The 72,089-nt window shown below is 35.0% G+C and overlaps 1 protein-coding gene across 3 annotated transcripts; it reads right to left on the bottom strand.

Moving 5' to 3' along the window:
- Positions 1 to 56,805: 56,805 nt before the first annotated feature.
- Positions 56,806 to 66,192, bottom strand: LOC142356753 (two pore potassium channel protein sup-9-like). Of its 3 annotated transcripts, none has more exons than XM_075408552.1 (3): positions 65,887 to 66,192; positions 64,694 to 65,237; positions 56,806 to 57,452 (listed from the first exon to the last, which is right to left on the bottom strand). In XM_075408552.1, exons 2-3 carry the CDS (start codon positions 65,106 to 65,108, stop codon positions 56,842 to 56,844), a joined length of 1,026 nt encoding a protein of 341 aa, XP_075264667.1. In that variant the 5' UTR covers positions 65,109 to 65,237; positions 65,887 to 66,192; the 3' UTR covers positions 56,806 to 56,841. The 3 variants fall into 3 exon arrangements, with proteins under 3 accessions (XP_075264667.1, XP_075264668.1, XP_075264666.1); XM_075408553.1 differs by lacking the exon at positions 65,887 to 66,192 and adding an exon at positions 65,322 to 65,618; XM_075408551.1 differs by lacking the exon at positions 65,887 to 66,192 and having other exon boundaries at positions 64,694 to 65,618.
- Positions 66,193 to 72,089: the final 5,897 nt, after the last annotated feature.

Below are 72,089 nucleotides of genomic sequence, written 5' to 3'. Positions count from 1 at the left end.
AAGGATTCCAATTGCAGAAAATTCTGCCTAACAATATTCAGGAGTTGTCCTGTCTGCTCGGGGTCGTAACCCAACGTCTTCACAATATCAGTCAAAGACATGATCTAGGAAAAAAAGTAGTAAACCCAGAAAAAGGCAAACCCATGATAGCTGTGATAAGATTATTTACTCCAACATTAATGTTCCTCTCAGATTTTAGTTTTCCAATAAAAGCTTAGATTTCTACGCCTACGAATAATTAGATGAGGCCACTGTTGCGTCGCTTCCGTAGTTTCTGGAGCAAAACTGAATTTAGACAGAAAAATAATGAAGGTCAATATTATGGCCCTTCATCATTTTTTTCATGGCAAGAAAACTAACTCTTTTCAATCTCAAAAACAAAATTGATTGCACAAAGTTAAAAGAAGATCAGGATTATGGCTCTTCTTTAATTTGTGCAACAGATCAGCAAACTAAACAAGGACAAGCTTTACGACGGAAAAATTAAACTGCAATGAAGGTCATTATTATGGCCCTTCCTTTTTTCATGGCAGTAAACCTAATTCTTTTAATCACGAACACACAAATGATAGCACAAAAAAAGAAGATCATGATTATGGCTCTTCTTTGCTTTGTGCAACAGATCAGCAAACTAAACAAGGGCAAGCTTTACGCCTACGAATTTAAATTATAATGAAGATCAATATTATGGCCCTTTATTTTTTTCCATGGCAGTTAACCAAACTCTTTTCAATCTCCAAAAGACAAAAATTGATTAAACAAGATTAATATAAGATCTTGATTATGGCTCTCATTTATTTCTTGCAAGAGATCAGCAAACTGAAATTAGGCCAGCTTTACTCAGAAAAAAATAAATTATGATAAAGGTCAATATTATGGCCCTTCATTAATTTTATCATGGCAATAAACCTAATACTTTTTCAATCTCAAAAAAAACAGAATTCATTGCACAAAGTTACAAGAAGATCATAATTATGGCTCTTCTTTACTTTGTGCAACAGATCAGCAAACTAAACAAGGGCAAGCTTTACGCCTACGAATTTAAATTATAATGAAGATCAATATTATGACCCTTCATTTTTTTCCCTGGCAGTAAACCTAATTCTTTTCCATCTCAAAAAGACAGAATTGATAGCACAAAAATAAGAGAAGATCATAATTATGGCTCTTCTTTGCTTTGTGTATTAGATCATCAAACCAATTAAAGTAAAAGTACCGGGGCCCATGTTTATTCAGATTAAGTCAATTTCACACGTTTTATTGAACAAAATTAACAGCAAAGAATCATAGGTCTGTGACTATTCATCGATCGATTCTTTTTGCAAGCACTTTGATGGGTTGTAGCAGGAAAAACACTTAACTTTGCAGCAACTTTTGCACAAGGTAATTTGAGTTGACTCATAAAACAGCTCTTAGCACACGCAACATTCGAAAGACAGATCTTTTGTCGAACCCTTATTTTTCTTGATTATGTAATCTAGATATGGATACTTCTTTAGAAAGTTCAAGCACCAATCAACGCCAGCTATTTCTTTTTGAAGCCAGGATCTAGGCATAACCACTTTCTCCTGTAAGGCTGTCTGGTACGCAATTTTCCTAACTTCTGTTCTGGATTTCGCGTCCACAGATTTTCGGAACACATCTCTTGCAATCTCTGCTCTCAAAATTGGCCTCCTTCCTCTGCTGAGAACCACTTTATTTCTTTGAACGCGTCTCTGAAGGGTAGTTCTCGGTATTGAGAACATTTTCGAAGTTTCCCTTATAGAGGTTCCCGTTCTGCGGATATAAGACAACACCGATCTCAACAAAAACTGACCAAACTTTCTTTTTCTTGTGCATACGTAATGCCTGACCATTTCAATCTGCAAAGGACGTCAACTTAGTTTTGTTATTTCTATATTAACTTTCAAAACGGACAAAGTTATAAAGATGTGAAAATTAGGAGATTAAGGATAGTGGAAACTTTTTGACCGCGTAATATTTTTTTCCACAGAACCAACATAGGTACAAGGTGTTGTTGTTTTTGCATTTGAACCTTTGGACGATCAAAGGTCCGGAAAAAAGACAAGTTATTTAGATTTTAACAAAAAAAGATGCTCTGATTTTGAAAAACAAGATTACCTAATTCTTCTAACATGGAAATCTAGAAAAAACACAATCCAACGTTTGTTTCAAATTGCGCATCACAATAAACCTACAAAACCGCTAATTCAACAGAAATTGGCTAAAAGCTAACACATTTCTCTTTGGGTAGCCAAACGTTGTTGGAAAAGTTTTTTTCCCTGGAAAAAGCAAAGAAAAGGTAAAAATTTCTAAAAGATTTGCAAAACAAGTCAATTCTGTCAGTTTATTCACACCAATTCTCTCTATACAATTGGTATTAACGAACTATGGCCAAAAATAACGGAAAAGTTTCATAAAGAACGAAATTTTTGAGTCAAAAAATGAGGAGAGAAAATCGAGCGGAAAACTTTCGACCACAAAACATGTTTTTTGTTCTACAGAACAAACTGAGATAGAAACTGTTGTTGTTTTCGCATTTGAACACGTCTATTAATGTTGACTAACACCTTCTGATGCTCAAATATCCAAAATAGACAACTGTGAGGTTTTAACAGAAAGATGCTCTATTTTTGAAGAATAAGAGTACTTAATTCTTCTAGCATGGAAATCTAGAAAAAAAATAGAATTCGAGTTTTGTTCCAAAATTCAGCGTCAAAACAGACCTACAAAACGACTAGTGCAACATAAAACGGCTAAAAGCAAACACATATCGCTCTGGGTAGCCAAACGTTGTTCGAAATGTTTTTTTCCCTGGAAAAAGCAAAGAAAAGGTAAAAATTTCTAAAAGGTTTGCAAAACAAGTCAATTCTGTCAGCTTATTCACACCAATTCTCTCTATACAATTTGTATTAACGAACTATGGCCAAAAATAGTGGAAAAGTTTCATAAAGAACGAAATTTTCTAGTCTAAAAATTAGGAGAGAAAAGCGAGCGGAAAAATTTCGACCACGAAATATGCGTTTTGTTCTACAGCAAAAACTTAGGTAGAAACTGTTGATGTTTTGACTTTTGAGCACGTCTATTATTGTTGACTGACACCTTTTGACGGTCTAATATCCGAAAAAAAGACAACTTAGTGAGATATTAACAAAAAAAGATGCCCTAATTTTGAAGAACAAGAGTACCTAATTCTTCTAGCATGTAAATCTAGAAAAAAAATAGAACTCGAGTTTTTTTCCATAACTGAGCGTCACAATAGACCTACAAAGCGACTAGTGCAACATAAAACGGATAAAAGCTAACACATTTCGCTCTGGGTAGCCAAACGTTGTTGGAAAATTTTTTTTCCCTGGAAAAAGCAAAGAAAAGGTAAAAATTTCTAAAAGGTTTGCAAAACAAGTCAATTCTGACAACTTATTCACACCAATTCTCTCTATACAAGTGGTATTAACGAACTATGGCCAAAAATAGTGGAAAAGTTTCATAAAGAACGAAATTTTCTAGTCTAAAAATTAGGAGAGAAAAGCGAACGGAAAATTTTCGAGAACGAAATATGGTTTTTGTTCTACAGCACAAACTTAGGTAGAAACTGTGGATGTTTTGGCATTTGAGCACGTTTACTATTGTTGGCTAACACATTCTGACGGTCAAATAATCGAAAAAAAGACAACTTAGTGTGATATTAACAAAAAAAGATGGTGCAGTTTTGAAGAACAAGAGTACCTAATTCTTCTAACATGGAAATCTAGAAAAAAAATAGAATCCCATTTTTGTTCTAAAATTGAGCGTCAAAACAGACCTACAAAACCACTAGTGAAACAGAAAACCGCTAAAAGCTAACAAATTTCGCTCTGGGTAGCCAAACGTTGTTGGAAGAGTTTTTTCCACGGAAAAATCACAGAAAAGGTACAAGTTCTATAATTTTTGCAAAAAAGACAATTCTGACGCTTTATTTGCGCCAACTAGCTCTATACAAATGGTATCAATGAATTATGGCCAAAAATAGCTGAAAAATCCCATAAAGAACGAACTTTTCAAGTCTAAAAATTAGGAGAGAAAAGCGAGCGGAAAAATTTCGACCACGAAATATGTTTTTTAGTCTACGGAACAAACTTAGGTAGAAACTGTTGTTGTTTTGTCATTGGAACACGTCTGCTATTGTTGGCTAACACATTCTGATGGTCAAATAATAAAAAAAAGACAACTTAGTGTGGTATTAACAAAAAAAGATGGTCAATTTTTGAAGAACAGGAGTACTAAATTCTTCTAGCATAGAAATCTAGAAAAAAAATAGAATCCGAATTTTGTTCTAAAATTGAGCGTCAAAACAGACCTAAAAAACCACTAGTGAAACAGAAAACCGCTAAAAGCTAACAAATTTCGCTCTGGGTAGCCAAACGTTGTTGGAAGAGTTTTTTCCACGGAAAAATCACAGAAAAGGTACAAAGTTCTATAATTTTTGCAATAAAGACATTTCTGACACTTTACTTGCTCCAATTAGCTCTAAACAGATGGTATCAATGAATTATGACCAAAAATAACGGAAAAATCCCATAAAGAGCGAAATTTTGAAGTCTAAAAATTAGGAGAGAAAAGCGAGCGGAAGAATTTCGACCACGAAATACGTTTTTTAGTCTACGGAACAAACTTAGGTAGTCTAATTTTCTAGTCTAAAAATTAGGAGAGAAAAGTGAGCGGAAAATTTTCGACCACGAAATATGTTTTTTAGTTTGCAGAAAAAACTTAGGTAGAAACTGTTGTTGTTTTCGCGTTTGAAGACGTCTTCTATTGTTGACTAAAACCTTCTGACGGTCAAATATCCGAAAGAAAGACAACTTAGTGAGATATTAACAAAAAAAGATGGTCCATTTTTGAAGAACAAGAGTACCTAATTCTTCTCACATGGAAATCTAGAAAAAAAATACAATCCGACTTTTATTCGAAAATTGGGTGTCACAATAGACCTACAAAACCACTAGAGCAACATAAAACGGCTAAAAGCTAACACATTTCGCTCTGGGTAGCCAAACGTTGTTGGAAGAGTTTTTTTCCCTGGAAAAAGCAAAGAAAAGAAAAAAATTTCTAAAATATTTGCAAAACAGGTCAATTCTGACAACTTATTCACACCAATTCTCTCTATACAAGTGGTGATAACGAACTATGGCCAAAAATAGCGGGAAAGTTTCATAAAGAACGGAATTTTCTAGTCTAAAAATTAGGAGAGAAAAGTGAGCGGAAAATTTTCGACCACGAAATATGTTTTTTAGTCTACAGAACAAACTTAGGTAGAAACTGTTGTTGTTTTCACATTTGAAGACGTCTTCTATTGTTTACTATTACCTTCTGACGGTCAAATATCCGAAAGAAAGACAACTTAGTGAGATATTAACAAAAAAGATGCTCTGATTTTGAAGAACAATAGTACCTAATTCTTCTAACATGGAAATCTAGAAAAAAAGAATCCGAGTTTTGTTCGGAAATTGAGCGTCACAATAGACCTACAAAACGACTTGTGCAACATAAAACGGCTAAAAGCTAACAAATTTCGCTCTGGGTAGCCAAACGTTGTTGGAAGAGTTTTTTCCACGGAAAAATCAGAGAAAAGATAAAAATTTCAAAAATTTTTGCAAAAAAGTCAATTCTGACAGTTTATTTGAACCAATTCACTCTATACAACTGGTATCAACGAACTATGACCCAAAATAGCGGAAAAACTTTATAAAGAACGAAATTTGCAAGTCTAAAGATTAGGAGAGAAAAGCGAGCGGAAAATTTTGGACCACGAAATATATTTGTTCTTCTACAGAACAAACTTAGGTAGAAACTGTTGTTGTTTTTGCATTTGAAAACGTCTACTATGATTGACTAACACCTTCTGATGGTCAATTATTCGAAAAAAAGACAACTTAGTGTGATATTAACAAAAAAAATATGGTCCATTTTTGAAGAACAAGAGTACCTAATTCTTCTAACATGGAAATCTAGAAAAAAAAGAATCCAAGTTTTGTTCGAAAATTGAGCGTCACAATAGACCTACAAAACGACTTGTGCAACATAAAACAGCTAAAAGCTAACAAATTTCGCTCTGGGTAGCCAAACGTTGTTGGAAGAGTTTTTTCCACGGAAAAATAAGAGAAAAGCTAAAAATTTCAAAAATTTTTGCAAAAAAGTCAATTCTGACAGTTAATTTGAACCAATTCACTCTATACAACTGGTATCAATAAACTATGCTCAAAAATAGCTGAAAAATTTTATAAAGAACGAAATTTGCAAGTCTAAACATTAGGAGAGAAAAGCGAGCGGAAAATTTTTGACCACGCAATATGTTTGTTCTTCTACAGAACAAACTTAGGTAGAAACTGTTGTTGTTTTGGCATTGGAACACGTCTACTATGATTGACTAACACCTTCTGATGGTCAATTATTCGAAAAAAAGACAACTTAGTGTGATATTTACAAAAAAAGATGGTCCATTTTTGAAGAACAAGAGTACCTAATTCTTCTCACATGGAAATCTAGAAAAAAAATACAATCCGAGTTTTATTCTAAAATTGAGCGTCAAAATAGACCTACAAAACTACTAGTGCAACAGAAAACAGCTAAAAGCTAACACATTTCGCTCTGGGTAGACAAACGTTGTTGGAAGAGTTTTTTCCACGGAAAAATCACAGAAAAGGTAAACCTTCTATAATTTTTGCAAAAAAGACAATTCTGACGCTTTACTTGCTCCAATTAGCTCTATACAGATGGTATCAACAAATTATGCCCAAAAAAGCGGAAAAACTTTATAAAGAACGAAATTTGCAAGTCTAACGATTAGGAGAGAAAAGCGAGCGGAAAATTTTCGACCACGGAATATGTTTTTTGTTCTACAGAACAAACTTAGGTAGAAACTGTTGTTGTTTTTGCATTTGAAAACGTCTACTATGATTGACTAACACCTTCTGATGGTCAATTATTCGAAAAAAAGACAACTTAGTGTGATATTAACAAAAAAAATATGGTCCATTTTTGAAAAACAAGAGTACCTAATTCTTCTCACATGGAAATCTAGAAAAAAAATACAATCCGAGTTTTATTCTAAAATTGAGCGTCAAAATAGACCTACGAAACCACTAGTGCAACAGAAAACCGCTAAAAGCTAACACATTTCGCTCTGGGTAGACAAACGTTGTTGGAAGAGTTTTTTCCACGGAAAAATCACAGAAAAGGTAAAAATTTCTATAATTTTTGCAAAAAAGACAATTCTGACGCATTACTTGCTCCAATTAGCTCTATACAGATGGTATCAACAAATTATGCCCAAAAAAGCGGAAAAACTTTATAAAGAACGAAATTTGCAAGTCTAACGATTAGGAGAGAAAAGCGAGCGGAAAATTTTCGACCACGAAATATGTTTTTTGTTCTACAGAACAAACTTAGGTAGAAACTGTTGTTGTTTTTGCATTTGAAAACGTCTACTATGATTGACTAACACCTTCTGATGGTCAATTATTCGAAAAAAAGACAACTTAGTGTGATATTAACAAAAAAGATGGTCCATTTTTGAAGAACAAGAGTACCTAATTCTTCTCACATGGAAATCTAGAAAAAAAATACAATCCGAGTTTTATTCTAAAATTGAGCGTCAAACTAGACCTACAAAACCACTAGTGCAACAGAAAACCGCTAAAAGCTAACACATTTCGCTCTGGGTAGACAAACGTTGTTGGAAGAGTTTTTTCCACGGAAAAATCACAGAAAAGGTAAAAATTTCTATAATGTTTGCAAAAAAGACAATTCTGACGCTTTACTTGCTCCAATTAGCTTTATACAGATGGTATCAACGAATTATGACCAAAAATAGCGGGAAAATTCCATAAACAACGAAATTTTCAAGTCTAAAAATTAGGAGAGAAAAGCGAGCGGAAAATTTTCGACCACGAAATATGTTTTTTAGTCTACAGAACAAACTTAGGTAGAAACTGTTGTTGTTTTCGCATTTCAACACGTCTACTATGGTTGACTATCACCTTCAGATGGTCAATTATTCGAAAGAAAGAGAACTTAGTGAGATATTAACAAAAAAAGATGCTCTATTTTTGAAGAACAAGTGTACATAATTCTTCTAACATTGAAATCTAGAAAAAAAGTACAATCCGACTTTTGTTCAAAAATTGGGCGTCAAAATAGACCTACGAAACCACTAGTGCAACAGAAAACCGCTAAAAGCTAACACATTTCGCTCTGGGTAGACAAACGTTGTTGGAAGAGTTTTTTCCACGGAAAAATCAAAGAAAAGGTAAAAATTTCTATAATTTTTGCAAAAAAGAAAATTCTGACGCTTTACTTAGTCCAATTAGCTCTACACAGACGGTGTCAACGAATTATGACCAAAATTAGCGGGAAAATTCCATAAAGAACGAAATTTTCAAGTCTAAAAATTAGGAGAGAAAAGCGAGCGGAAATTTTTCGACCACGAAATATGTTTTTAGTCTACAAAACAAAGTTAGGTAGAAACTGTTGTTTTTTTCACATTTGAATACGTCTACTATTGTTGACTAATACCTTCTGACGGTCAAATATCCGAAAGAAAGACAACTTAGTGAGATATTAACAAAAAAGATGCTCTGATTTTGAAGAACAAGAGTACCTAATTCTTCTAACATGGAAATCTAGAAAAAAATTAAAATCCGAGTTTTGTTCTAAAATTGAGCGTCAAGACAGACCTACAAAACGACTGGTGCAACATAAAACGGCTAGAAGCTAACACATTTCGCTCTGGGTAGCCAAACGTTGTTGGAAGAGTTTTTTTCCCTGGAAAAAGCAAAGAAAAGGAAAAAATCTCTAAAATGTTTGCAAAACAGGTCAATTCTGACAACTTATTCACACCAATTCTCTCTATACAAGTGGTGTTAACGAACTATGGCCAAAAATAGCGGAAAAGTTTCATAAAGAACGAAATTTTCTAGTCTAAAAATTAGGAGAGAAAAACGAGCGGAAAATTTTCGACCACGAAATATGTTTTTCAGTCTACAGAACAAACTTAGGTAGAAACTGTTGTTGTTTTCGCATTTGAAGACGTCTTCTATTGTTGACTAATACCTTCTGACGGTCAAATAACCGAAAGAAAGACAACTTAGTGAGATATTAACAAAAAAGATGCTCTGATTTTGAAGAACAAGAGTACCTAATTCTTCTAACATGGAAATCTAGAAAAAAATTAAAATCCGAGTTTTTTTCTAAAATTGAGCGTCAAGACAGACCTACAAAACGACTGGTGCAACATAAAACGGCTAAAAGCTAACACATTTCGCTCTGGGTAGCCAAACGTTGTTGGAAGAGTTTTTTTTCCCTGGAAAAAGCAAAGAAAAAGAAAGAATCTCCAAAATGTTTGCAAAACAGGTCAATTCTGACAACTTATTCACACGAACTCTCTCTATACAAGTGGTTTTAACGAACTATGGCCAAAAATAGCGGAAAAGTTTCGTAAAGAATGAAATTTTCTAGTCTAAAAATTAGGAGAGAAAAACGAGCGGAAAGTTTTCGACCACGAAATATGATTTTTAGTCTACAGAACAAACTTAGGTAGAAACTGTTGTTGTTTTCACATTTGAAGACGTCTTCTATTGTTTACTATTACCTTCTGACGGTCAAATATCCGAAAGAAAGACAACTTAGTGAGACATTAACAAAATGGTGCTCTGATTTTGAAGAACAAGAGTACCTAATTCTTCTAACATGGAAATCTAGAAAAAAAGAATGCGAGTTTTGTTCGGAAATTGAGCGTCACAATAGACCTACAAAACGACTTGTGCAACATAAAACGGCTAAAAGCTAACAAATTTCGCTCTGGGTAGCCAAACGTTGTTGGAAGAGTTTTTTCCACGGAAAAATCAGAGAAAAGATAAAAATTTCAAAAATTTTTGCAAAAAAGTCAATTCTGACAGTTTATTTGAACCAATTCACTCTATACAACTGGTATCAACGAACTATGACCCAAAATAGCGGAAAAACTTTATAAAGAACGAAATTTGCAAGTCTAAAAATTAGGAGAGAAAAGCGAGCGGAAAATTTTGGACCACGAAATATATTTGTTCTTCTACAAAACAAACTTAGGTAGAAACTGTTGTTGTTTTGGCATTGGAACACGTCTACTATGAATGACTAACACCTTCTGATGGTCAATTATTCGAAAAAAAGACAACTTAGTGTGATATTAACAAAAAAGAGATGGTCCATTTTTGAAGAACAAGAGTACCTAATTCTTCTAACATGGAAATCGAGAAAAAAAAGAATCCGAGTTTTGTTCGAAAATTGAGCGTCACAATAGACCTACAAAACGACTTGTGCAACATAAAACAGCTAAAAGCTAACAAATTTCGCTCTGGGTAGCCAAACGTTGTTGGAAGAATTTTTTCCACGGAAAAATAAGAGAAAAGCTAAAAATTTCAAAAATTTTTGCAAAAAAGTCAATTCTGACAGTTAATTTGAACCAATTCACTCTATACAACTGGTATCAACAAACTATGCTCAAAAATAGCTGAAAAATTTTATAAAGAACGAAATTTGCAAGTCTAAACATTAGGAGAGAAAAGCGAGCGGAAAATTTTTGACCACGCAATATGTTTGTTCTTCTACAGAACAAATTTAGGTAGAAACTGTTGTTGTTTTGGCATTGGAACACGTCTACTATGAATGACTAACACCTTCTGATGGTCAATTATTCGAAAAAAAGACAACTTAGTGTGATATTAACAAAAAAAGATGGTCCATTTTTGAAGAACAAGAGTACCTAATTCTTCTCACATGGAAATCTAGAAAAAAAATACAATCCGAGTTTTATTCTAAAATTGAGCGTCAAAATAGACCTACGAAACCACTAGTGCAACAGAAAACCGCTAAAAGCTAACACATTTCGCTCTGGGTAGACAAACGTTGTTGGAAGAGTTTTTTCCACGGAAAAATCACAGAAAAGGTAAACCTTCTATAATTTTTGCAAAAAAGACAATTCTGACGCTTTACTTGCTCCAATTAGCTCTATACAGATGGTATCAACAAATTATGCCCAAAAAGCGGAAAAACTTTATAAAGAACGAAATTTGCAAGTCTAACGATTAGGAGAGAAAAGCGAGGGGAAAATTTTCGACCACGGAAAATGTTTTTTGTTCTACAGAACAAACTTAGGTAGAAACTGTTGTTGTTTTTGCATTTGAAAACGTCTACTATGATTGACTAAAACCTTCTGATGGTCAATTATTCGAAAAAAGACAACTTAGTGTGATATTAACAAAAAAAGATGGTCCATTTTTGAAAAACAAGAGTACCTAATTCTTCTCACATGGAAATCTAGAAAAAAAATACAATCCGAGTTTTATTCCAAAATTGAGCGTCAAAATAGACCTACGAAGCCACTAGTGCAACAGAAAACCGCTAAAAGCTAACACATTTTGCTCTGGGTAGACAAACGTTGTTGGAAGAGTTTTTTCCACGGAAAAATCACAGAAAAGGTAAAAATTTCTATAATTTTTGCAAAAAAGACAATTCTGACGCATTACTTGCTCCAATTAGCTCTATACAGATGGTATCAACAAATTATGCCCAAAAAAGCGGAAAAACTTTATAAAGAACGAAATTTGCAAATCTAACGATTAGGAGAGAAAAGCGAGCGGAAAATTTTCGACCACGAAATATGTTTTTTGTTCTACAGAACAAACTTAGGTAGAAACTGTTGTTGTTTTTGCATTTTAAAACGTCTACTATGATTGACTAACACCTTCTGATGGTCAATTATTCGAAAAAAAGACAACTTAGTGTGATATTAACAAAAAAAGATGGTCCATTTTTGAAGAACAAGAGTACCTAATTCTTCTCACATGGAAATCTAGAAAAAAATACAATCCGAGTTTTATTCTAAAATTGAGCGTCAAACTAGACCTACAAAACCACTAGTGCAACAGAAAACCGCTAAAAGCTAACACATTTCGCTCTGGGTAGACAAACGTTGTTGGAAGAGTTTTTTCCACGGAAAAATCACAGAAAAGGTAAAAATTTCTATAATTTTTGCAAAAAAGACAATTCTGACGCTTTACTTGCTCCAATTAGCTCTATACAGATGGTATCAACGAATTATGACCAAAAATAGCGGGAAAATTCCATAAACAACGAAATTTTCAAGTCTAAAAATTAGGAGAGAAAAGCGAGCGGAAAACTTTCGACCACGAAATATGTTTTTTAGTCTACAGAACAAACTTAGGTAGAAACTGTTGTTGTTTTCGCATTTCAACACGTCTACTATGGTTGACTATCACCTTCAGATGGTCAATTATTCGAAAGAAAGAGAACTTAGTGAGATATTAACAAAAAAAGATGCTCTATTTTTGAAGAACAAGTGTACATAATTCTTCTAACATTGAAATCTAGAAAAAAAATACAATCCGACTTTTGTTCAAAAATTGGGCGTCAAAATAGACCTACGAAACCACTAATGCAACAGAAAACCGCTAAAAGCTAACACATTTCGCTCTGGGTAGACAAACGTTGTTGGAAGAGTTTTTTCCACGGAAAAATCAAAGAAAAGGTAAAAATTTCTATAATTTTTGCAAAAAAGACAATTCTGACGCTTTACTTAGTCCAATTAGCTCTACACAGACGGTGTCAACGAATTATGACCAAAAATAGCGGGAAAATTCCATAAAGAACGAAATTTTCAAAAATTAGGAGAGAAAAGCGAGCGGAAATTTTTCGACCACGAAATATGTTTTTTAGTCTACAAAACAAAGTTAGGTAGAAACTGTTGTTTTTTTCACATTTGAATACGTCTACTATTGTTGACTAACACCTTCTGACGGTCAAATATTTGAAAGAAAGAGAAATTAGTGAGATATTAACAAAAAAGTTGCTCTATTTTTGAAGAACAAGAGTACATAATTCTTCTAACATTGAAATCTAGAAAAAAAACACAATCCGACTTTTGTTCAAAAATTGGGCGTCAAAATAGACCTACGAAACCACTAGTGCAACAGAAAACCGCTAAAAGCTAACACATTTCGCTTTGGGTAGACAAACGTTGGAAGAGTTTTTTCCACGGAAAAATCAAAGAAAAGGTAAAAATTTCTATATTTTTTGCAAAAAAGACAATTCTGGCGCTTTAGTTGCCCCAATTAGCTCTATACAGACGGTTTCAACGAATTATGACCAAAAATAGCGGGAAAATTCCATAAAGAACGAAATTTTCAAGTCTAAAAATTAGGAGAGAAAAGCGAGCGGAAAATTTTCGACCACGAAATATGTTTTTTAGTCTACAGAACAAACTTAGGTAGAAACTGTTGTTGTTTTCGCATTTCAACACGTCTACTATGGTTGACTAACACCTTCAGATGGTCAAATATTTGAAAGAAAGAGAACTTAGTGGGGTATTAACAAAAAAAAAGATGCTCTATTTTTGAAGAACAAGAGTACATAATTCTTCTAACATTGAAATCTAGAAAAAAAATACAATCCGACTTTTGTTCAAAAATTGGGCGTCAAAATAGACCTACGAAACCACTAGTGCAACAGAAAACCGCTAAAAGCTAACACATTTCGCTCTGGGTAGACAAACGTTGTTGGAAGAGTTTTTTCCACGGAAAAATCGAAGAAAAGGTAAAAATTTCTATAATTTTTGCAAAAAAGACAGTTCTGACGCTTAACTTGCTCCAATTAGCTCTATACAGACGGTATCAACGAATTATGACCAAAAATAGCGGGAAAATTCCATAAAGAACGAAATTTTCAAGTCTAAAAATTAGGAGAGAAAAGCGAGCGGAAAATTTTCGACCACGAAATATGTTTTTTAGTCTACAGAACAAACTTAGGTAGAAACTGTTGTTGTTTTTGCCTTTGAACACGTCTATTCTGATTGACTAACACCTTCTGATGGTCAAATACTTGAAGAAAAGACGACTTAGTGAGATATTAACAAAAAAAGATGCCCTAATTTTGAAGAACAAGAGTACCTAATTCTTCTCACATTGAAATCTAGAAAAAAAAAATCTAATCCGACTATTGTTTCAAAATTGGGCATCAGAATACACCTACAAAACCACTAGTGCAACAGAAAACGGCTAAAAGCTAACACATTTCGCTCTGGGTAGGCAAACGTTGTTGGAAGAGTTTTTTCAATTGAAAAACAAAGGATTTGTGAAATTTAGGTGTTACTCTTCCCTTTTAAAGCAAACAAACCAACTTTTTGTAATAATTGTTGTACGTCACAACTGAGTCACTATTGTGGCCTCAGTTGCAACGCATTATTGATTGAATAAATTGAAATTAAGAGGTTAGGGATGAAAACAAGGAGGGCTAACTTTCTGCAAAAAATTGCAAGAAATTTCAATTCCATGTGCAAAAATGAGCAACAACTCATCTTCAACAAGGCTCTACCGCTGGGTCACTATTGTGGCCCCAACGAAAAACAAATATTACAAACACAAAAGAACAAAACATTAAAAGTAATACATGTCGCCAATAAAGTTATCAACGACGGAAAAAAGTTCAGCGTATCCAGCTTTCGTCAAGTGGACCTGATCGCTAGCAAACTTTTCGTCAGAATCCACATCGTGCGTGACAAAATAGTGCTTCCTTTGATCTTTCAGTCTCTTATTGAGCATGCTTATCGCTTCCGCATGCGAACTACAATTTTGTCTAGTGACAACCTTCACTACGTATGCCTTCTTGCCCTCCTGTCGGCAGAAACGCATTAGGGCACAGAGATGTTGCGCTGTTTGACCAATGGGCAGTTTATCGCAAACTAATTTTTTGGGATGCTGACTAACATCGTTTCCTCCCATTTGGATTACAACGACCTCCGCTTTCGAGCGTTGAATTACGTTCCCCAAATTCTATTTCCAATCGTGTGCCTGCGCAACTCCAATGCCAACAAACACAAACTTGCAAACCCCAGGAGCTTCCTTCTCCATTTTTGCGACATGAGAGTCACCCACGAAGAGGACACTTTTAATTTTCTTCTTAGGGCCATTCAGTTTGAAACTAATTGGGGCAGGTCTTTCCATTGAGAACTGAAATAGCAGGTTTTGAGCTAAAGTCAAAAACGAACCAACATTTCAAATACACTTTTACGCCTATCTTTAGGCTCGCCACATTTGTGGGAGCTCTGCGACAACCCGCGCAGTTAGGTAGGCACTTCCGGGTATCATTGCAGTTTGCTTTTGCCCGGTAAGTGTAGCTACTAGGTGAGAGAGAACACTACTAGGATTGGGTGAATGGAAGTCATGCATGAAATCATGCATGACCTCCACTCAATCAAGCCGAGTAGTGCACTCTCTCAGCTAGCTGTACACTTTCCGCTCAAAAGCAAAAAGCAGTTCAACCATATTTTATCCGCTCTAATGAACACGTTACACAAAAGTCATGGACACATGTCATGGACACATATATTAAACATTGAGAACAAAGTGTTGAAGAAGACAAGAACTCGCAAAATGTCGAAACGCAGCGCAGCGAACGAACCGCATCCCCGGCATGAGGTGCACAAACAAAACCAAAGCGGGGGGGGGGCTGCCAGAGGCGTCATCTATGTGGCAGGGGGTTGTGCACCTCATGTGGGCGAAACGCCCTCACCTTAGATTAATAGTAGTAAATAGTAATTCACCAACACCCAAACTCTAATTATAATCAGATACGTTACGTGGCATGCAAAAGTGGCATACAGAGGATCTCTGAGACCAGTTTTATTGACACAATTTGTCAATTTTACTCACTTTCACAATTGAATTACCACATTATGAGCACCAAATCAGAGGATTGGGGGGGGGGGGGGTCATTTGCAGAGTGAAAATTGACCCCCTAGATCTTCGGAAACCCCATACAAAATATATATGGGGAGATTCCCCATTACAAATGGAATTCAACGAGCCTATTCGTGCAGTCAAAGCATCAATTTTCAACATTTCAAATGTAGAAACGTGAAACGTACCAGTCACTAAAAGGACAAAATGACCGTATGTGTCTTGGCCAATTTCTCGAAAACGGCTGAAAGAAACAAAACGCTATTTACAGGGATTCAAGTACGGCTCAAGCTGAGTTCAAATAAAGAAACAGATCGAAAATCGGTTCACTCTACGAGGAGATATTCCAACATAAAGGTACCGTACCAAATGACCCAAATGACCCATTTCGGGTCCTGTTTCGCGTTATAAATATCAATTGTTATAAATAATAACAAGCCATAGCTATAACCAGGGCACCAGGACAATATACCCGGTCTATGGGACCAGTTTGGGTGACCCAATCTGATAGTTTTCACATCTTCCCAAGCGAATAACCTGATTCTAAGCATAAAATCAGGGGGTTGGGGGGTCACTTGCAGAGTGAAAATTGACCCCCTAGATCTCGGAAAAACCTATACAAAATATATATGGGGAGCTTGCCCTTTACAAATGGAGTCCAATGCACCTAAATTTGCATTCAAAATCAATAATTTTCAACATTTCACAAGTTGAAACACGAAAGGTACCGGACGCGAATTGGACAAAATGGAGGTATGTGTCCTGGCCAATTTCACGAAAACGGCTGAAAGAAACAAAACGCCATTTACAGGGATTCAAGTACGGCTCAAGCTGAGTGCAAATCAACAAACAGATCAAAAATTGGTTCACTCTAAGAGGAGATATTGCAACATAAAGGTACCGTACCAAATGCCAAAATCGCCCAAGTACTGGTCAGGTTTCGCTAAAATACACCATGTGCGTTCGGAACACCATGCTACAAATTTATATGGGGAGACTCTCCACTAACTGAGGATTCTAAAACACTAAGGTTTGCAAGATAGTTCAAAGCTTCAAGATGTGTCAACCGCTGGTGTCAACCGCTGGTGTCAACCGCTTCTGGGGCTAAAATCGACGGCAAGTTTACTGGCCAATTTCTCTAAAACGGCGGAACAAAAACAAAAACCCCCTTAGTATAGTTTGTAGCACTGCTTGAGATACGCATCATATTAAAAATGAGCCCAATCGGTGCACTCTAGAAGAAGTTATAGCAACAAGTAGGTACCCTGCCAAATGCCCAAAAAAGCGAGGTGACCTCTGTTCAGAGCCAAAGTTCAACGTCTGAACTACATAAAACACCATATAAAATTTATATGGGGATAATGCCCACTATCTGGGGATTCTAAAACACTAACATTTGTTTGGTAACTCTCGCGTTTTGTTGTACCAAAATTTGGGTCACCCAGAACAGCCCAAAAATTCGACTTTTTTCAAATTTAAACATTAATAATTTTCTGATAAGACCGATTTGAGAAACCAACTAAATACTGCAAGCAAGACCGGTTCAGTGCCAACAAAATGCGACTACTCTCGTTTAATTTGGTTCAGTAATTTAGCAGATATTAACAAAATACTGTTCTGTACCCCATTTTTTGGGCTAAAATCGAAGCCCAAGATCTCCGGAACCGACGTAAAACAACGTGAAACAATGTTCCCGGCGTATTTGTGGGTGTAATTCTGTTCCAGTTCCACGTTCTAGGTCACGGCGAACCTTCATGGTGAGGTGGGAAAAAATTTCCCACCTCACCATGAAGGCTATGATGTTTTGTGTGTTTTGACATAAAACAACACCCACAGAATTTTGATGAAATCGCGAAAAAAGAAAAATTATTGAATTAACCCCAATATTTGACACAATTAGCTTCAACACTTTAAATAGTCTCTAGAAAACACAAATTACACGCCGAAAATTTGTGCAATTGCGATTAACACCACAGAATGGATTTTAATTTTCTGCATTCATCATTAAATGAGTGTTCTAAAGAAAATTTTCAGGAAGGTGACTAGCCATTCCAGAGAAGAAAGTCTTAACAGCAACAGATTAAGCCACTAAATACTCGTTTTGGTCAAAAATTGAATGAGAAATTCGAAAATGACCAAAATTGACCCCAAATGAACAAAAATTGCAATTTTTTTCAAAGTTTGGTCATAAATAACTTTTTGCGGTTATTGATTCAGAAATACAACTAAAAACATCAATCAAGAGAGTTTCAGTAACAACAAAACGCGCCTATAACCGTTAAATTTGGTACAGTAGTTTTTGAGAAATCAGCAAAGCTCCTAAGTGTACCCCATTTTTTCGCTATAAGCAAAGCCCGAGTTCTTGATAAAAATGCGCAAAGCGGCTTGAAACATCACTAGCCGAGTGTTTCTGGACGCATGTTTAGTCCACTGCCGAGGGAAACAGACTACAGTCAACACGTAGGGATAAAAACAGTTTTTGTGAGAGGATCTTTTGTGTGGCCCACTTTACCCCACTTTTTGCGAATCATTGTTTTTTTTCTACAACTATGCCTTGAAAAAGGTTTAAAAGATGACCAAATCAAGAATGGCAGCTCGTTATGAATCACAGCTAAAGAGTTAGCCGTTATAAGTCATCTTAGAGCAACATTTGCTGATGTGGCTATTTCGGCTTTTCAGTCTGGGTTGTAATTCAATATGTTTTAGCAGGTTCTCCGTAAAAATACTGTCAAAAACTTGTCAAAAAATTTTATATTCAATTTATTCGTACATTTGTCTGAATTCACTTAGAAGAAGCAAGTAAAAATGCTAGAAGAACTTATTCCTTGCTTTTCCGGTTATGAAACTAAAAAAAAAATACTATTGTCAAAACAGAAAGAAGTGATTCCTCTTTATCAAATAAAAACGTCAGGTCGTGGCTCCGGTCAGAGTTATTCATAAATATAAGACTCAAAGGCCATTAACTGCTAATATTCAGCTTGACTGACAGAATACAGTCAACGCATAAGGATAAAAACAGTTTTTGTGAGAGGATCTTTTAGGTGGCCCACTTTACCCCATTTTTTGCGATTCATTGTGTTTTCTCTTCAACTATTCCTTGAAAAAAGGTTAAAAGATGGCCAAATCAAGAATGGCAGCTCGTTATGAACCACACTCAAAGATTTAGCCGTTGTATGTAATCTTAGAGCAATATTTGCTGATGTGGCTTTTTCGGCTTTTCAGTCTGGGTTGTATTTCAATATGTTTTAGCAGGTTCTCCGTAAAAATTCTGTCAAAAACTTGTCAAAAAAGATTTCATTCAATTTATCCGTACATTTGTGTGAATTCACTTAGGAGAAGCAAGTCAAAACGCTAGAAGAACTTATTCTTTGCTTTTCCAGTTATGAAACTCAAAAATAAATACTATTGTCAAAACAGAAAGAAGTGATTCCTCTTTATCAAATAAAAACGTCAGGTCGTGGCTCCGGTCAGAGTTATTCATAAATATAAGACTCAAAGGCCATTAACTGCTAAAATTCAGCTTGACTGACAAAATACAGTCAACACATAAGGATAAAAACAGTTTTTCTGAGAGGATCTTTTAGGTGGCCCACTTTACCCCACTTTTTGCGATTCATTGTTTTTTTTCTACAACTATGCCTTGAAAAAGGTTTAAAAGATGACCAAATCAAGAATGGCAGCTCGTTATGAATCACAGCTAAAGAGTTAGCCGTTATAAGTCATCTTAGAGCAACATTTGCTGATGTGGCTATTTCGGCTTTTCAGTCTGGGTTGTAATTCAATATGTTTTAGCAGGTTCTCCGTAAAAATTCTGTCAAAAACTTGTCAAAAAAGATTTTATTCAATTTATCCGTACATTTGTCTGAATTCACTTAGGAGAAGCAAGTCAAAATGCTAGAAGAACTTATTCCTTGCTTTTCCGGTTATGAAACTCAAAAATAAATACTATTGTCAAAACAGAAAGAAGTGATTCCTCTTTATCAAATAAAAACGTCAGGTCGTGGCTCCGGTCAGAGTTATTCATAAATATAAGACTCAAAGGCCATTAACTGCTAATATTCAGCTTGACTGACAGAATACAGTCAACGCATAAGGATAAAAACAGTTTTTGTGAGAGGATCTTTTAGGTGGCCCACTTTACCCCATTTTTTGCGATTCATTGTGTTTTCTCTTCAACTATTCCTTGAAAAAAGGTTAAAAGATGGCCAAATCAAGAATGGCAGCTCGTTATGAACCACACTCAAAGATTTAGCCGTTGTATGTAATCTTAGAGCAATATTTGCTGATGTGGATATTTCGGCTTTTCAGTCTGGGTTGTAATTCAATATGTTTTAGCAGGTTCTCCGTAAAAACTCTGTCAAAAACTTGTCAAAAAAGATTTTATTCAATTTATCCGTACATTTGTCTGAATTCACTTAGGAGAAGCAAGTCAAAATGCTAGAAGAACTTATTCCTTGCTTTTCCGGTTATGAAACTCAAAAATAAATACTATTGTCAAAACAGAAGGAAGTGATTCCTCTTTATCAAATAAAAACGTCAGGTCGTGGCTCCGGTCAGAGTTATTCATAAATATAAGACTCAAAGGCCATTAACTGCTAATATTCAGCTTGACTGACAAAATACAGTCAACACATAAGGATAAAAACAGTTTTTCTGAGAGGATCTTTTAGGTGGCCCACTTTATCCCACTTTTTGCGATTCATTGTTTTTTTTTCTACAACTATGCCTTGAAAAAGGGTTAAAAGATGGCCAAATCAAGAATGGCAGCTCGTTATGAATCACAGCTAAAGAGTTGGCCGTTATAAGTCATCTTAGAGCAACATTTGCTGATGTGGCTATTTCGGCTTTTCAGTCTGGGTTGTATTTCAATATGTTTTAGCAGGTTCTCCGTAAAAATTCTGTCAAAAACTTGTCAAAAAAGATTTCATTCAATTTATCCGTACATTTGTGTGAATTCACTTAGGAGAAGCAATTCAAAACGCTAGAAGAACTTATTCTTTTATTTTCCAGTTATGAAACTCAAAACTAAATACTATTGTCAAAACAGAAAGAAGTGATTCCTCTTTATCAAATAAAAACGTCAGGTCGTGGCTCCGGTCAGAGTTATTCATAAATATAAGACTCAGAGGCCATTAACTGCTAATATTCAGCTTGACTTACAAAATACAGTCAACACATAAGGATAAAAACAGTTTTTCTGAGAGGATATTTTAGGTGGCCCACTTTACCCCATTTTTTGCGATTCATTGTTTTTTTTTTCTACAACTATGCCTTGAAAAAGGTTTAAAAGATGACCAAATCAAGAATGGCAGCTCGTTATGAATCACAGCTAAAGAGTTAGCCGTTATAAGTCATCTTAGAGCAACATTTGCTGATGTGGCTATTTCGGCTTTTCAGTCTGGGTTGTAACTCAATATGTTTTAGCAGGTTCTCCGTAAAAATTCTGTCAAAAACTTGTCAAAAAAGATTTTATTCAAATTATCCGTACATTTGTCTGAATTCACTTAGGAGAAGCAAGTCAAAATGCTAGAAGAACTTATTCCTTGCTTTTCCGGTAATGAAACTCAAAAATAAATACTATTGTCAAAACAGAAAGAAGTGATTCCTCTTTATCAAATAAAAACGTCAGGTCGTGGCTCCGGTCAGAGTTATTCATAAATATAAGACTCAAAGGCCATTAACTGCTAATATTCAGCTTGACTGACAGAATACAGTCAACGCATAAGGATAAAAACAGTTTTTGTGAGAGGATCTTTTAGGTGGCCCACTTTACCCCATTTTTTGCGATTCATTGTGTTTTCTCTTCAACAATTCCTTGAAAAAGGGTTAAAAGATGGCCAAATCAAGAATGGCAGCTCGTTATGAATCACACTCAAAGAGTTAGCCGTTGTAAGTAATCTTAGAGCAATATTTGCTGATGTGGCTATTTCGGCTTTTCAGTCTGGGTTGTATTTCAATATGTTTTAGCAGGTTCTCCGTAAAAATTCTGTCAAAATATTGTCAAAAAAGATTTCGTTCAATTTATCCGTACATTTGTGTGAATTCACTTAGGAGAAGCAATTCAAAACGCTAGAAGAACTTATTCTTTTATTTTCCAGTTATGAAACTCAAAACTAAATACTATTGTCAAAACAGAAAGAAGTGATTCCTCTTTATCAAATAAAAACGTCAGGTCGTGGCTCCGGTCAGAGTTATTCATAAATATAAGACTCAAAGGCCATTAGCTGCTAATATTCAGCTTGACTTACAAAATACAGTCAACACATAAGGATAAAAACAGTTTTTCTCAGAGGATCTTTTAGGTGGCCCACTTTGCCCCACTTTTTGCGATTCATTGTGTTTTCTCTTCAACTATTCCTTGAAAAAGGGTTAAAAGATGACCAAATCAAGAAAGGTAGCTCGTTATGAATCACAGCTAAAGAGTTAGCCGTTGTAAGTCATCTTAGAGCAACATTTGTTGATGTGGCTATTTCGGCTTTTCAGTCTGGGTTGTATTTCAATATGTTTTAGCAGGTTCGCCGTAAAAATTCTGTCAAAACTTGTCAAAAAAGATTTTATTCAATATATCCGTACATTTGTGTGAATTCACTTAGGAGAAGCAAGTCAAAACGCTAGAAGAATTTATTCCTAGCTTTTCCGGTTATGAAACTCAAAAAAAAATACTATTGTCAAAACAGAAAGAAGTGATTCCTCTTTATCGAATAAAAACGTCAGGTCGTGGCTCTGGTCAGAGTTATTCATAAATATAAGGCTCAAAGGCCATTCACTGCTAATATTCAGCTTGACTGACAAACTACAGTCAACACATAAGAATAAAAACAGTTTTTGTGAGAGGATCTTTTAGGTGGCCCACTTTACCCCACTTTTTGGGATTCATTGTGTTTTCTCTTCAACTATTCCTTGAAAAAGGGTTAAAAGATGACCAAATCAACAATGGCAGCTCGTTATGAATCACAGCTAAAGAGATAGCCGTTGTAAGTCATCTTAGAGCAACATTTGCTGATGTGGCTATTTCGGCTTTTCAGTCTGGGTTGTAGTTCAATATGTTTCAGCAGGTTCTCCGTAAAAATTCTGTCAAAAACTTGTCAAAAAACGATTTTATTCAATTTATCCCTACATTTGTCTGAATTCACTTAGGAGAAGCAAGTGAAAACGCTAGAAGAACTTATTCCTTGCTTTTCTGGTTATTAAACTAAAAAAAATACTATTGTCAAAATAGAAAGAAGTGATTCCTCTTTATTGAATAAAAACGTCAGGTCGTGACTCTGGTCAGAGTTATTCATAAATATAAGGCTCCAAGGCCATTCACTGCTAATGTTCAGCTTGACTGACAAACTATAGTCAACAAATAAGGATAAAAACAGTTTTTGTGAGAGGATATTTTAGGTGGCCCACTTTACCCCACTTTTTGCGATTCATTGTGTTTTCTCTCCAACTATTCCTTGAAAAAGGGTTGAAAGATGACCAAATCAAGAATGGCAGCTCGTTATGAATCACAGCTAAAGAGTTAGCCGTTGTAAGTCATCTTAGAGCAAAATTTGCTGATGTGGCTATTTCGGCTTTTCAGTCTGGGTTGTATTTCAATATGTTTTAGCAGGTTTTCCGTAAAAATTCTGTCAAAAACCTGTCAAAAAAAATTGTATTCAATTTATCCGTACATTTGTGTGAATTCACTTAGGAAAAGCAAGTCAAATTTAGAAGAACTTTTTCCTTGCTTTTCCGGTTATGAAACTCAAAAACAAATACTATTGTCAAAACAGAAAGAAGTGATTCCTCTTTATCAAATAAAAACGTCAGGTCGTGGCTCCGGTCAGAGTTATTCATAAATATAAGGCTCAAAGGCCATTAATTGCTAAAATTCAGCTTGACTGACAAAGTACAGTCAACACATAAGGAAAAAAACAGTTTTTGTGAGAGAATCTTTTAGGTGGCCCACTTTACCCCACTTTTTGCGATTCATTGTGTTTTCTCTCCAACTATTCCTTGAAAAAGGGTTAAAAGATGACCAAATCAAGAATGGCAGCTCGCTATGAATCAAAGCTAAGGAGTTAGCCGTTGTAAGTCATCTTAGAGCAACATTTGTTGATGTGGATATTTCGGCTTTTCATTCTGGGTTGTAATTCAATATATTTTAGCAGGTTCTCCGTAAAAATTCTGTCAAAAACTTGTCAAAAAAAGGTTTTTTTTTTTCAATTTATCCGTACATTTGTGTGAATTCGCTTAGGAGAAGCAAGTCAAAACGCTAGAAGAACTTTTTCCTGGCTTTTTCGGTTATGAAACGCAAAAATAAATACTATTGTCAAAACAGAAAGAAGTGATTCCTCTTTATCAAATAAAAACGTCAGGTCGTGGCTCCGGTCAGAGTTTTTCATAAAAATAAGGCTCAAAAGCCATTAACTGCTAATATTCAGCTTGACTGACAGACTACAGTCAACACATAAGGATAAAAACAGTTTTTGTGAGAGGATCTTTTAGGTGGCCCACTATACCCCACTTTTTTGCGATTCATTGTGTTTTCTCTCCAACTATTCCTTGAAAAAGGGTTAAAAGATGACCAAATCAAGAATGGCAGATCGTTATGAATCACAGCTAAAGAGTTAGTCGTTGTAAGTCATCTTAGAGCAACATTTGCTGATGTGGCTATTTCGGCTTTTCAGTCTGGGTTGTAGTTCAATATGTTTTAGCAGGTTCTCCGTAAAAATTCTGTCAAAAAATTGTCAAAAAACGATTTTATTCAATTTATCCGTACATTTGTGTGAATTTAATTAGGAGAAGCAAGTTGAAACGCTAGAAGAACTTTTTCTTTGCTTTTCCGGTTATGAAACTCAAAAATAAATACTACTGTCAAAACAGAAAGAAATGATTCCTCTTTATCAAATAAAAACTTCAGGTCGTGGCTCCGGTCAGAGTTATTCATAGTTATAAGGCTCATAGGCCATTAACTGCTAATATTCAGCTTGACTGACAATTTACAGTCAACACATAAAAATAAAAAAGTTTTTGTGAGAGCATCTTTTAGGTGGCCCACTTTACCCCACTTTTTGCGATTCATTGTGTTTTCTCTCCAACTATTCCTTGAAAAAGAGTTAAAAGATGAGCAAATCAAGAATGGCAGCTCGCTATGAATCAAAGCTAAGGAGTTAGCCGTTGTAAGTCATCTTAGAGCAACATTTGTTGATGTGGATATTTCGGCTTTTCAGTCTGAGTTGTAATTCAATATATTTTAGCAGGTTCTCCGTAAAAATTCTGTCAAAAACTTGTCAAAAAAAGATTTTTTTTTCAATTTATCCGTACATTTGTGTGAATTCGCTTAGGAGAAGCAAGTCAAAACGCTAGAAGAACTTTTTCCTTGCTTTTTCGGTTATGAAACGCAAAAATAAATACTATTGTCAAAACAGAAAGAAGTGATTCCTCTTTATCAAATAAAAACGTCAGGTCGTGGCTCCGGTCAGAGTTTTTCATAAAAATAAGGCTCAAAAGCCATTAACTGCTAATATTCAGCTTAACTGACAGACTACAGTCAACACATAAGGATAAAAACAGTTTTTATGAGAGGATCTTTTAGGTGGCCCACTTTACCCCACTTTTTGCATTTCATTGTGTTTTCTCTTCAACTATTCCTTGAAAAAGGGTTAAAAGATTACCAATTCAAAAATGGCAGCTCGCTATGAATCAAAGCTAAGGAGTTAGCCGTTGTAAGTCATCTTAGAGCAACATTTGTTGATGTGGATATTTCGGCTTTTCAGTCTGGGTTGTAATTCAATATATTTTAGCAGGTTCTCCGTAAAAATTCTGTCAAAAACTTGTCAAAAAAGATTTTTTTTTTCAATTTATCCGTACATTTGTGTGAATTCGCTTAGGAGAAGCAAGTCAAAACGCTAGAAGAACTTTTTCCTTGCTTTTTCGGTTATGAAACGCAAAAATAAATACTATTGTCAAAACAGAAAGAAGTGATTCCTCTTTATCAAATAAAAACGTCAGGTCGTGGCTCCGGTCAGAGTTTTTCATAAAAATAAGGCTCAAAAGCCATTAACTGCTAATATTCAGCTTGACTGACAGACTACAGTCAACACATAAGGATAAAAACAGTTTTTGTGAGAGGATCTTTTAGGTGGCCCACTATACCCCACTTTTTTGCGATTCATTGTGTTTTCTCTCCAACTATTCCTTGAAAAAGGGTTAAAAGATGACCAAATCAAGAATGGCAGATCGTTATGAATCACAGCTAAAGAGTTAGTCGTTGTAAGTCATCTTAGAGCAACATTTGCTGATGTGGCTATTTCGGCTTTTCAGTCTGGGTTGTAGTTCAATATGTTTTAGCAGGTTCTCCGTAAAAATTCTGTCAAAAAAGTGTCAAAAAACGATTTTATTCAATTTATCCGTACATTTGTGTGAATTTAATTAGGAGAAGCAAGTTGAAACGCTAGAAGAACTTTTTCTTTGCTTTTCCGGTTATGAAACTCAAAAATAAATACTACTGTCAAAACAGAAAGAAATGATTCCTCTTTATCAAATAAAAACGTCAGGTCGTGGCTCCGGTCAGAGTTATTCATAGTTATAAGGCTCATAGGCCATTAACTGTTAATATTCAGCTTGACTGACAATTTACAGTCAACACATAAAAATAAAAAAGTTTTTGTGAGAGCATCTTTTAGGTGGCCCACTTTACCCCACTTTTTGCGATTCATTGTGTTTTCTCTCCAACTATTCCTTGAAAAAGAGTTAAAAGATGACCAAATCAAGAATGGCAGCTCGTTATGAATCACAGCTAAAGAGTTGGCCGTTGTAAGTCATCTTAGAGCAACATTTGTTGATGTGGCTATTTCGGCTTTTCAGTCTGGGTTGTAATTCAATACGTTTTAGCAGGTTCTCCGTAAAAATTCTGTCAGAAACTTGTCAAAAAAAGATTCGTTTTCAATTTATCCATACATTTGTGTGAATTCACTTAGGGGAAGCAAGTTAAAACGCTAGAAGAACTTTTTCCTTTTTTCAGGTTATGAAACTAAAAAAAAATACTATTGTCAAAACAGAAAGAAGTGATTCCTCTTTATCAAATAAAAACGTCAGGTCGTGGCTCCGGTCAGAGTTATTCATAAATATAAGGCTCAAATGCCATTAATTGCTAAAATTCAGCTTGACTGACAAAGTACAGTCAACACATAAGCATAAAAACAGTTTTTGTGAGAGGATCTTTTAGGTGGCCCACTTTACCCCACTTTTTGCGATTCAATCTGTTTTCTCTTCAACTATTCCTTGAAAAAGGGTTAAAAGATGTTCATATCAAGAGTGGCAGCTGGTTATGAATCACAGCTAAAAAGTTAGCCGTTGTAAGTCATCTTAGAGCAACAATTGTTGATGTGGCTATTTCGGTTTTCAGTCTGGGTTGTAATTCAATATGTTTTAGCAGGTTCTCCGTAAAAATTCTGTCAAAAACTTGTCAAAAGAAGATTTTATTCAATTTATCAATACAATTGTGTGAATTCACTTAGGAGAAGCAAGTTAAAATGCTAGAAGAACTTTTTCTTCGCTTTTTCGGTTATGAAACTCAAAAATAAATACTATTGTCAAAACAGAAAGAAGTGATTCCTCTTTATCAAATAAAAACGTCAGGTCGTGGCTCCGGTCAGAGTTATTCATAAATATAAGACTCAAAGGCCATTAACTGCTAATATTCAGCTTGACTGACAAAATGCAGTCAACACATAAGGATAAAAACAGTTTTTCTGAGAGGATCTTTTAGGTGGCCCACTTTACCCCACTTTTTGCGATTCAATCTGTTTTCTCTTCAACTATTCCTTTCAAAAGGGTTAAAAGATGTTCAAATCGAGAATGGCAGCTCGTTATGAATCACAGCTAAGGAGTTAGCCGTTGTAAGTCATCTTAGAGCAACATTTGTTGATGTGGATATTTCGGCTTTTCAGTCTGGGTTTTAATTCAATATGTTTTAGCAGGTTCTCCGTAAAAATTCTGTCAAAAACTTGTCAAAAGAAGATTTTATTCAATTTATCCATACAATTGTGTGAATTCACTTAGGAGAAGCAAGTTAAAACGCTAGAAGAACTTTTTCTTCGCTTTTCTGGTTATGAAACTCAAAAATAAATACTATTGTCAAAACAGAAAGAAGTGATTCCTCTCTATCCAATAAAAACGTCAGGTCGTGGCTCTGGTCAGAGTTATTCATAAATATAAGGCTCAAATGCCATTAACTGCTAATATTCAGCTTGACTGACAAACTATAGTCAACACATAAGGATAAAATTAGTTTTTGTGAGAGGATCTTTTAGGTGGCCCACTTTACACCACTTTTTGCGATTCAATCTGTTTTCTCTTCAACTATTCCTTGAAAAAGGGTTAAAAGATGTTCAAATCAAGAATGGCAGCTCGTTATGAATCACAGCTAAAGAGTTAGCCGTTGTAAGTCATCTTAGAGCAACATTTGCTGATGTGGCTATTTCGGCTTTTCAGTCTGGGTTGTAGTTCAATATGTTTTAGCAGGTTCTCCATAAAAATTCTGTCAAAAACTTGTCAAAAAATGATTTTGTTCACTTTATCCGTACATTTGTGTGATTTCTTTTAGGAGAAGCAAGTCAACGACCCACAGAGTTTGCAATATTCAAGAAGCATTTTGAGCCTATAACTCTTGAGTGCGCTATATCTACTTTGAACACAATATCCATAAAAATTTTAAATCATTTTGAATGGGGTTCTTTTTTAAGGTGGTTATCAACCACCGCATAAATTTCCCATCCTGACAACCAACGTGTGGTCCTTTGAGCTTACCAGACTGTCTTTTAAATGACAAAAACAAAGAAAAAGAATGTGCAAACCTCACAAAACAGTTTCCTCGGTAACGTGTTAGATTCTCTTATATTCTCCAGCTATGAGTTTTTTGTGCAAACAAACACTGATTTTGATTTAAAAAATGAGATTTTCTACAAATTATACTTGACAGTCACTCAAAATCAGCGTTGGAAAAAAAGGTTTTGCGGGAAAAATTTAGGTGGCCCACTTTACCACATTTTTATCATTTTAAAGTTTTATCTTTTGTTTTTATCACTGAAAAAAGCCCAAAATAGTATGAGAATCCAATTGAGAGAACATTCTTGTGTTCTAAAAGAAATTGGGATGAGTAAAATACCCACAGAGAATGCATTATTTAAGAAGCTTTTTGAAACTATAACTCTTGAAAGCGCTACATCTACGTTGAATACATTATGCCTTGAATTTTTAAAATCTTTTTATTGGGCTCTTTTTGTTGGGTGTTTAGTCCAATGAAATCACCATTGATTTCACGTATAGTACATTGAAATAACCAGATTCTCTTTTGAAATGACAAAACAAAGAAAAAAATGCACTTTATACCCAACTTTTTCAATTTAAAGTATTATCTCTGGCTTTAATCACTAAAAAGAGCCCAATGTAGCATGAAATTATCATGGATAGCTCAGCCGTCTGTTCTAAAGGAAATTAGGATGAGGAAAAAATCTGAATTTTTTATAAAAATTGCTTCATTTCCTCATACATTAATTCACACGAAAAATCGTGTAATTTTTCATCACACGAGGAAAATTTTCTCGTGTGAATTCACACAAGACGCATTTTTTGCATTTTTCACACGAAAAATCGTGTGATTTTTCATCACACGAGAAAAAATCGTGTGATTTCACACGAGAGATTTTTAGAGTGAAACTCAATGAAGTTGTGACTTAAACGACTCTTTGCTCTCACAGACGTAATTGTGACTACCCTAGTCGAGACCTGGAATTATGAAAAGACCTATTAATTCCAGGTGGGGGGGGGGGGTAAATATTGAATTAAATTACATGGTCAAGGACCCTAGTTAAAGTCTAGATTAATTCTTTTCATAGTTCCATCCAAATTCTTTTCATAAACCTTCATCCAGCCAAATTCTTTTCATATACAAACCTGTGTCCATCCAAATTCTTTTCATATTTAAACCTGTGTCCATCCAAATTCTTTTCATATACAAACCTGTGTCCATCCAAATTCTTTTCATATACAAACCTGTGTCCGTCCAAATTCTTTTCATAAACCATTAAATGGTGCTTTCTCGCGGTTCATGGGTACTTTTAACCTGAGTTTTGAGTACCTTGTATGTATAAATATAGCACCAAATGCACCAGAAAGAAGTCTAAATAGTATGAAAAATCAGGACAATAGGTTTCGTGGATCAGATTAGGTCATACAGACCAACTCACGACCCTAGTGTGTCCTTTAAAGAAACAAATGAAAAAATTACCTGTGAAGAAGCTGCTGAAAATTTTAATACAAAGCCCAACATCAAAAAAGACATATAAAACAACATCTAACAACAACACACACACACATACAAACACGCACACACAAACAAACACAGTGAAAAAATCGGGGAAAGCCCATAAGGCATCGGGAACTTTTTTGGCGACAAAAACTGGTTTTCTATACCAATTTTTTAGGAACAGACATTTTTTTCTATACAAGCTAAACCAAAAATTGTTTTTGCACTACGACTCACACAAAACGTGGGACTCCTACGTTGGTTTTCGTTAGCTTTCGACAACTCTAAGATCCGATTGAAGAAAAAGCGGTTTTAAAATAAAATTTTCAAATGAGCGAAAAATCCAACTAAGAGACCAACTTTTTTTCTATACAAGCTAAACCAAAAAATGTTTTTGCACAACGACCCACACAAAAAGTGGGACTCCTACGTTGGTTTTCGTTAGCTTTCGACAACTCTAAGATCCGATTGAAGAAAAAGCGGTTTTAAAATAAAATTTTTAAATAAGCGAAAAATCCAACTAAGAGACCAACTTTTTTTCTATTCAAGATAAAACAAAAATTGTTTTTGCACTACGGTTCACACAAAAAGTGGGACTCCTACGTTGGTTTTTGTTAGCTTTCGACAACTATAAGATCCGATTGAAGAAAAAGCTGTTTTAAAATAAAATTTTCAAATAAGCGAAAAATCCAACTAAGAGACCAACTTTTTTTCTATACAAGCTCAACCAAAAAATGTTTTTGCACTACGACCCACACAAAAAGTGGGACTCCTACGTTGGTTTTCGTTAGCTTTCGACAACTCTAAGATCCGATTGAAGAAAAAGTGGTTTTAAAATAAAATTTTCAAATAAGCGAAAAATCCAACTAAGAGACCAACTTTTTTTCTATACAAGCTAAACCAAAAAATGTTTTTGCACTGCAACCCACACAAAAAGTGGGACTCCTACGTTGGTTTTCGTTAGCTTTCGACAACTCTAAGATCCGATTGAAGAAAAAGCGGTTTTAAAATAAAATTTTTAAATAAGCGAAAAATCCAACTAAGAGACCAACTTTTTCTCTATACAAGATAAACCAAAAATTGTTTTTGCACTACGACCCACACAAAAAGTGGGACTCCTACGTTGGTTTTCGTTAGCTTTCGACAACTCTAAGATCCGATTGAAGAAAAAGTGGTTTTAAAAGAAAATTTCAAATAAGCGAAAAATCCAACTAAGAGACCAACTTTTTTTCTATACAAGCTAAACCAAAAAATGTTTTTGCACTACGACCCACACAAAAAGTGGGACTCCTACGTTGGTTTTCGTTAGCTTTCGACTACTCTAAGATCCGATTGAAGAAAAAGCGGTTTTAAAATAAAATTTTTAAATAAGCGAAAAATCCAACTAAGAGACCAACTTTTTTCTATTTAAGCTAAACCAAAAAATGTTTTTGCACTACGACCCACACAAAAAGTGGGACTCCTACGTTGGTTTTCGTTAGCTTTCGACTACTCTAAGATCCGATTGAAGAAAAAGCGGTTTTAAAATAAAATTTTTAAATAAGCGAAAAATCCAACTAAGAGACCAACTTTTTTTCTATACAAGATAAACCAAAAATTGTTTTTGCACTACAACCCACACAAAAAGTGGGACTCCTACGTTGGTTTTTGTTAGCTTTCGACAACTCTATGATCCGATTGAAGAAAAAGCGGTTTTAAAATAAAATTTTCAAATAAGCGAAAAATCCAACTAAGAGACCAACTTTTTTTCTATACAAGCTAAACCAAAAATTGTTTTTACACTACGACCCACACAAAAAGTGGGACAACTACGTTGGTTTTCGTTAGCTTTCGACAACTCTAAGATCCGATTGAAAAAAAAAGACGTTTTAAAATAAAATTTTCAAATAAGCGAAAAATCCAACTAAGAGACTAACTTTTTTTCTATACAAGCTAAACCAAAAATTGTTTTTGCACTACAACCCACACAACAAGTGGGACTCCTAAAATGGTTTTCGTTAGCTTTCGACAGTTCTAAGATCCGATTGAAGAAAAAGCGGTTTTAAAATAAAATTTTCAAATAAGCGAAAAATCCAACTAAGACACCAACTTTTTTTCTATACAAGCTAAACCAAAAATTGTTTTTGCACTACGACCCACACAAAAAGTGGGACTGCTACGTTGGTTTTCGTTAGCTTTCGACAACTCTAAGATCGGATTGAGAAAAAAAGACGTTTTAAAATAAAATTTGCAAATAAGCGAAAAATCCAACTAAGAGACTAACTTTTTTCTATACAAGCTAAACCAAAAATTGGTTTTGCACTACGACCCAAACAAAAAGTGGGACCCCTACGTTGCTTTTCGTTAGCTTTCGACAACTCTAAGATCCGATTGAAAAAAAGACGTTTTTAAAAAAAATATTTTCAAATAAGCGAAAAACTCAACTAAGAGACTAACTTTTTTCTATACGAGCTAAACCAAAAATTGTTTTTGCACTACGACCCACACAAAAAGTGGGACTCCTACGTTGGTTTTCGTTAGCTTTCGACAACTCTAAGATCCGATTGAAGAAAAAGCGGTTTTAAAATAAAATTTTCAAATAAGCGAAAAATCCAACTAAGAGACCAACTTTTTTTCTATACAAGCAAAACCAAAAATTGTTTTTGCACTACGACCCACACAAAAAGTGGGACTCCTACGTTGGTTTCCGTTAGCTTTCGACAACTCTAAGATCCGATTGAAGAAAAAGCGTTTTTAAAATAAAATTTTCAAATAAGCGAAAAATCCAACTAAGAGACCAACTTTTTTTCTATACAAGCTAAACCAAAAAATGTTTTTGCACTACAACCCACACAAAAAGTGGGACTCCTACGTTGGTTTTCGTTAGCTTTCGACAACTCTAAGATCCGATTGAAGAAAAAGCGGTTTTAAAATAAAATATTCAAATAAGCGAAAAATCCAACTAAGAGACCAACTTTTTTTCTATACAAGCTAAACCAAAAATTGTTTTTACACTACGACCCACACAAAAAGTGGGACTCCTACGTTGGCTTTCGTTAGCTTTCGACAACTCTAAGATCGGATTGAAAAAAAAAGACGTTTTAACATAAAATTTTCAAATAAGCGAAAAATCCAACTAAGAGACTAACTTTTTTTCTATACAAGCTAAACCAAAAATTGTTTTTGCACTACAACCCACACAAAAAATTGGGACTCCTACGTTGGTTTTCGTTAGCTTTCGACAACTCTAAGATCCGATTGAAAAAAAGACGTTTTTAAAAAAAATATTTTCAAATAAGCGAAAAACTCAACTAAGAGACTAACTTTTTTTCTATACAAGCTAAACCAAAAATTGTTTTTGCACTACGACCCACACAAAAAATTGGGACTCCTACGTTGGTTTTCGTTAGCTTTAGACAACTCTAAGATCCGATTGAAGAAAAAGCGGTTTTAAAATAAAATTTTCAAATAAGCGAAAAATCAAACTAAGAGACCAACTTTTTTTCTATACAAGCTAAACCAAAAATTGTTTTTGCACTACGACCCACACAAAAAGTGGGACTCCTACGTTGGTTTTCGTTAGCTTTCGACAACTCTAAGATCGGATTGAAAAAAAAAGACGTTTTAACATAAAATTTTCAAATAAGCGAAAAATCCAACTAAGAGACTAACTTTTTTTCTATACAAGCTAAACCAAAAATTGTTTTTGCACTACAACCCACACAAAAAATTGGGACTCCTACGTTGGTTTTCGTTAGCTTTCGACAACTCTAAGATCCGATTGAAAAAAAGACGTTTTTAAAAAAAATATTTTCAAATAAGCGAAAAACTCAACTAAGAGACTAACTTTTTTTCTATACAAGCTAAACCAAAAATTGTTTTTGCACTACGACCCACACAAAAAATTGGGACTCCTACGTTGGTTTTCGTTAGCTTTAGACAACTCTAAGATCCGATTGAAGAAAAAGCGGTTTTAAAATAAAATTTTCAAATAAGCGAAAAATCAAACTAAGAGACCAACTTTTTTTCTATACAAGCTAAACCAAAAATTGTTTTTGCACTACGACCCACACAAAAAGTGGGACTCCTACGTTGGTTTTCGTTAGCTTTCGACAACTCTAAGATCCGACTGAAGAAAAAGCGGTTTTAAAATAAAATATTCAAATAAGCGAAAAATCCAACTAAGAGACCAACTTTTTTTCTATACAAGCTAAACCAAAAATTGTTTCTACACTACGACCCACACAAAAAGTGGGACTCCTACGTTGCTTTTCGTTAGCTTTCGACAACTCTAAGATCCGATTGAAAAAAAAGACGTTTTAACATAAAATTTTCAAATAAGCGAAAAATTCAACTAAGAGACTAACTTTTTTTCTATACAAGCTAAACCAAAAATTGTTTTTGCACTACAACCCACACAAAAAGTGGGACTCCTACGTTGCTTTTCGTTAGCTTTCGACAACTCTAAGATCCGATTGAAAAAAAAAGACGTTTTAACATAAAATTTTCAAATAAGCGAAAAATCCAACTAAGAGACTAACTTTTTTTCTATACAAGCTAAACCAAAAATTGTTTTTGCACTACGACCCACACAAAAAGTGGGACTCCTACGTTGGTTTTCGTTAGCTTTCGACAACTCTAAGATCCGATTGAAGAAAAAGCGGTTTTAAAATAAAATTTTCAAATAAGCGAAAAATCCAACTAAGAGACCAACTTTTTTTCTAAACAAGCTAAACCAAAAATTGTTTTTGCACTACGACCCACACAAAAAGTGGGACTCCTACGTTGGTTTTCGTTAGCTTTCGACAACTCTAAGATCCGATTGAAGAAAAAGCGGTTTTAAAATAAAATTTTCAAATAAGTGAAAAATCCAACTAAGAGACCAACTTTTTTTCTAGACAAGCTAAACCAAAAATTGTTTTTGCACTACAACCCACACAAAAAGTGGGACTCCTACGTTCGTTTTCGTTAGCTTTCGACAACTCTAAGATCCGATTGAAGAAAAAGCGGTTTTAAAATAAAATATTCAAATAAGCGAAAAATCCAACTAAGAGACCAACTTCTTTTCTATACAAGCTAAACCAAAAATTGTTTTTGCACTACGACCCACACAAAAAGTGGGACTCCTACGTTGGTTTTCCTTAGCTTTCGACAACTCTAAGATCCGATTGAAGAAAAAGCGGCTTTAAAATAAAATTTTCAAATAAGCGAAAAATCCAACTAAGAGACCAACTTTTTTTCTATACAAGCTAAACCAAAAACTGTTTTTGCACTACGACCCACACAAAAAGTGGGACTCCTACGTTGGTTTTCGTTAGCTTTCGACAACTCTAAGATCCGATTGAAGAAAAAGCGGTTTTAAAATAAAATTTTCAAATAAGCGAAAAATCCAACTAAGAGACCAACTTCTTTTCTAAACAAGCTAAACCAAAAATTGTTTTTGCACTACGACCCACACCAAAAGTGGGACTACTACGTTGGTTTTCGTTAGCTTTCGACAACTCTAAGATCCGATTGAAGAAAAAGCGGTTTTAAAATAAAATTTTCAAACAAGCGAAAACTCAACTAAGAGACTTACTTTTTTTCTATGCAAGCTAAGCCCAAAATTGTTTTTTCACTAGAACCCAAACAAAAAGTGGGACTCCTACGTTGCTTTTCGTTAGCTTTTGACAACTCTAAGATCCAATTGAAGAAAAAGCGGTTTTAAAATAAAATTTTCAAATAAGCGAAAACTCAACTAAGAGACTAACTTTTTTTCTATGCAAGCTAAAGTCAAAATTGTTTTTGCACTAGAACCCACACAAAAAGTGGGACTCCTACGTTGCTTTTCGTTAGTTTTCGACAACTCTAAGATCCGATTGAAAAAAAGACGTTTTTAAAAAGCATATTTTCAAATAAGCGAAAAACTCAACTAAGAGACTAACTTTTTTTCTATACAAGCTAAACCAAAAATTGTTTTTGCACTAGGACCCAAACAAAAAGTGAGACTCCTACGTTGCTTTTCGTTAGCTTTCGACAACTCTAAGATCCGATTGAAAAAAAAGACGTTTTAAAATAAAGTTTTCAAATAAGCGAAAAACTCAACTAAGAGACTAACTTTTTTTCTATACAAGCTAAACCAAAAATTGTTTTTGCACTAGGACCCAGACAAAAAGTGGGACTCCTACGTTGCTTTTCGATAGCTTTCGACAACTCTAAGATCCGATTGAAAAAAAAGACGTTTTAAAATAAAATTTTCAAATAAGCGAAAAACTCAACTAAGAGACTAACTTTTTTTCTATACAAGCTAAACCAAAAATTGCTTTTGCACGAGGACCCAAACAAAAAGTTGGACTCCTACGAATTAAAAAAAACACGATGTCCCCAATAGTAGCCGCTATCGCTTCGCGGCTATTAAAAAGACGTCTTAAAATAAAATTTTCAAATGACCGATAAACCTCAATTGAGAAACTTTTCATGAATTACTACACCAATTTTTTTTTGCACTAGAATGTACACAAAAGTGAGACTTGTACGTTGATTAATTTTAGAAAACAAAAATATTGAGAGCAAATTGAATTAATTATACTAAAGAAGAACAGTTAAAGTTGGCAAAGTACCAAACATATGGAAAAATCTGATCTGTTAACAATCAAAGAAACCAAAGTTTTGCAACAACTTTAGTTTAAGTATCACTAATCGTGCTCAAAGTGCCTCAACATTGTTACAAGAGTTAACTCGTCTTCTAAATAGATTGGAAAAAGTTTGTTCGAAATTGCTTTAGTAGGAAATTGAATAATCTTATCGCTTTCTTTCACAACGTATCCAAAAATTGGACACGGTACTGGCTGACGATTTTTCAGCAATCTGAGACGCTTTTTAATATCAAAAATTCTCAGAAATAATCCTTGAATGCCATCTTCTTCGAAGAAAAACTGAACCTCGCCAACAAAAGTTTCATTCATTTCGACAGACACGAATCTGTCAGCAGCTCTTCCTCTACAATAAGCAGTTGATGATAAATAAAATGTCAGAATTTTCATTCGGCAGAACAAACGCGAACTAGATTTGTTTCTAAATTCCTCGGAAACTTTTGATTCTACGAAACCAAAGCTATCGTTGAAAGCTTTTTTCTGGCCATCAGGGAAAAATTGGCCCAAATTTTCGTCTTTTAGGTTTAATCTAGACAAAAATCTTCGTCTCAAGAACCCGGAAGTCATCAGTTCGCAATGATTTACTGTACCCGTCAAGGGAGCAATCAGCCAATGATTTGCGCTTTCAAACATCGATGCGGATGTTGTGAAGAGGGGGCCATAACGTTTAGCTTGCCACGCAAGGTGTCGGAGCAAATGAAATTTTATAGATTCAAATTTGCCTGTTTCTTTCGCTCATACTTAAGCAAAATTCGTTCAACAGCTCGTCGCATAATTTGAATTCTTCTGCCCTATCATATAAAACTCGAACAGCAAAGACAAGCTTATTCAAGTCATCAGCATCGCTCAATCGATCCTCCCCAAAAAAACAATTTGGGAAAAGAACCGGTGCCAAGTAAAGTAGATGAATTTTGAACTCCTTGGCTTTGAAATTGGACAACTCACTATACGGTCGAATTTTTCTCGTAAACTCCTTGGGAGCTTCAAATTTGCGTAAGATATCATTAAGTTCCGTCTTTCTGTCTATTCGTAGTCTAACGTAATAAAAAGATAGAAGGTCTTTTGAAACACCTAACATCAGCTGATGCATGACATCAATCGGCGAAGTGAGAGGCTGATTAGGAATGACCGAGAAAATTGAACTCCGACCTTTCACCCCTTGTGTCAAAATTTCGAAATCAGAGTAGCGACCATGTTTTGCTTTTAGGCGTTCCTGACTGCCATCTTCTAAAGCACGAAGATTATCTGAGTATGAATCGAGAGATCTCAATTCAATTTTTTCATCATGCGGGTAAAAATGCGCTCCATTCTTATGATACCCTCGTTGCTTACATATGGTACAGCCATAGTATCCATTGCATTGCTTCATGTTCAAAACTTTGGATTTTCCTATTAGGTCTGATAAGAAGAAGAGGGGACAAAACTTTACTTTGATGCTTCTGTTTTGAAATCTTACTTTTTCTACCACAGCTAGTTCTGTCTTCAGATAATCAAAAATATCATTAAAGTTGGGATGACCAACTCCCACAAAGAGTGCAGCCAAAGCAATGTTTTTAAAAGATTGACGTAAAATCGGCGGCAGCTCTGCTATAGCAATAAACAGAGGCCGCGCTGATGTGGCTGGAGACTTGGAAACGGATGCGCCATCACAATTTATAACAAGTCTTATCTCAACAAAATCGTTGTCTATCTTCAGCTGTGGTAGTCTAATATCTGTACCTGAAATTTTGTATTCAGCGTAACTCACTATTTTTGAAAAAATCTGCTCAACAATTTCACATAAGGTGACTCGAAAGTTCAAAAAAACAATTTCTCCTTCGTCAATGATCTTTTTTGAATGCACAAGCGTTTCAGATTCTTGTTTCAATTGTTTGAGAAGCGTTCTGGGTGCAACACAGTTCGAACCAAATAAGGCCTGATCTCTTTTGAGAAGATCAATCAAAAGTAGATCCGGTCCATTATATTGTGCCACAATCGAAAGAAGTGAAGCAGCTAAGTTGCCGGATGAAACAGGTATCATTTCAGAGATTTTTTCTTTATGCTGTTGCAGAGTTGTTACTGCCTGTTGTGATGTTTCTCCACTAAAATTCCCTACGTCTTCATCTGAGTTACTTAAATTTTCATCAGTAGATGCATCTTCGCGAGAGGACAAAATTTCTTCTTCTGTCTGATCCAACTCTTCCACTTCTTTATATTGCGGCAAAAACTCAAAATTATCATCTGATAGCACGTTCGGCACAAAAACTTGGTTAATTTTGTTGTCTTCGAATGACTGAATGCTTAGGTTTGAACCCTCATCAAAAAACTGAATGAAACTTTGCAACTCATTTGTCGAAGACTTCTCTTCAACAACTTGAATTCTCGGCAGAGATCGTCTGAACTTTTTTATTTGCGTCAAATTTTTCTCACTGTTTTTGACATGCAGATCAGAATGCCCACATAGACAATCGCAAATTCTTACCCCAAAAACGTCATCGTTATAAAAAGTACAGAGCTCTTCATTAGGTAGAATTGGACGAAGAGCACGGAGCCTGACACAAGGTCTTCCACGAAATCCTCTTTTCATATAATAATCACAATTAGCGCGACTAGAGTGATTTGCCCAGCGTGCTACACCAACGAGAAGTTTTTCACCTTGCATTACAGACCAATTCTTTAGATCCCATCGAGCTGGTAGTTTTGCTATCAAACCGACAGCACTCATGATTTCTCCGGTTTTAATAGTGTGCCCTGTTTTATTACGCAAGCAAAAATCTCGGATACTGTCGGGCTCTATATTTAATCCAAAGTCTTTAGCGGCAACGTAGGCATCTTCAAGGTCTTTATATATTTGTTTGAAAACTCGATTTTCTTTCAATTCCTTATCAAACCTATCTTTAGGCCACAAGTCTGTCAAAGTTTTAGGCTGATTGCTGAATTCTGAGAGAAACTTGAGCGACAAATACCCTTCAGCTTGAGCAAGGAACTCAAACAAACTCATTGACAATCAAAGATATCGAAACTGAAAACATTAAAAGTGATTAAGGGCCGACAGAATGTTCTCAACTGACAAACGAACGCTCGAACGGTCAAGCCGACATTAGAGTTGAAAATCTATTATCTAAAGGCCGCTAGCAACTAAAACGTACTAGCATCAAAAAGGCACTAGCATCTCAAGTTGAGCATGAAAAAGTCAGAACCAAGTTCAAATTCTACCATAAAATCTCCGCTGTCAAACATAAGAGAATTTGAAAATTTTATACGAAATGACGCACAATCAATCGAATTTTCAGAGCTTTAACTTCCAGAAAAACTATCAGCTTACTTTCGGAGAAACCGATCATTTGTGAAAACTCAAAACCTAGACGCTCAAAACAATCGAAGACTTCAATTTGTAGAATGGATTAAATTAGAAATTACAAACTTTTTTCAGATAAACTCTGGAATTGTAAATTTGAAATTTCTCGGGATTCAAAATCACAGCACTTCAACTAATGACTAATCAACACATAGAAGCTATAATAAAATTGGAGCACCTTTGGGCAAAACATACTTGTAGATGGGTTAAATTCCCGAGACATTCCTCTTCATAACACCAGAAATTAAACATTGAACAATATAAAAATCATTTAGTCATAAACTCGTAGAATGGAGCAGGGTATTAAATACGCCTTAATCTGACTTCACATTAGCTCATTAATTATAAAGTTATACGGGTCCAACCTCCTAGCAAACGCACAAAACATCTTTGTCCTCACAATGATAGAACTTATTTCTTCAAACCCAAGAAATTGATTTACGTGCCAGCAAAATACTAGCACAGTTCTGAAAGATAGCCACGAATAAACCAATTTAACAACTCGACTATACGTAAAAGCAATTTTCAGTTAAATCATAGAATAACATTTGAGAGCATTTTGCTCAAAACTGTCCGAGGACGCTCTTTATTGACTTCCTTGTTTCTTATTTTTTCTCAAAGCCTTTTTCTGGTCTGTACACTGTCGGCGGCTGTATTGACCACGTTGACCAACTCTCGCTCTTGCGTTCAACCCTGCTTTATTAGCTGCGTTGACAGCTTCCTTTCTGGCATTTGGGTAACGGGCCCGAGGAAATTTTCTCTGTACAGCCCATGTGAACATAACGAAATGAATTGGCATTTGTTCTTATAACAAGGTTAGATTTGACCAATTTTAAACTTGAGATACGAGCAAATTACTCGTAAAGACTAATAACAAGTGCTTCGGATAAGAATAACTGAAAAACAAAGAGGAATCTAAAAACATAAAAAAGTGATTTCTAAAATAGTAATTACTTAAAAATGTTAGAACTTTTTCTCTTGGAGCCCTGACTCTAGTGCTTTGTCGCTGCGGCTTTATAATCTCTCTTGATAGGCCATCCCTGCCAAAAACCCACGTTCTCAGTGCAAGACCAAACTTGAGGGGTTGATGACCAATGTAAATTGTATCTAGGTTTCGTCCTCCTTCTCCATACTGAATTGGTGGTTCCGTCTCAATATCACAGAGAAGCTCAGCATCTTCAAATTCCATTTCATCATCCAACTCTTCCATTTCCTCAATTTGCTCTTCCATTGGATCAAACAACTTCATGGCTCTTGAGACCTGTAGTAAATGCTCTACATTATTAGAGAAGTACTAAAAACATACATGAACGATTGAATTTCGCTGAGCTTTCGCACGTTCCTACCTCTACTCTTACGTAAGAAGTTTTTTGTTTTCCCGGTTGAAAGGGGCTTCACTTTTTGCAAATCTATCACTCGAAAAGATCTTGCAACCTCTGCCATTTAAAAAACATATGCAAAATGAGTCTTGCTTAAGAAACTTACGGGCCAGACTAATTTGGTTTCAAAAGTACTCACAACACCACTTAGTTGAAGTTTCATTTTCATCATTTTGTTACTCTCTGACACAGAAGCTTCCAGAACTCCGCTCATTTCGTGAACTTGGTTTTCAATGTTGAGGCATCTCTTGGCGATGTCTTTGTGCATCTGGCAACACTACAGAAAAAAAACATTATAGCAAAAAAAGCCAAGCAAACTCGACGTTTGAAACGCGGTCTTAACCATTAACACAATCAGAGAGCGATGAAGTTGCAAAAACCATCTTGAACAGTCTCCGAAGTATTGAAATGATTTATTACACTCAACTATTGAAAGATAGTCTAAGTTACGTAAGAGCTTTGCTAAAATCACTATCACCAACAAAAGTAACGAGCTTCCGTATTACAAGGAAATTTTCTTTAATCTTTTACCGAAATGTAGTCAACAGATCCGAGCAAACTACTCGGAAAGAAAACAATCTAACATTTGGAACAAAGAAACACTCGAAAAAGCAACTAAAAAATGCTACGAATTGTTCAAAGTATTACCTCATCGTTGACATTGTCGTCAATGGCAATTGACTCTTCACAGTGTTCGTTGCTATAGGATGGACCTGCTTCACAATTATCCGATGGTCCTGCTTCACAATTATCTAGTGGTCCTGCTTCACTGATTATACTTTGTGCATTTTTTGAAGTTGATTGATCACTTGTTCCGGAAACCCTTTTTCTTGTCTCCTCGTATTTTTTTCAAGAGAACCAAAACCTTGTTTTATGACACAATAACTTTTTGCTAGGCCCTCAGGGATCAATTCAATGACATCATTTTCAGCCGTATACAAGCGATCAATGATAGAGACATTGCCCCAGATACTGTCATCAACTTTTATAACTCTTAAATGGTCTTTCGCAAGTGATAGTACCAACCAACTATTACTTTGGTCCATTTCTTGTGCATAGCTTAATAAACAGCAAAATCTAAAAACCTCGCATTAACTTAAAAAACCGCTTGTAAAATGAAAACGAGCAGGAAGCTTTAATGGTCGTTAACGAGACGGGATTTCTATTTTTGCAATTAATTCCCAATTTAAAAAACTAAATAAATAAAACTTATCAGATGTATCGGGAGACCTAAATCAGGGAAAGCGTAAAATTGCATTAACAAAATCAAATTAACACCTATCTCCAACATCAGCTATCGCAATTTGGATCTGAGTATGTCACAACTGCCGACAACATCAGAAAGACTACCGCTTGAAAACTATGTTTAGATGCGTCGAGGACTTAAATCTGTGAAGGCAATTAAGTTTAAGTAACCAAAACTAAATTAACAACTATCTCAGAGGGTAACAATTGCGGTTCGGATTGTCCGAGTTATGTCAAACATGCCGGCAAAGTACCAGCAGAAAGGCTGGAGCTTGAAAACTAGGTTTAATGAGTCGGGGACTTAAATCTGGGAAGGCAAACAAAATTAAGCAACCAAAGCTAAAATAACAACTATCTCAGAAAAAAATTTCGAGATAGTTGAAAAATAGTGTTGAAAAATAGTGTTCAGGTTTTTAATTGAAATCTCAAATCTCCCCCGCTGTTGTAACTGCTCTCCTTAAATAGGCCTTCCTCTCCCGTCCAGCTTGATTAGCACTGTCTCGCGCTTTGCGATAAGCCAACCGGGGGGTTACCGGGTACTTCTGATGGACGACATCTAAAACAAAAGACTTGTGGGCGATGCGCTATCGAACTTAGAGGTAGAGTCCTTAAGGTTTAATGTTTAAATGCTTCAAGAAAAGAGGCCTGATAGACAACTGCACAACTTTTATCGACTGCCGGAAAAAGGTGGACGCCTGTTTTAAAGCATCTAGTAGCAATAATACAAAAAAGATGTCAAAACTTTTCATCCAAAACACGCACGACAACGAGAATTGTTTCAGAAGTTGTTCGAGAGCTTTTCGTATACAGTAATGTGCGTATTGTGCGTTTAGATAACTACAAACAAAATTTAGGCTACATCAAATGTTACTCCATCAATTTACAACTGAACAAGTTGAGAACAAGGCGTGGATGCTACATATAAAACAAACCAAAAAATTTTCGGACAAGCATTGGATCAGCGTCAACTTTTCTTGTCGAGTGCTCAGCATCGATCATGTCATTCACTAAGCCATCTTCCCCAAACAGTTGACGACGCAAGTCCCTGCCAAGTTGAGAAGGGTATGGATTTGCCTTTAGTTTGCTCATAAGATCCTCCCCCAAATGCATGACGCTTTTCACTGGATGCTGCTCCAGTAAATTTGCGTGCATGTCCTCATATTGAAAGCCGCGAGCATGGAGCTCAAGAATTTCCTCCAGCTCCTCAGCCTAATTAATATTCAACAATTTTTGCAAAAAACATAATTCAGAGAACACAAAAACAACGCGGTTTCGGGAAACTTGAGAAAAATTGTACTTTAAATGCAAACGACTTTTTTTAATTTTACTTATGTCTCCATCTACGACTTACACTTACATGCTCATCGTATTCCTGATAGATTTTCCTTCTCTTCTTATCGCCTTTCTTCTTTAGCAACACAAAGGCACCCTTTGCCTTGCATATGCACTTTTCATGGCCTTCAAGAAATCTGGCAAACTCTACTCCGTCACAGTTCCCAGACATACAATTTATCTGCTCAGGCATAAAAACTGGTTCTTTTAACAAAACAGGCGTGCTAGGGCTGAGCTCGTTTTCCCCACCAACATTTGAAACTTGCGACTGTTGCGGATCAATTTCCGCCAAACCGACGTTTGATTGTGGAATTTGTGAGCCGTCGTCTTCAATTGGGCCTTCATCGTCTTCATCAAGCTCCTCGTCAATTGTCTGTGTTGGCAGCCCATGTCGTTTATTATACAGATCTTGCATTTCCTTTTTCTACTTGGCAATTAGCTTTGAAGGCCCTTTTCGAATGAAGATTGCATCAGTGGGTACAGAACCTACAAAAATTCGGATTGGTTCCTTCTCCCTCAGGCTCAATTTATCATCCAGGTGAAGACCCATCGGCCAAGACTTGGATTCGCCTTTACAAACAAAAGTTTTATCGCCGTCGTAAGAAAACAAGAACGAAGTCTCCATGTTATGTTTTCTTAACTGCCTTCGGGCATCATCATCGGACCCAGAGGAAAACTGAGGCGCCTTAACGGTTCGCTGACTTCGCGGCATTTTCAGTTAACAAATCTGAAGTTTACTTCGGAAAAATTTTGTTGAGTCTAAGAAACGTAGCGCAGAGCATTTCCGATTTTTCATTTACATAAGAGAAAAGTAACCGATAAAAGAGATAAAAGAACTAATTAGGAAGCCGACAAAGTACCAGCTAAATTCATTTCAGTCAAAGGCAATAACTATATCGAATATTCCTAGAACCATACTTTTGTGACCGCTCAGCGCGCAGGAGAAGAAAACGCTTTTTTAGCTACAACGTCTGCAAGAAGTGGTGCCGTTTAAATGCTTGGAAGGAAAAACAATTGGAGATTCAGTAATTCCAAAATTGAGAAAGTGTTCAAAACATTTCAAGTACATAAATTTGTAACACAGATTAAGAAGTCTCAGGCAAAGTTTTCATAACTTTAAAGACACCAAAATTAATGCAAATAAATACATTAAGACTGCTTGCTCATACATCAATAAGTACTAAGAATAAATCATAGACAACAAATAACTATTTCTAATAAAACTTTTTGTTGTTTGCTTGCTACATAAGATCATTTAAAACGAAAGCCTGCAAAGTACAGGCAAAAATGAGAGAACTGCTGTAGAAAAGCAAACAAGCTGATAATCAAATTAAGATGCCGACAAAGTACCGACAAAAATTAACTTAGAAGCATTGAAGATCAACAATCGCAAACTAAATTTACACGTCCTAATTGACAAACTCTAATTGGTTATAATCAGTTTAAGGGCAAAAAGTTACATCTTCAGCAACAACGACCTCAAACCCCATTTGGCAAATTTAAGTCTGTTGATTGATCCGAAGAGTGAACAGATATTGTAGTTGAAAAACTGGTGTCCTGTGTCAAGTCAACTGTTTCCGTTAGTTTCCTCTCAAGCTCTCTAACTCTAACTTTCAGTGCTGCTACTTCACTCTCAAGTTGGAAAACTCTAACTCTCAGTCGAGAAGTCTCTGTCGACTCAGTTTGAGTTTGAGGGAGAGGTGTTTCATTTTCAGGGAGACTGTATTCTAAGCTATTGTTTCGAAAAGTGATGGTAGACTGTCTCATAATTTTGTCCTGAGAGGTTATTTAGAACAAGCTTCTTTCAGGTCCAAAAATCTAAAACGGTTATCAGTTTTCGGCGATTTACTGAGCATCAATTTTCAATTCATTAAATTCATGCTTACTCAGGATTAGGAAGGCAATTACAACATAAAATGAGTACAGCTAAGTATAGCAAAAATTTTAACAACTGGGGAACCTGAGAGCTCACTCATCAAATTACTTATTAATTATGCTTACTATTGCAAAAAAGGTGAGGTAGTAGGAGTTAATTCTGGACCTTGTACAATTACACTTCAAAGAAACATAGCCGGCAGACTGCCGGAATAGCTGCGAAAGAATAGACTTACATGCAGTATAATAGAGATAGAAACAGATACAGATCTAGATTGAAAAAATGACGCTGCTCCAAAAGTTAAGTTAAAAAACATTCAGCGATAAATTTAAGAAGCATGTTAAAATTCCTTCCACAGAAACCTTTTATTAAGGACCAATAGTACACATGAGTTCCTTTGACCTTTAACTAATTCAAATTAAACTTAATTTTTAAAGTGCAGTCATTTTATTGAATGAGGTAAGTCATTAATGATCAAAATCTTATCACGCAAATGAACTTATAACATTTGCTAGAGAGAATGAAAAATGACGTCACGCGCGCAAGTACTTTTATTGAGTGGAAATCATTCAGAAAATTTGACTTACAGCTTTGCTGTGTGAACAAATGTAAAATGAAAAAAGCGTCAGACGACGAAAAAAACCAAGAGCACCGCAATATAGCTCCGGACAGCTTACAGCTTCGCAGCTATAAGAAGAATTCAGCAAACGGAGGTAAAACAATGGTTGTTCATACAACAAAAAGTACTAAGTATAAATCAAAGACAACGCAAAATTATCGGTAATCAAAATTTTTAATGGTTGCTCGCTATGTAAAAGCATTTAAAATGAAAGCCTGCAAAGTACAAGCAGAAATAAAAGAACTTTTGGAGAAGAGCAAACGAGCTCAAAATCAAACTAGGATGCCGGCAAAGTACCAGCAAAAATTATTCACTTAGAAGCATTGAATTTCAAAGTTAGCAAATAGCAAGAGTACAAATCACAAATCTACTTTGCAAATAACAAAAAACAAACAGTATACATTATATGAGATTGTTCTCTCGAATAAGCTTCTTTAGCGCTGTAGCCATAGTTTTTTTGCCTTTGTGGCTTAGATGTATTCCATCATCATTGAAGCACTTGGGCCTGCATACCTCTTGGTGCAATTTGAAAAACCGAATGTCTCTTTGGCCTGCGATTAGTGAATTGTAGCTTTGGATTCTGTCATGTGTAACGTATAGCCTTTTCAAAACTGTGCACACTATTACATTCGGGTTTCTCGGCAGTGCTCGTAGGGCAGTAACAAGGTTGGTCAGTTGCGCTAGAACAGCACGTGGGGTTTCACCAGGATTTCCAAAGTGTGACAAGTTATTGCCTCCTGCACAGAAAATTATGTTCCTGTACGACTGCAACGTTGGCAGTAGTTCATGGAAATCAGCAATTACGCCGCCTGGCAACGAATAGACGACGCAGTTATTTATACATATGCCATTGAGGATAGAGTCGCCGACTACCGCCGTGTTGATCTCAAGCTCGTTCGCAAAATTACTGTGCAAGAATTCAATTGTTCCCCGATCAGTTTCACGCTTTATTCTACCTTGTTGTTGCACCGGTGAAAACCTAGGCTTTAGCGGTCTCCTATCTGGTGCTGCAGAGTTATTTACATAAGTCGCTCCGATGCGCAAATCCATTAGCAATCTTGAATAAGCATTAAAAAATGAACATAGACATCACTGCTTCATATATAATTTACCCTCTACATTTACTCTCTGAACCCCTCTACATTTACTCTCTGAACCAGGTATAGACATTAAATAGTATAGATATTATAGTACGCCCTTATTGGGTTCTGTCATATAGCCTATCAAGTTCGCCTTGACGAGAGCTTTCCAACGATATAACTTTTGTATGGGTTATAAATATGCGTCGCGACGTGCTGCTCTGGCTGTGGTCGCACTCCGGACGTGCTCGTGCTCCTCTGGTTCCGTCCTCTGGTGTGGTCAAAGATTGACTAATCTATCGCGACGTGCTTGAAATGTGATGTGTTCCGTACAACTACAACGCATTCTATATTTGCCGCTCTCTGTCTGTTTCCTTTTGAAACTTTCTATTTCATTACACTTTCATCTTTATACATCCTTACCTCGACGAGGTACGGACGCCTGCAGTCACAGCGTCCTTGCTGTCACTTGACCTGACAGCGCACGCATAAGCATGTCACGTGACCGGAAGGACGTCGTGAACGAAAATTTCACTACCTCATGTCAGTTAGCCGCTATAAAGATGATGTAAATTAAAAAGTGGTAAAAGTAATATATTCGAGAAGCTCTACAACTGGACATATAATAGAGATATATAAAAAAAAGTTTGGTGGTGGTGGTGGTGGTGGGGGGGGAGGGCGGGGGAGGTGATCGCGTTGGGACTGGGGGGCCTATGGTATGTGTCAAAAAAAGGCTTATATCTCGAAAACTACTGAACCAAATTTAAAAAATGAATATGTTTTGGAATCAGAATGAACTGGGGCAGCAACCTAGTGTAAAAAATTGTTCGGAAAGTGAATTAATCAAAACTCGATTTTTGCCAATCTGGTTGAAATTGGCTAATTTTCACTAATATTTGGAAAATCTAAAAATTAGGCCTTGATACTAAACCGAAATTTTTCGACCATTATATATTCGCAAAGAAAATTAAATGAGCAAGAAAATAACATAACATACTTGTAAAATCGATTTGAGACAAAAGAGTTATTAAACTAAACAACTTTGATAATTTGAAAATTTCGCAAAAATCGAACCTCATTTCGGCGTCTATATTGCTCTCGCATTCTCTTGTTTGGCATTACTTTAAAAAACAAATTATATGGTCATTGGAACCGTAAACTCTAGTTTCTTATGATACCAAAAAGTTGTATGTTTTTTGCTTTTAATTGGGAAAATTTAGTCGAAGTTCGACAAAAACAGCTAATTTTTGCCCCTAAATCAACAGTTTTTTGGATTTTTCGGTTAGAAATAAAACAAATCGGACAAACGTCTGTATATTTTCAAAAAGTACCATATAACAGCAACAAAATGGGCTATTATAGATTTTCTAACTCCTCTTTGTCAAGAAGTTATTAAGAAATGTTTTTAAAGAAATTTGACATTTTCTTCATTTACTCAGAGATATCTTTGAAATTTTGTATGAAAAACGAAAGATTGCTAACTGCTACTACACAAAGTCAAAAGCTACTCTAGCACGGCAATATAATAGGCTAAGGTAGAGTTTTCAACTTGGCCTCTTCAAAAAGTTATTAACAAACGTTTTTCAAGAAGGTCGACATTTTCTTAATTTACCTCGAGACATTTTTGAAGTTTTGTATAAAAATCAAAAAATAACTAACTACTACTACAGATATTCAAAAACTGCAATAACACGGCAATAAAATGGATCATTGTAGAGTTCTTAACACGGCTTCTTCAAAAAGTTATAAACAAACGTTTTTCACCTTAAGCCTCATCGAGAGCGGATACTTTTTTGGAAGTAATTGAAAACTTGACCAAAATGGTTTGCTCAGTCCTTTTTTTTATTTCATCCCCAATTCTGGCTGAATTGAAGCCTGCACACCAAAAATGAGCACAAATGGACTAAAATTGACGATTTGGTCACTAAAACAATGTTCGGTGATACAAAAAATTCAGATTGTTTTTTGGAACTAGGTTAAAACTTGTCCAAATTAGTTCGGTCAGTCCGAATTTTTAAATTTATCACCAGTTGTGGCTAAAGTGGAGCATATCCACCAAAAATGAGCACAATTGGACTAAAATTGACGATTTCGTGTCCAAAACAATGTTCGGTGATCGAAAGAGTTAAGCCACAACGAGCGCGGATACTTTTTTGGAAGTACTTGAAAACTTGTCCAAAATGGTTCGCTTCGTCCATTTTTTTTATTTCATCCCCAATTACGGCTAAAATGGAGCATACCCACCAAAAATGAGCACAATTGGACTAAAATTGACGATTTGGTCACCAAAACAATGTTCGGTGATAGAAAAAAGTCAGACACTTTTTTCGAACTAGGTAAAACCTTGTCCAAATTAGTTCGGTCAGTCCAAATTTTTAGTTTCATCGCCAATTGTGGCTAAAGTGGAGCATACCCACCAAAAATGAGCACAATTGGACTAAAATTGACGATTTGGTCACTAAAACAATGTTCGGTGATACAAAAAATTCAGATTGTTTTTTGGAACTAGGTTAAAACTTGTCCAAATTAGTTCGGTCAGTCCGAATTTTTAAATTTATCACCAGTTGTGGCTAAAGTGGAGCATATCCACCAAAAATGAGCACAATTGGACTAAAATTGACGATTTCGTGTCCAAAACAATGTTCGGTGATCGAAAAAGTTAAGCCTCATCGAGCGCGGATACTTTTTTGGAAGTAGTTGAAAACTTGCCCAAAATGGTTTGCTTAGTCCATTTTTTTTATTTCATCCCCAATTATGGCTAATATGGAGCATACCCACCAAAAATGAACACAATTGGACTAAAATTGACGATTTGGTCACCAAAACAATGTTCGGTGATAGAAAAAGTTCAGACACTTTTTTGGAACTATGCAAAAACTTGTCCAAATTAGTCCGGTCAGTCCAAATTTTTAGTTTCATCTCCAATTGCGGCTAAAATGGAGCATACCCACCAAAAATGAGCACAATTGGACTAAAATTGACGATTTGGTCGCCAAAACAATGTTCGGTGATAGAAAAAGTTCAGACACTTTTTTGGAACTAGGTAAAAACTTGTCCAAATTAGTTCGGTCAGTCCAAATTTTTAATTTCATCACCAATTGTGGCTAAAGTGGAGCATACCTATCAAAAATGAGCAAAACTGGACTAAAATTGACGATTTCGTGTCCAAAACAATGTTCGGTGATCGAAAAAGTTAACCCTCATCGAGCGCGGATACTTTTTTGGAAGTAATTGAAAACTTGTCCAAAATGGTTCGCTCTGTCCATTTGTTTATTTCGTCCCCATTTATGGCTAATTTGGAGCCTGCACACCAATAATGAGCACAATTGGACTAAAATTGACGATTTCGTGTCCAAAACAATGTTCGGTGATAGAAAAAGTTCAGACACTTATTTGGAACTAGGCAAAAACTTGTCCAAATTAGTCCGGTCAGTCCAAATTTTTAGTTTCATCACCAATTGTGGCTAAAATGGAGTATACCCACCAAAAATGAGCACAATTGGACTAAAATTGACGATTTGGTCACCAAAACAATGTTCGGTGATAGAAAAAAGTCAGACACTTTATTCGAACTAGGTAAAAACTTGTCCAAATTAGTTCGGTCAGTCCGTATTTTTAAATTTATCACCAATTGTGGCTAAAGTGGAGCATACCCACCAAAAATAAGCACAATTGGACTAAAATTGACGATTTCGTGTCCAAAACAATGTTCGGTGATCGAAAAAGTTAAGCCTCATCGAGCGCGGATACTTTTTTGGGAGTAGTTGAAAACATGCTAAAAATGGTTTGCTTAGTCCATTTTTTTTATTTCATCCCCAATTATGGCAAATATGGAGCATACCCACCAAAAATGAACACAATTGGACTAAAATTGACGATTTGGTCACCAAAACAATGTTCGGTGATAGAAAAAGTTCAGACACTTTTTTGGAACTAGGCAAAAACTTGTCCAAATTAGTTCGGTCAGTCCAAATTTTTAGTTTCATCACCAATTGTTGCTAAAATGGAGCATACCCACCAAAAATGAGCACAATTGGACTAAAATTGACGATTTGGTCACCAAAACAATGTTCGGTGATAGAAAAAGTTCAGACACTTTTTTGGAACTAAGTAAAAACTTGTCCAAATTAGTTCGGTCAGTCCAAATTTTTATTTTCATCACCAATTGTGGCTAAAGTGGAGCATACCTATCAAAAATGAGCAAAACTGGACTAAAATTGACGATTTCGTGTCCAAAACAATGTTCGGTGATCGAAAAAGTTAAGCCTCATCGAGCGCGGATACTTTTTTGGAAGTAATTGAAAACTTGTCCAAAATGGTTCGCTCTGTCCATTTGTTTATTTCGTCCCCATTTATGGCTAATTTGGAGCCTGCACACCAAAAATGAGCACAATTGGACTAAAATTGACGATTTGGTCATCAAAACAATGTTCGGTGATAGAAAAAGTTCAGATACTTTTTTGGAACTAGGTAAAAACTTGTCCAAATTAGTTCGGTCAGTCCGTATTTTTAAATTTATCACCAATTGTGGCTAAAGTGGAGCATATTCACCAAAAATGAGCACAATTGGATTAAAATTGACGATTTCGTGTCCAAAACAATGTTCGGTGATAGAAAAAGTTCAGACACTTTTTTGGAACTAGGCAAAAACTTGTCCAAATTAGTCCGGTCAGTCCAAATTTTTAGTTTCATCACCAATTGTGGCTAAAATGGAGTATACCCACCAAAAATGAGCACAATTGGACTAAAATTGACGATTTGGTCACCAAAACAATGTTCGGTGATAGAAAAAGTTCAGACACTTTTCTGGAACTAGGTAAAAACTTGTCCAAATTAGTTCGGTCAGTCCAAATTTTTAATTTCATCACCAATTGTGGCTAAAGTGGAGCATATCTATCAAAAATGAGCAAAACTGGACTAAAATTGACGATTTCGTGTCCAAAACAATGTTCGGTGATCGAAAAAGTTAAGCCTCATCGAGCGCAGATAATTTTTTGGAAGTAATTGAAAACTTGTCCAAAATGGTTCGCTCTGTCCATTTGTTTATTTCGTCTCCATTTATGGCTAATTTGGAGCCTGCACACCAAAGATGAGCACAATTGGACTAAAATTGACGATTTGGTCATCAAAACAATGTTCGGTGATAGAAAAAGTTCAGATACTTTTTTGGAACTAGGTAAAAACTTGTCCAAATTAGTTCGGTCAGTCCGTATTTTTAAATTTATCACCAATTTTGGCTAAAGTGGAGCATATTCACCAAAAATGAGCACAATTGGATTAAAATTGACGATTTGGTGTCCAAAACAATGTTCGGTGATAGAAAAAGTTCAGACACTTTTTTGGAACTAGGCAAAAACTTGTCCAAATTAGTCCGGTCAGTCCAAATTTTTAGTTTCATCACCAATTATGGCTAAAATGGAGCATACCCACCAAAAATGAGCACGATTGGACTAAAATTGACGATTTGGTCACCAAAACAATGTTCGGTGATAGAAAAAGTTCAGACACTTTTTTGGAACTAGGTAAAAACTTGTCCAAATTAGTTCGGTCAGTCCAAATTTTTAAATTCATCACCAATTGTGGCTATAGTGGAGCATACCTATCAAAAATGAGCAAAACTGGACTAAAATTGACGATTTCGTGTCCAAAACAATGTTCGGTGATCGAAAAAGTTAAGCCTCATCGAGCGCGGATACTTTTTGGAAGTAATTGAAAACTTGTCCAAAATGGTTCGCTCTGTCCATTTGTTTATTTCGTCCCCATTTATGGCTAATTTGGAGCCTGCACACCAAAAATGAGCACAATTGGACTAAAATTGACGATTTGGTCATCAAAACAATGTTCGGTGATAGAAAAAGTTCAGATACTTTTTTGGAACTAGGTAAAAACTTGTCCAAATTAGTTCGGTCAGTCCGTATTTTTAAATTTATCACCAATTGTGGCTAAAGTGGAGCATATTCACCAAAAATGAGCACAATTGGATTAAAATTGACGATTTCGTGTCCAAAACAATGTTCGGTGATTAAAAAAGTTAAGCCTCATCGAGCGCTGATACTTTTTTGGAAGCAGTTGAAAAGTTGCCCAAAACGGTTTGCTCAGTCCAAGTTTTTTAATTCATCACCAATTATGGCTAAATTGAAGCCTGCACACCAAAAATGAGCACAATTGGACTAAAATTGAGGACTTGGTCACCAAAACAATGTTCGGTGATAGAAAAAGTTAAGATACTTTTTTGGAACTAGGTGAAAACTTGTCCAAATTAGTTCGGTCAGTCCAAATTTTTAATTTTATCACCAACTGTGGCTAAAGTGGAGCATATCCACCAAAAATGAGAACAATTGGACTAAAATTGACGATTTCGTGTCCAAAACAACGTTCGGTGATCGAAAAATTTAAGCCTCATCGAGCGCGGATACTTTTTTGGAAGTAATTGAAAACTTGCCCAAAATGGTTTGCTCAGTCCACTTTTTTATTTCATCCCCAATTATGGCTAGAATGGAGCCTGCACACCAAAAACGATTACAATTGGACTAAAATTGACGATTTTGATGCCTGTTGTTTCAGCGCTTTTGAAGCTGATGGGCCAGCTCCACCAGTGCATGAGAAGACAAGCGGACAAAAAGTTGCTTTCTCAACCTCAGTTATATTTTGTTCTTCTTAATAGATTCATGGTATTTGTAGGCTTCGCTACTGCTTTCAGGGCAACTTTGCCAGCGGGTTAAAAATTTTCACATCGAAATAGGTTTTGTTGAACCTCGATTTCCAAAGTCCGTTGGCTTTGACATCAAATCTTGCATCATTATTATTATTGTTATTACTATTATTATTATTATTATTATTATTATTATTACTATTATTATTATTACTATTATTATTATTATTATTATTATTATTATTATTATTATTATTATTATTATTATTATTATTATTATTATTATTATTATTATTATTATTATTACTATTATTATTATTATTATTATTATTATTATTATTATTATTATTATTATTATTATTATTTTTTTATTTTTATGGTCCAAAATGGTTCGCTCAGTCCATTTTTTTTATTTCGTCCCCAATTATGGCTAAAATGGAGCATACCCACCAAAAATGAGCACAATTGGTAAATTCTAATTTTTTTTAGAATAGCGGTAAATTTAGCGGTGAATTTTTGTAAGAACTGCAATTTTTAGCGCTGGAAACAACTTCTTTATCGTATAAGGGTTGAAAATAATTTCACCGCATAAAAATTTTTTCTCGCCTCATTCATCGCATATACCGCGAATCTTACACTTTTTTTTCAAATTCACCGCTAATCTCACGTCTTTTTGCGATTTTTAGCGGTGAAACCTTGACCCGAGTGGACCAATTTTTTAGATTGAACAAATGACATTTGTTGTAGCATGTCCTTGCTTTTTTAGTTAAACACTCCATCAACAATTATGTTTTTCATCGACAATTTAATTTCTCTATGTTTCCCAAAAAAAAGAGCTGGCAAATTCCAAAACAACTGATATTGATCCAGCCAAATTCCAGGACGTATTTTTAGTTCCAGCCAAATTCCAGGACGTATGTTTAGTTCCAGCCATATTCCAGGACGTATGTTTAGTTCCAGCCAAATTCCAGGACGTGTGTTTTAGTTCCAGCCAAATTCTAGGACGGTTGCTTTAGTTCCAGCCAAATTCCAGAACATCACATTGGGTCCAGACAAATTCTTTTCATACCCAATATCTGTCGAGGACAGTCTTTTCATACCCAATATCTGTCGAGGACGGTCTTTTAATAATTCCAGGTCTCGACTAGGGTTCATTCTCTTCTAATTGAGACTTCGTGGTCTTTGTGACTTCTTTTGTACAGAAATATGCATCATTGGTGATATTCTAACTTTAACATTGAAATTAGTTCATCGCCAAAGTTAGGTTTAGACGAAAAAGACTACGCTTAAATTTTTATAGGAATTGAAATGGCTTTCACTCTACTTCCTTTTGTTTATTTTTTGCATTGTTTTTTTTTTGCAGTGTATTGTTTTTTGCAGCCAAAATTAGTTCTATGTAATTTTTTAGACCGGAGCCAAAAGTCAAGAAAAATGAAGATGCAGTTTCAGAAAAATTAAAAAAAACAATATTCTCTACAATTTCAAAGAAATTTATTTTTAAAGTCTAGAGTTTGTTCGTTTTTTTTGTTATTTTTACAGATGCTAACTAGACATTGTCGTATACACGTCTATGACAGTACGCTGACTGTGAAGGATGTTCCAGAGTTTGGTTTTGAATAATAAAATTATGCAAAGCTATTACAAAATAAATGTTTTAGCAAGACGGCACAGAAAGATTTTGCAGAACTCAATTTTGGCTCAGGCTTTCGTCTTAGTTGTTGGTAATACTTTATATCAAAAGCTTTGTTGAAAAGTTGCATTATTTTGAAGGACATTAAATGGACTGCAGCCATTTCAGTGCCATTAAAGTACTCGCAGAAACCAATACTTAAACCATGATCTAAGCAAAAAGTCATAGACCGTTTTGGCTTTGATCAAACCCGATGCTTGCGAAACCATATTAGAATCTGAAAGTGTGTTCTGCGCTTTCGACTAAAATTTACTTCAAGGCGTTTTAAAATTGGCCTGGTGTGTTTTGGTTTCTGCTTCGTAAATACCACCGTAATGTCTCTTGAACTCGTAAATTACCGAGTGGGGAGATTTAGACTTGCAAAGTATTATCTGGATTTCTGGCAAAGCTTCAAGTAGGAAACAATTTATTGGTCAAAACTAAACTGATAATCTATGGAATAACTAGGAGTACACTAACAATAATGAACAGCAGAAAATGCAACAAATCATGTCAATTTCATTGTATAGTTATTGCACAAAACAGATAAAAAAAGAGGAAAAGATTATTTGTAAGCATTCAACCATCACCCCCATCCCCAAACATTATTACTATTTTTACTCTTAATAACCCCTGTAGACAGGTAATTTATTAAAAACTCGCAAACTTTAACTAATTCATAAAATTATTACGAAATGTATTTAGTTAAAACCATTTAGTTGCTGCAAACGCAAACGTTTTTTAACTTTCATTTAAAGTTCCCGTCTCAAAGTTCAAATTTGAATCATGCAGATACGAAGATAGGAAATTCTACGTGTCAATAAAAATATATTGACAGAGAGACAAATAAGCATGTTGATTATCATTTGCTTGATCGAAATATTTCAAATGTTAGAACTCGTTGCAACTTTATGGTACTAAATAGAAATAATTGCAAAAAACTGAGATATTTTTGCGGTTTTTTGTCAGGTGCAAATAAATAAGCTTACAAATGATGTCAAATTAGTCCGTTTAATTGGTTAAGCTCACTGGTTTTGAGTACAAAAGAGTTAGAATGATGACTTAATTCAGCACATTCTTTCGCCAAAATTGCCTGAGCTGCCCTCCTTTCGTCTTTTGTATTCATTGTCAGATATTTCAACACAAGAAGGTTAAGGGCCGAGGCCACGACACACAGAGATATCATGATATAGAAAATACATATAAGAATATATAGTGGGTCATTTTCGAGAGCACTTTCGTTTTGTAACACTACGAAGTCGCCGAAACCAATTGTGGTCAAAGTGACGAAACAGTAGTAAATAGAGTCAAAGTAAGACCAGCCCTCGTAGTATGAAAAAATAGCGGCGCCTCCAAACATAACGAGCGCGACAAGGCACCAGTTGCAAACTGTAACGATGTGTAGTTCGGTTTCGCGGTCTTTCGACGATTCGAACAATTTGTGTCCAAAGAGTTTGCGTCTGATTTTGTTGGTTCCGTTTTTGATCAGGTAGTTTAGTCTGTCGCCTACAGCCTGGTACACAATCAGGGAGAGAGGAATTCCAATAAAGGCGTATGCCATGCAGAAGAGCCGGCCTGCTCTCGTTGAAGGAGTCGAGTGCCCATATCCTAAAAGACAGACCCATGGCTTCGAACATAAATAAACACACAAACAACAGCACAGGCCAGGGTACTAATACCTTCACGTAATAACTTTTGGTAGAAAGTTTATGATGTTTATCGTAGAAAGAATAACCGAGGACGGGTTTGGGCAATATTCAACACTGAAGCTGTTCACAATGGCACTGAATACGCCAAATTTTAGCAAGAAATGCTGTAAATGCGGCAAAAGTGTGCACGGTGTATTTGTTACAGGAGTATAAAATTCAGTCTGTGTGAATGAGCCTTAAAACGTAAAAGCTGTTAGTTCTTCTATGAGCACGAAATAAATCACATCTAATCTTACTAAAATTTGGAGCAAGCACTTCTTTTACTGCAAAATATAAGATTTTGCGTCGAAGATTTTTTGCCCTTCAGTTTTCGTTGATTTCACGTATTTTTGCCTTTATTCTTCATATTGGGGAAAAAAACTTTTTAAAAGACTGAAGTACCACACATTTGCAACAGTTTATTTCTCGGAAAACTGAATACCTCAGATATGATAAATTAAACTCTAAAAAGGAAGACAATTTGGAAAAGATTTGGTGAAAATATGACAAAACCTATGTCAGAAAAGGAATGAAAAATTTGTTGCAACAGTTCTGAAATTTTAGCCACATTTAAATTTATCAGTGCACTCACTGATCGCTTTCATTAAATTTTCTAATCCGATTGCCGAGAGTTAAGCTATAATATAACGATTCTTAGTTGAGCCGACAACTGAACAAATTGAGGAAAAGGGGTTTTCTTGTCGTAACAAATATAGTATAACTTCAATGACAGTGTTTGTAACTCAATTAAGAATTGAGACATACTGGTTGATTTACGAATTGAAGTCTTTTTGCCGCATTAAAAAATTTTTTATGTGAAGTACAGGTAAAGAACAAATGACAAGTCACTAAACAACATTAAAAACATTTCAAGGACGTGAACAAAGTTTCCAACAATTGATCTGCTCTCGCTATGAAATTCTTAAAACACTGCATACATGGTTCTAGAAATAGTGTGATGAGTTTAAAAGTTAATCACATTTGATGACAGTTTTCAATTTAAAAAAAAACCTTTTTCTTGTTGCAAGTTTCAATTGATTCACGTAGCGAAACTTCAGTATTAACGGCCATATACTGAGAATTAAAATAATGCCAAAAAATTGCAAATAGTTGCCAGTCCTAATATATAAAATTTCCTTAACTTCGCCACTGTCGGTCCCAAGCGCGAAATGAAAAAGGAGGGAAAACCTGCACAGATAATATTGGAAAATCTATAATGACCTGAGAAACTTTTTACAGATATTGAATGAATTTTTATTCTTTAAGAAACTGAGAGCAGACGCAATTGTATAAACTCACTTGGCTCACGCGCTCAGTTATGAGTTTTCTTTAATTCAGAGAAAATCACAGTCAGAATCAGTTTTAATCAGAGAAAAATCAGTCTGAATCAGATTCTGATTCAGAGTCTGAATCAAAGAAGTTCCGTGTAAAATGTGGCCTGACTCAGACTCTAAATCTGTACTGATAACGTTCTGATGTTCGTTATGATTGTTTTGAAATCGCCGCGTTAGGTACAGACGGCCTGCTATTTTTTTTTATTTCTCTTAGTAAATTGTTAGTTATTTTCTGGTGCCATTACAATTGTTGCGGCTTAAGCCACTATGCTGTTAAAATGATCAATTTTGGACTGCTGTATCACCACTGATGGCATACGAATTCCTAAAATTCCATTTTACGCACTCAGATTTGCTGATAATGATTTAGCGTTAATTGCCACATTATCGCATGATGAGTTTATCTGACAACTTTTTATTGAGGTTCAATTACTTTCTCTGAAGACAAAAGAAAGATCAGACCACAAAAGAGCAAATTTAAAAATAACAAATACATGTACTATATATAGATCTCCTCCAGTGCCGGCTTCCGTATTTGGTGTCACATTGCGTAAAGCCAACCAATAACCAATTAAATAACTGCGGAAAAGACTAGTTTGGGAGGTGGGTCGAAAATTGCCCGAGGGCAAACATAACTTGACGTAGCAAATAACCGATCTATCATTTCAACATAATGAACTTCCGTAAGAGGAAAGCATAACAAATTTTGAAAAGATAATTTGCAATATGACATCTGATCACTTTATCATTTTCAAAATAAAATCACAAACGACACTTTTTTAGAGCCTTGGAGCTGGGTTAAACGCAGGGCAGTTCTAGCTGATTTCATCCTAACTTCTTTTTCTTAAAATGCTAACTGGACTCTTAAAAAATATAGACTACGAAAACAATCGTACCGAAATTTTATGTAATAGAATTTGTCACAGACAACAATACTGATTTAAAAAATAGTGTTCTTAGCGGTTTTGGGAACAATACCAATTTCTTATATTTAGGTACCAAGCACTTTTTCAGAGAACTGGGGCATAGACAAAATATTTGCCCTCAGATTACAGCCAATAGCAACAGAAGAACGTGATAATTTAGCACTCAATAATTCACCTCAAAATGCCAGCCCAGGTCGAGGTGGCCAGACCGAAGTGAGCCCTGATCAGACGAGTTTCGAGCGGACACACGTTCCTGGTGCGCTCGAATTACATGGTTTGGAAAAGGCTTCGAGCGCACTTTTGTCTGGACAATGGTCTGGAACTTGCCTGATCAGAGGCCACTTTGTTCTGGGACGGTCTGATCAGAGGTCACTTTGGTCTGGGACGGTCTGATCAGAGGTAGTTTCAAACGCACACTAGTCTGACCAGAGACCAGTTCGAGCGAATTTTTTTCAAGTTTTTTTTTGTTTCTTGCTGACTTTTGTTGTCTCTGGTAAGAGTCAACAATAAAACAGCATTTTGATCAGAACTTCATCTGAAAATCTGATGGGTTTGATCAGAACCAAGGGGTCCAGCTGATAACAACTGCCGGTCCCCTCAAGAAAAAATTTTGAATCAAAGTAGATCAAGACGTTTTTATGCAAAGCTGTCTCAGTTCATTTATTCAGTTAAAAGCATAAATAAATGGCATACTCAGTAATTTTTTTGATCACATTTTTTTGATTTATTTTCATTAGCAATACTTTCAGGATTGGCCTTTTGTTAGTTGAATATAAGATTGATAAAATGATAGATGAAACGAATATATTATAACGATATTGAGAAATCTGTTCATGTTCAAAATCTTTCTCTGATCAGACTATTTCGAACGCACTTTAGTCTAAACAGAGGCAACTTCGAGCGCACTTTTGTCTGATCAGAGATGATTTCGAGCGCACTTTAGTCTGGGACAATATTTCGAGCGCACTTTAGTCTGGACAATGGTCTGGAACTCAACTGGACAATGGTCTGGAATTTGTCTGACCAGGGGTCACTTCGGTCTGGAACTCGTCTGATTAGAAGCGGCTTCGAGCGCACTTCGAGCGCACAATGATCTTCGAGCGCATACTCGTCTGAAAAGAGGTCACTTCGGTCTGGGACGGTCTGATCAGAGGCGATTTTGAGCGCGACCTCAACCTGGGAGCACCTAGATTGACGAGCACATTTTTGTTCTTCCTCTTTATTAATCCCTCAAAATTATGGCCCCTGTTATATATACGCAGCTAGGGAGAGGAGGGGGCTGCATATTGTAGCCCCACTATGCTGAGGGCTAAAAAAAGGAAATGAGCCAAAGACATCTGAAAAACTGTTCGTAAGTTTGCGAGAAAATTTAGTCGGTCATGAAAAAATTATTGTATAAAACTTTGCAAAACCGGGTTGTTTATCCTACAAATATCTTAGTAGTCATACTTGGTCATATATGAATCTAAGTAATCATATTAGGTCATATATGATTTGTATGAACTCTTGGTAGTCATAAAAGGATAATATATGATTCCCTAGAAATCAAACAGGAATCATACAAAAAAAACTTCAAAGCAAATAGAGCAGTATAATTTTCGTTTTCTATCGAAGTTGAAAAAATTTCCTGGAAATCATACAAGACAAGTTCATATATGACACTTAAAATATTGACTGGTGCCACAAATTACCGTATAATGTAGTCACGGGACATATTAAAGAATTGTATCGCATTTGCAATCCACATTTGATTCTTCGTGTGCGCTAAAAGAATAACTTTAAGGTTTGAACTTTTTCAGAAAACGAATTCGAGGTTATAGGCAATTTTTTGTAATGTTTCTTACATATGAACTTTCATAGGTAATAGCTGGCTTCAGAAACATCAAAACTTTAGTTATATACTTGGACTTACTCTTTTATTTAGTGCCCAACTTTTCGATTGATATTGTAAGTTAGAGTTTTTTAGCGGATCACAAAGTGATACCGGGCAGTCATAGGTGATGCTTTTCCGAATAAAATTTAAAAACATAAATGGTAAAAAGATTTATGAAAAATAGATTTATGATTTTCTTGGTAATCATACTAGGTACATATATGATTTTGTTAATCAAAAAAAGATCAAGTATGATTTCTTAGTAGTTATACAAGGATCGTACTAGGAAGTATATTATGAATTAGATGACATCATATATGATCCTTGTATGACTACTAAGAAATGATACAAGTTACTTGTTTGATTACCAAGAAATCATATATGAACCTTGCTATCTTATTTGACAGACGACTTCATCATAGAGCCTATTGGTAAACAATTTAAAACGATGTTGAGACCCAGTAAAAACTACTAATGACCCAGAAAACTGGATGCACCATGGTAAGACATGCATGGTCTCAAATCTGTTGGAAAACTTGATACATATTGCCAAGAACTTGGAATACCAAAATTTCTTAATAAGATCTTATCAAGATAATTCTTGCCAGATCTTGACAAATTCTTGCCAAATATTGATAATAGTTTTCACCATTTCCTAGTGTTGTTCGATGCAACTCGTCCGAAAAATAGAAAAACAAATTTTCTGTAAACTCGAAATACAAAGTGAGGGTACAGTGGATAAGTCGCAATTTTCGATATAGATAACCCAAAAATAGACGCTGAGGGACATGTGTTGGAGCTGCAAATCAAAATTCAAATCACATATTAATATCAAAAATGTAATAAATTTGTGAACTTGCAAAAATTGTAAAGGTCAATATTTGGATAAGCTGTAGCATTATAGTTTAAAAACAGTTATACAAAAACATTGAACAAGCTTTAGAACGTTATTTAAACTATCCTTTTAACATTATGATGCCAATATTTACATTGTATAGTGCTTTTTATACAATTCACGAATGGGAAGCATAGACTTCATATTAAACCACTCAAAACACCTCACAAAGATTTCGCCGAACTAAAAACTAACTCAAAAAAAGATCAATTTGGACTTTCAATTCAATCTAAAATTGTTTCCAGTAGCAAAATTCTAAACTTTTCGCTTAAATCGTTCAAATTTGCTCTCGCAAATGTCAATTTTAGATTTTTGAAATTTCTTTTCATTGCTTTTTTGTTCTTGTGTACTTAAAAAGAATACTTCATCAAATTTTACGCAACCTTGAAAGTAATCTCGTACTTTTGAACAAAATAACTTTTTTTGTTTTCTATTTTTTTCTTGTATTTCCGAATACACTGCGTATTAATTTCAAGTCTGCACTGCCACCTAAGAATTGACAAAATTAAAGCCATCGGATTTGCTGACCACATTGAAAATTCAGCTGTATACTAGTTGAGTTATACATCAATAACACAAAAAAGCAAGTTTTCGAATTAGAAGTTTGCTTTCGAAAATTGGTAAAGAGAGCTCTCAAATGAATAGAAGCCCCCAACTCAAAAAAAAAACGTTTTACATGATACGAGTCTTTATTTTATCTCTGGTCTTCATTTTATTCCAGGGCGAAGTCTTAGACCAAAAGTTTTTACATCCAGACCGCATTCTAAATTAACTTGACCAGACTTTCATGCTTTCTGAACCGAAATTAGTACGCTTAAAAATTGAAAATTTGTGCGTTGATGTCCAAGCGACTATCATGCGTCCAATAGACATATGTCCAGACTTTCATGCGGTCAAAATTTTTATGCATTCTTCGTGCGATCGCAAAAGCGTATGTCGAGACCTATCTCCAAATTTTTAATATTTATTCATAGAAGTTGTACATAAAATTATTATAAAGTATTCATTTCAAATATAGATATCTTAGGGCGATTGTTGTGATGAAGAGCCCCAGTAGTTGGAGCATCTAAAACTAATGAAACGTGCTCGATGAATATATTGGTTGCAAGGGGTGCCAACCATCAGGTGTTTAAAACTTGATTTTTTTTGCAGCTTCAGCAATGTTCTATAATCCTAGGCGTGAAATTTTCTAAAACAAAGCAACTGTCCAAAACAAAGCAATTGTTGAATGCAAATTTCCTGCGTTCCACGATTTACAACTCTTGAGCAGTGAGTTGAGGTTTTCCTCTTAGAAATCTTTCACTTGAGTGAGCACTCTAGTAAGAATGCTTTGTCAAACATGAGCTCATCACTTTCTGGCATTATTGTTTACATTTTAAAAAATCCGTGCGCTCAAGGGTCACTATGTTCAGACTTTCGTTCGTTCAAAATTGCCTATGTCCAGACTATCGTGCGGTCATTTTTCTTTCTAGACCGTGTAAATTTCAACTCACGACGCCCCCTGGTGAGTTCATTTTGGTCTGAACATATCAACTTTTGGCCTGGCACCTCAACCTGAGATTTCCTAAATTAGCTGTATCATTTGTACATAAACTAATTTTACTTAATGCCATACTCTAACACTTTAATTGTAAATTTTTACTTTGTACTACAAATTATGATATTGGAATTGCAAAATTTTGAACTTGAACCAAATAGAAATTAAAAGAACATCTTGATAAACAAGTGGATTTCTTACTTCCAAATCTGCTAGCATGCTGCGACTCCTCATCCGGTAAGTTATTACAAGTTATTTACCAAGCGTGACAATAATAACAAGAAATGCATGCATAAGCTGGGGGAGGGCTTATGGGAAAAATACTAATTAGTTAAAAATTACTGCACTTCTGCAATAGGAAATAAGCAACCCCCCTCCCACTCGTCGTGTACGAAATATTACTGCCATTTACATGCGTGACACAAACAAATAAGTATGAACAAACTAACTAATTTCCAATTATTGATATGGCAATTATGGAAAAGATAGAGAACTTTACGAGTTATAAAGTTACCGGAGAATTTCCCAAGGAATCAAAATTTAGTGCTACGAATCAAGTTGAAACTTGAAAAGTTATAACAAAAAAGTAAGCTAACCAATTGTTGTAATGACCGTAATTGCGAAGAAGAGTGACCCTGCAAAACGCCACTGGAACCCAGCCTTGTATGGAACCAACTTCACATATGTATTCTGTAGTTTCTGCTGATCTTCGGGCGAGATATTGTACTTGAACTTAACCAATTCCAATTCCTGTCTCTTAAGATCCATCTTCTGCTCCTCTTCATTTTCCGACTCCACATAATCAAAGATGGCGGCGCCCATGAATAAGTAGCATATTGTGCAGACGATAAGTACGAAAGTGCGGATATTTGTCGGGGGGTTGACTTGTTGAACAAAACTGTTGTCGGATATTTTAATGGGTGACCCGTATTGTCGTATTGTATGTCCTACGATGCCGTAATTTGTAGAACACCGTCTGCCGCCGTAACTAGTGTTTGAACAACGTCGCATGTTTTCACAATTTGGGCGGAAAGGTTTGCCCAACGAAGCGATGATAATTTTGAGGGCGTTTTGTTGAGGTCTGTTTACTCCGTTAATTTTTTCAGGCTCGACAAGCAGCTAATTCAAGTGTGAAGACGCCTACAGAAAGTGAAAAGAACAAATTGTTCTGATTAGAAGTGAAAACATAAATTAAATGGCACAAATGGTTTGAAAACGACTTACTCAAAATAAATTGGCCCAAATCGTGGGTGTTCAGAAACGATTAGTTCGCGTATGCATTACAATGACAAAAACAAGTGCTGAAAATTAGAGGAAAAATAATCAGCGCTAGCTTTGTAAAAACGGCAACCAGACGTATTATAGGTACGGAATTTAGTAGACTGTTTATTCATGTACATATTGTTAAAAACTCCCAGGCTTACTTATTTTACATCACAATTTATGAATGCAATTTGTTTTTTGAAAGAAAAAGTCGCACAAACAGCTAAAGAATAAAAATAGTTCTACGCCGATTAGACCTTAGCACACCTTTTCAATCAGTTTACGCTTAACCAAATGCTAATTTTGTGCGATACGCCGACAACTACAAAGATATAAATAATAAAATGTTAATCCGCTCGTTAAAAAGTTAATACTATCGAATTATTTCACATAAAAGGTTTGGAAAGTTTGCACTGAAAAAACGAGGCGAGCTTTTAACACAAAACTGATTAGATTTACTGGATTTGACGTTTATTCCTAACAGCTTTAAATCTATTGCCACACCAAACCAATTAGTATTGCTTACCCTAGCCAAATTGAAATCAGTTTCAAATTATGACTCTAGATTGGTGGTGGGCGAATTTGGGGGGTCCCGGAGAGGGGGTTGTGGAAATAAGTGTGAATGAACTGAAATATTATTAGTTGTTTGCATTATTATACTCGTGGGTGCTATCGTTACATGTTATGGTTATGGCTATTTGCAGATTTTTGCAACAAAATCTGCATAAGTGCTGATTTAATCACCTTTTTAGTCTCTGTAAAGACTGTTCTACCTGATAAAATCGAAAGGAAAATTAGATCACAAAAACCATCATTTTTGTAGATTGTTTAAATTAATCGCTAAGAAAACAGTGCATTACAGCAAATTAATCCGACGAAGAGCTTTCAAATTTATCTGCAGTGTGATAAAAAAAATATAGAATTATGTCAACACCTTTTGCGTAAATTAAGCACGGCTTGCTGAGCCGATAAGAGTGAAAATTCTTGACAATTTAGACTAAAATTATCATGTCAACTTTATGAGAAGGGGGATTGGGGACTGAAAGAATATTGAGTCAATCAACTTTAACTGATTGCTATATTTCATGTAGAAAATTAAAATGTATTATTATTATGTATTAATTCATGTATTATTATTATTAAAACTATGATTACTGTCATTGCAAGCCGGTTAATCGGAGAAACCGTCAAATGTAGGTTTACTAACTTTGGTATTTTGGAGCTATTCGTTTTTAAGTTCCAACTTAATTTTGCCGGATTTTAAAAAAAAATTGCTTCAAACTAAGTTGCTTTGAAATACTGCAGAAATCATTTTTGTGTGTATAAAAGATTTAACCAAGAGAAATTGTTGCATCCGAATTCACTAATGCGAAAAAGAAAAAAATTGCAAAATAATTTTCATAATTTTCCATCGTCAGTTTTTAAGTTGTCGTGATTTATTGACTGACAATAATAAATTTCGGCAGAAGAGTTACCTTGAGATGCAGTCATGTTTTTAATTTTTTTTCAAAAAAAACCTATGTTAATTAGGGTGGTGAACAACTTCTGTATGATGTAATCGAGAATATTGCATGGATTGCCTTGATCTCCAACATTTTTGCCGTAAAATTTATTTTACAGAACCATTTTTACAAAAGAATGGGAATTAAACAGAATAGTCTGCTCTAAAAAATATATTTGCGTGCATTTGAAAAGCTGAAGTTACTCTTTAAATTTTTGGATCTATTCTATTTTGCCAACCCCCCCCCCTCTCCAGCTTAGTGAGCATAAATTTTTTATGACCCCCAGGCGCACGCGCTATTTTTTACATAATAACGTGCTATACAACAGCATATAATTTGTATGTGGAGGTAAAAAAAAACACTTTTGGGAACAAAACGTAATCGATCCAAAAACTTAAACAGTAACTTCAGCCTTTTAAATGCATGCAAATCTCTGGCTACATATAACTTACGTTTTGAATGCAGTTGAGTAAATAATTTTTTATTGCTTGTGAAAGCATATAATTTCAATCACAAAAAAATGAGGTTGCGATTTTGCATTGTAGTTTAACTATCTGTATTTAGTTGTAAAAACCGTTTACACCTTTTTTATGGTTGATAAACATTTAAAACCTTCTCAATTTTAGGAAATACAACAAATTGGTACTGTTTTGTTTTCAATGCTGTTTACCTTGTTTCCCTCTGAAATTCATTCAATTGTCAATAACTAGCCCTAAGTATCTAAGTTATGTAATTACTATGTTTGAAGAGTCAATTTGATGTTTGGCTTGTTTTTTTCAAACCATGCTAAAAATCCCTTTAGTTTTTTATCAAAATCAAGGTTATATTGCCGATTCTCATCCAACCGAAGCATCACTTTGGCATTATTTTTTCCTCTTAGAGAGAGGATGTAGAGATGCACGTCTCGAAGCTGTATCAAGTGCTTAATAGTTATACGAAGTTTTTTGGTAGATTGTTTGAACTGTTAACTCGCTAAATCGCAAAAACAAGGAGCTCGTGATTCAGAAGCACAGCATTCAACCTAATGGATCACAAGCGTTTCATTTTTTGAATATCAATTTAATTTTTTTTATCTTCAACCATGAATGAAAAATATTTATTCTGCTTATTCAGGTGTCGAAACAAATAACTGCTAGAAACTACAGTATTCCCCGCTGTTTTTATATTTAGATTAATTTTTGTATCGACTACGAATTTTTCTTGTATTTTAGAGGAGAACAGTTGCTATTTTTATTTTAGATCCCTGAAACTCCCTGAATTTGTTGGGACTCTTGCTCAATTTCGTGTCACTTCAGAGTTCTGAAATTATCTGTTAGTTGTGCATTCTCTCATAATAAGACAGAGGTGTTTTGTTCGATAGCATTTTTAACAAGCGCTACCTACCATCATTACTTGTTTTGAATTCGGTTTTAGATCTCTTTTATGTATACTACACATTTTTCTGGTTGAAAACAATTCGCTATATGGAGTTTTTCTTGATCACGGCTAGAAAATCTGACTGTTTTCCGTTTTTCAATTTTTTTAAAATTCAGCTTCTTTGTTTGATTGTGATTTTTTCAATAAATTGAAGGTAAATTTTTTGATATTTTGTTATCTTAATTTTATCTACTGCTAATTCTGCTTTAAAAATTCTGAAGGAGAGGGCAATTCTTGATCTGATATTTGAAATCATTTTCATCAATGTATCGGTATTTCATATTTTCACCCTTATTTTTCTATAGGTTATCTTAAAAATCTGAACTTAGGTTTAATTCATTGGAATTTTCTTATTGTTTCTTTTTTGGCTTCTTCTGTTGATATCCATATACATGAAGGCAGAATTGATTTTCTTTTCGGATTCTGATTAGGAAAAATACCATCTGCAGTTTAATTAATTTTAGGCGTCCAATTTTCTTGAACTAAAGGTCATTTCTTCTTTAAATGTGCTCAAATCCTTCATTATTCACCAAAATGTTTGTGATTACAAAACAATTTTTAATTTAAAAAATGTTCAAGAGTACTCATCAATTTTTCGTACAACATACATCTTTAAAAAATATCAGAGCTATGACACTCTTTTGTTCAATAAACGTCCTCTATTATGAAACCTCTGTTTTATGTGCTACTCAGACAAAAATTTGCAAACGCCTAATATTTATACAAGCTATTTTTTGCAATAAAATTTGCATGAGATGATCTGTCATTTTGCTCTGATACTACTTTTTCACACTATGGCGAAGCAATTGTTTAAATCATGAAGTCAATTTATCTTATTAAACTTTATTCACGGTTATTCATCAATATATATGTATATATATATATATATATATGTGTATATATATATATATATATATATATATATATATATATATATATATAATTTATTAATAAAACCAGCGTTAATGTTTTAAGGATACGCTTTAATGTTTTTTCTTCTTCAACGTAGAAAAAGCTTATTCTTTTTATCATTGTGCAAATTTAGTTTGAGCAAAATCTATTTTAGCGAAAATTTTTGTGAGACTTAGAAGATTGCGAGGATTTGAATACTCCCGGAAGCAATATTGTATGTAAAAATAACCAAAGTAGAATGTCTTAAAGGTTATCTTTGAGAGTTGAAACTTATATATCTAGTTTATGTTTATTTTTCTGCAAATTTTTGTCGGTTATTTTTTCTGATTTCCGAAATTCAGCTTTATATCATCATCTTCTGTGTTAGTAGCCTACAATTATTAAGCAAGGATATTATGAACAAAACATACAAGCGCACACTGGATTAAATAAAAACAGTTTTCTTTTGCATTTGATTCTCCGAAAATGGACAACCAAAATATTTTTGGAAATCAACAATGTGGCAAATAGACACAGTTGATCGCTGCATTTTATATTAATTGCCAGCCATTAAATTGGCGGTATACCGCAAAATTCATAAAAATGTTTCACTTGAGAAAAAAATAAAGAGATAGAAAAGGCTGATTGTAGATCTCAGACAGTCAAAAAGACACCATTTGCTAGTGTTAACAACTTTTTCAATGTTATATTGAATCAGCAATTGAACTCAATTGTGGATTATAATAATAAGTAAAGCGATTTTCAGGCAAAATAAATTGAAACCAATTCAACTATCCTCCGAAGTGTCAAAGACTAAAAATAGAAACAGTCAGTTTAGAAGTAATTTGCATTTCAATTGATTCGGGTATTTTGTTTCTAGATATTCAATTTTTTCGCCAATTAGCATACTCATTATCTCATTGGATTAAATTTGTAAGCTTTTAAGGATCTATTCTGTTTCCCCCCCCCCCCCAGTGTTTTTTATGGCCCCCAGTTTTGTTATATAGCACGTTACTATGTAAGAAAAAAGCACGTGCGCCTAGGGGTCATAAAAGATTTATGCTCACTAGCTCACTAAGCTGGGGGGGGGGGGGGGGGGGGGCAAACAGAATAGATCCGCTTTTAAATGGGATTGATCTTAAAAATAATAGAAAGAGGTTTCGTCGTTTGCCACGTGTGAAAAATCTGTCATGCTACATTGGAAACATTTGAAGTGAACCATCGCTCGCTCCAACAATATACGACTTGATATTCAGATAGCTAGAATATAAAGGAGTTAGCAGAGGGTGAAATTGCCTAATTTTCCAAGTGCTGTACAAAATGTCTTCTTTCTGTGATGACACACAGAATGGAAATTTCTTGAAATGTACAGACACATCAAATCTAAATTTTCCGTAAAACAAAATATTTCCTAATAGAGCATTTCCTATTATTATGGATTCTGAATCATTGATATACTGTAAATTAAAATAATAGGGTTTACTGTTAAAAACTGGCCACTGTTGTTTTAGTTTTGAAGAAAGTGTCGTCAGCCTTGTTGAATAAGCAACATCGCAGTATGAATTGTATTTGCTGGAAAAGACGACAATTCAATAAAAAAAATGCTGTGAAAAAAATTAGTAACGTAACTCTATGTAATCTGAAACATGCAAGTTTAAACTGCATGAAATGAAATATAGCCTGATATAGCCAGAGAAGGGCAGAGAAATCCGCAGATAATTTTTCTAATAAAATTTTTAAAAACAAACACTTTCATTTAATTTTCAAAAAATAGGATTGTTTGCTATTCTCATGTCGAAAACAATGATAAGCAGTTCTTGAAGGAGCTGAAAATACCCCTAGGTAGATATATATAGACAAGATAACAAAAGTTTCGATCGGACAAAAAACGCCATAAAAAATGCAAAAAGATTTTAGTAATTTCTTAGTTTTTGCATTTCTTTACCTTGGGAGTTCTTTACCTCGCACTAAAAATTGTATTGTTCGGCTGAACTTCTCAATCCCCAACAATGATTTCAAAAATAAATTTTTGGTAAATAGCTTGAAGGAGCATTGCTGTAATATGACAAAAGTAGGGAGAATTTTGCTATCGTCACTTGACTTTTATTCCACTAGTCCATTTTGCATTAAAAAATCATTCTAGCTTTCAGCTTGTTATTTTTCCATAATTTTAAATCTTTCATTATTTTTTATTGTTTTGGTCGTCACTTATTTCGAACTCCTTAATTTATGTGTCTCGCTGGCTCCTAAACGAATACGGTATCATTATATTTCTTCGCTTCAAAAATTTTTTTGTTCAAAATTTTACAGTCCCATTGGAGAAAAAATGGTTCTTGACCGTTTGGGTTTCAGATGATTGCAAAAAAACTACTTTTTTGATTTTGCGTAAGTTTTCGAAAGAGGGTAAAAGTTGGGGACTTTGATAACTGTTCTTTTGTTTCTTATCCACTACCCTATGGCTTTCTCTTATTCATTTCGTTGTCCTTAAAAACCGTCTCAATTTTTTGTGTATACAAATTAGCAAGCATTGTAAAATTTGAAGCAAGTTAACATCTATTCAGAAACGGAGAGCTTACATACTCATTGCAATTATTTACAGAACTTAAAAACAAAATAAAATGGAAACAATGTCAATCATTTTCAATTACACTGAATAGTCAGAAAAAATATTTTTAGAAATAAAGATATCACAAATTGCTAAAACACCACAATACCATAAAAACAGCAAAATAGTGAACTAATGAACTAAATATCTCCATCTACTAAAAGTTTCTCTGATTTGATCTTTGACTAACATTTTTCCGCTAACTCTTATTGAGCGGTGTCCCTGTTTTTACTCATAGAAGATCCAATGAAAAACAGGAGTTGATCATTTTTTTAAATAAACGTAAAAAATATAAAAGTTGCAAATACTAAAACT

This window comes from Convolutriloba macropyga, unplaced genomic scaffold, assembly GCF_964194025.1.
Source record: "Convolutriloba macropyga unplaced genomic scaffold, txConMacr16.3 SCAFFOLD_803, whole genome shotgun sequence".
Lineage (NCBI taxonomy): Eukaryota > Metazoa > Xenacoelomorpha > Acoela > Convolutidae > Convolutriloba > Convolutriloba macropyga.
The sequence above is the reverse complement of the archived record's forward strand: the minus strand, read 5'-3'. Positions and strand labels throughout refer to the sequence as shown.

Excerpts from the sequence above, each read along its gene's own strand:
- LOC142356753 (XM_075408552.1), bottom strand. The coding sequence starts at position 65,108 with ATGCGACGTTGTTCAAACACTAGTTACGGCGGCAGACGGTGTTCTACA. Across the intron at positions 57,453-64,693 it reads TACGGTCATTACAACAATTG|GATATGGGCACTCGACTCCT; the intron begins GTTAGCTTACTT and ends TCTGTCTTTTAG.